This window comes from Mercurialis annua, linkage group LG3 (assembly GCF_937616625.2).
Source record: "Mercurialis annua linkage group LG3, ddMerAnnu1.2, whole genome shotgun sequence".
Lineage (NCBI taxonomy): Eukaryota > Viridiplantae > Streptophyta > Magnoliopsida > Malpighiales > Euphorbiaceae > Mercurialis > Mercurialis annua.
This window is the reverse complement of record NC_065572.1, coordinates 5,040,247-5,112,335: the sequence shown is the minus strand read 5'-3', so window position 1 is coordinate 5,112,335 and position 72,089 is coordinate 5,040,247. Positions and strand designations below refer to the sequence as shown.

Genomic DNA, 72,089 nt, shown 5'->3' with positions numbered 1-72,089 from the left:
GGTTGGCTGTTAAAGTTTCTAAAAGGTGTAAGCCCTGCTCGAAGGAGGGAAATGCAAAGGAATCTTGTCAAGGTTTGTGATTATTTTAGTTTTCATGGTTGGAATTCTTAAAATTATTCAGTGACCAATTGATTGTTTGCTTATGCATCATTTTATTTTGCCAATAGTAATATTAATAACCCAACCTAGCTACCTGACGATTGCCCCTTCTCCCATCCTCTTCTCTTTAATTTAGTAACACAAGCAAATCATGAGAAGAAATAAAACATAGAGGACAGGCCTTTCTGGTCAACTTTTAATTATGAAGCTACTGTTGGACCCAAAGTACTACAATATAGATCATGGGTGTGTTTTTTTTGCCAACTCTTTTTATTCTTAGTTTGATCCTTGAGCTGTTTGTCAATGCCTCGTATATATTGTCTAGATTAGTTCATTCATATACCCAGTCGCTTATCAGCTCTCTGTCTTATATAGCTTGTCTTATATAGCTTGTCTTATATAGCTTGTTATAGAAGAGGGAAGAAAGAGAGAAACCTTTTTATTTTAGCGTAACTTATGTTGTTGTTTTTATGTATTTCAGTACTCGAGGCATTTTTTGTATTCCAATCCAGCTCAGCCCCTGGGTCCAGAAGACTTGATGTGGAGAATGGTTAGCATTTTTCTGTTCTATTACTATAGTTATGCTGCTTTAAAATTTTAATGCATATACTTCGAATTTTTATTTAAATAAGAACATAATCATCATCGGCATAGTTATTAAAGGCGCGCCTGAGGCGCGCCTCAGGCGAGAGGCGACTCAGGCGACGGCCGAGTCGCCTCAACTGCCCAAAGGCGGGCGATGTCACAAAGGCGCGCGCCTCAATCGCCTCAGGCGAGAGGCCAGAGGCCAGAGGCGCGCGCCTTTGTGACCTCTATTACCCAGACACTTCAAGAAAAAAAAAACAGATGAAAAAGAAAATGAAGGAAGAAGAAGAAGAAGTGCGGCGGTGCTATGTCTAGGGTTTGGAAAGTTGGAATAGGTTAGGGAAAGAGAAAAGAGGTTCCTTAAAGTCTTAATGGGCCTCCTTTAGCCAGCCCAAGACCAATATTATACATTTAAAGGCTTTAGTCTATAATAAATGGGTTGTTTTTAACATCAATAATGGTTAAGTTTTCAAATGACTCTTCTTTTTAACAAAAAAGGCCAATTTAGCCTTTTAAATGTAAATTTAAAATATTTTTAAGTCCAGAAAATACAATTTATACTTGAACTTTTTAAAAATATATAGAGTTTATATATATATATATTTATATTAGTTGGTCGCCTTATTTCCAAAAGGCTTTCGCCTCGCCTCGCGCCTTGCGCCTCAGGCTTTAGGACCCCTCGTCGCCTTGGGTCGCCTAACGCCTTTAATAACTATGATCATCGGTATTTGGTTATTGTCTGTTAGCATGATCGAAATCTATATTTTGCCTGTTAACGGCTGATAATATATTTAATTACTTCATGGCCATGGCTAAAGCTTTATGATTGCAACACCTGTGTTTGAATAATGTTACGTCCATAGACTACATTCACAGGAGCACTTTTTGCATGTTGCAGTAATGTAACACTAATTTAATTTTCATCTGTGTGAAACTGGTACTCGCCTGTTAATTTTGTTTCAACTTCGTCCGACGGCAGAACTACTTTTGACTTAAGAAAGTTTCCATCATTTGAAGGTCAAAATAATGTTTCTTGATACATGGTAGTTTTTGTGGGGGTTTTTTTTTTTTTACACATTTGGATTTCTGCACTATTGCACTTTTTTTGAATTGGGTCCCTTCACTATAATTGTCAACATTGAGTTCATGCACTTCTAATTTTGTAGACATTAGTTCTCTCCATGACAAAAAAGAAAATTGTAGTTCATGCATCTGTAGAGTACGACTTAGATAAATTTTTTTTTTTTTTTACATTAATATTTTTTAATATTGGGTCTGGTATTTTTTATTTTTGTTGAAAGTAAGTCCCTCGATCCGTTTTTTCTCGGTCTGACTTAGCACCATTGCCAATTTTTGCGACGGAAGGATTGAATGTCTGCAAAATTAGAAGTGTGACGACTCAATGTATTCAAAGTGTAATTGAAGGATTTAATTCATAAAAATGTATAGTGCAAGGACTCAAATATGTCTTTAGCCTTTGGGTGAGCAAAAATTCGGTTAAACAAATAAATTAAACTAAATGATCTATTTTGGTTAAGTTTGATTTATCATTTCTGTCCGTTCAGCTAGTTTGATCAATTCGGTTCGGTTAATAAATGAATTAAATACTTTTTTATTTGTTTGTAATTATTTTTATTTATATTTTAATAAGTTTAACCGGATGAACAAACTTATTTCATTGGTTCGGGTTTTATTTTTAAAATTTTAGTTAATTTGGTTTTGTTTCGGTTACAAAGATAAAGTTATTAGGTTAATTCGGTTTTAGATTTGTTCTGTTTTAACAGAACTGACTGTTTGCATACCCTATTGCTTCGAACAGATGGCTGGCAAATTGGTGAACATGAAGCTTCACGTGCGGAGATCACAGCGCATGGTTAAAGAGTCAAGGAGCGTATGTACTTGCGATTGTAAAGCTGCCAACTTTACAGGTCCCACTACTTTGTAATTTAAGAAAAATTGTTATCTAAATAGAACATCGTTCAGCGGTTCATACTTATTGGTTTCATCTCGAAAAAAAAACATGTAGTCGAAAAAACCTTCCCATTTGTTATTATTATTTTTAGAAAAAAGGTGTCGTGTGTGGGAAAAACGTTCCACCATGTTAGATCTCTCATTGTCTTGCAGTGAATAGGCTTGTTCTTTCAACTTTTGTGTTCTGCAGTTGTTTTTCTGTACTGTGTTATCAGTAATCATTCGCACATATATAGGTTACGTTTGGATTTAGAATGGAATAGCTATGCTGAAAGAATTATTTTTTGAGAACGATGCTTATTCCTTGAAGCAAAGTAAATATGACCAAATGGAACATTTATTTAATTCCTCACTTATTTATGAGCCATATATAGCTTTGAGAAGGTTGTACTTTGAATTTGAAATTTTAATAGGAATAAAATCTATAGATTTTAAATTGATTCAAAATTCATTAGTTTTGTAAAGAGTAAATGTTCTAATATTTTATAAATATATTAATTTCATATTAAATCTAAATGTTAGAATTATTTAAATTAATTAATTGCTATATATTTCATGAATTTTTTAAAAATCAATTTAGTGCCTGATGGAAATTTTGTTTAATCTAGTAAAATGTTTATTTCATGTGACGGTTGTATTATATTGTTTTTATAATAAATCAATAAGCATTTGCGATATAAATTAACAATTTTAATATGATAAATATCTCGCTAGTTTGTTGTGTGAATAACGGGATTTGCGATATGTAATTATTCAATTGAAAAGAGAAAGGGAAATGGCGTGGAGAGCACGTGGTTAGATGATGAACACGTCCAGTCTCCAGATTTGATATTCATTACATTATTATTCTTATAGTAACATGCATTCAAAGGAGGTCCGAAATCCAACCTATTCGTTGGTGGGGCTCACGCGGTCATCAGGCCAATCAGATCTCCTCATCTGTGTGGAGCCCATCTAAACCCAAGAAAACTACAAAAACCGAACCATACCATCCAAATATGTTCCACATAACAACCTTTTTCTGGCTCGGTCGTGCCTTCCATATGTATTTAGAGCTTATTTGTTTTGTTTCATTTTAAAATAATTAATGCATGTAGATTGTAGCCCATCTACAATGTTCCTTTCCTTACATATTGGAATATGCAATTTACATAGACAACTCTTTCCTCAATTTAAAAGAATTTTCTATGTATTATATTCCATAAAATTAAAATAAATATTGAAAATAATAAACTGCCGCTAACATTAAAAATAAATTATTAACAGCGTCCGAAGAAAAATAAAGAAATTATAGAAAATTAGAATTTGTTATTTGAGAAAAATATAAGGTATATTTGAATTTATTTTTTTCAAATTTGAATGAATAGCTACAGTTGAAACTGAAAATAAAAAATAGATTAAAATTAAAAAAATTAAAAGATGAGAAATAAAAAAATTTGAAAAAATAAAGGGATTTTAGATGAATAAGCCAACAGTTTTTTATTGTTTAGGAGGAAATATGAGCCGCTTACCTTTATGTGGCTTTTATGTCGGAGTGGCGCTATGTGAAACTTTTATATACGATGCGTGCTTAGTAAGAAAAAATATGTTATATAGAAACTTATGTAACTGCAACATAGTTTTTTTATTGGAAACCGAGATTGAGATTTGACAACCAATGATATTTATTATTTTATATTATAGATTATAATTTTTGTATAGTCTACTTGCTAAATAAATTTAAGTACAACGCTTACTAATTTTTTTCTTCTTTTCCTGATTGTGGAAATATAACATATACTACATTTTTACGTAAAAAATAACTTTATAAAATCAATGCAATAACAAATGTACATATGTATAAATTTATCTGTAGCAAGACAATACATCGTTTGTTATCAAAATCATCTCAACTTTGTCATTATAATATCTTATTTTGTGAGCCTTATCTCATTATATCTCGAGCGATAAATTTTTTAGCTTTAATCTGTCAAATGTTTTGAGTAAAGAGTCCATTAGGTTTATAAATTTATAGACCAAATTTAAACAATTTAATTTTAGCTAATTTTAAATTAAACATATAAAATTTCAATTGGCATTTGTAATTTCTAGTTAGAACCAACGTCTAATTTTCTCTAAATAAATCAACCGAGTTTAGAAAATTCAATTTTAGCTGATTTTATCAATTCGATTAATTTTAATTTTTTTTATTACGTGATTGACAAAAATTTCTCTATAATTATTCTTTTAAAATCTTCTCTTTCATTCAATAATCTCCAACATCATCATCAACATTTTCATTATTTTTCAATATAATTATCTTTTCAAATGCCATCATGAAACAAGAGTTGCTAAATTGATTGAGAAAATAATAAAAAATTCTAGCCACTTGCTTCTCATCATGACGAGTGTATTCTAACTAAGTGCCTAATAAAAGTATTAAATCGTTTATTTTGTTTTTGAAGGCAAATATAAATCGATTTTTAATATTGATCATAAATTGAACTTATCAACCGTGGTTTATACGCTCCGGTAGAGAGGTTGGCTCAACGATTGGAAGAAAAATGTGAAGAATATCCAGAGTTATTGCCACGTCAGGGGATGAGCATTCGATAATCATTCCGCTGTTTCCGCATTTTGATTTGGTTGGCATGTTCGTAGTTATACCAAAATCATAAGGCTAGTCTAGAAATTTTAGAAATCCAACATAGAAATTGAAATTCAATTTATGGCTGAATACATAGTTTGACCCCTGAACTTGTATCCTTTTACCCATCTAACCCCTAAACATAACGTCTCCTCTATCGAACCTCTGAACTTGTCAAATAATCCGATTTGACCCCTGAACTTGATAAAAACGTAAACATTGAACCCCTCCGTACACAATTTCTTCTAGAATGTTTCAAGTGACAGGTGGCACGAAGGGGTTCAATATTTACGTATTTATCAAGTTTAGGGGTTAAATCGGATTATTTAACAAGTTCAGAGGTTCGATAGGTGAGACGTTAAGTTTAGAGGTTAGATGGGTAAAAGGGTACAAGTTCAGGGGTCAAACTATGTATTAAGCCTTCAATTTATTATAGCGGCGGGTGGCGTGCATGGTACTTGGCAATGGCATGTTCGAAAATCATGGTTAGCTACTGTTTTCTTTTTCTTTCATGTTTAAATTTACTAGTTTAGTTTAGTTTCTACTTTAATTTTTTTAAGTGTTTATACTATCATATTTGTTAATATTTGTTCTAAGAATATAAGGTTTAAATAAATAATTACGCTTTACCAATCTATATATTATATAATTGAGAGGATCAACGGAGGCCTCTCATTGATTCTCACCAAATAAGACATTCTCATGAGTTCCCACTCATTTAAAACTACTTATTTAAACTTATTTGTTTAATAAATTTTTAATTTATATTAATTTCTCATTTGTTAAATAGATAATTAAGTTTAGTCTTGAGATTTATCTGTAAGTTTCCACCTTTTTAAAAATTTAAAGAGTTTGCAATTGATGTAAATTTATCAATCTATAAAATAGATGAGCATTCACAGTTTTTTTTATTCATAGTTGATTTCTTAAACTCTCATATATGTATTTTTAATTGATTTTGATTGTTGTTTATGTATTATTGTTGCATCAGAGATTGCGGTAGAGGTCAATTCTTAAAAAAACGAGACATGCGGATTTTCTTTTCGTTCCAAGAGATAGTGAGTTTTTTTTATTATCTTTCTTTATCAGAGTTTATTTTTCTTAATATGGGCTGTTTAATTGATTGACTTTGGTCATATGATCGATTAACATTTGATGAGTTTGCTTTTTCATTAATATCTTATAGTTGCAGATTTAATTGTATTGGGTGTTTATATTTAGTCATTAGTAATGATAATTTTGATTGATTCTTACAGTTTAATAACTAAGGTAAATTCTTCATCAGATATTTACTCACTTTCTTCTTTTGTTTTGTATATTTATTTGTAGAACTTAAATTATGACCTTGTGATTTTCTCATGCTGTATCAATTGTATCAAATACAATGAAGTGCAGACCCTATTTCCTTCATAAAATGCAGACCCTATTTCAAGCCTACACAGCCACGATGTCAATCCTGTTCTTGATCTTAACCATGAAAAAAATGTGCTTTATCAGTTCATAACAAATCTACCAGGTAAATTTTTTTAAGTATTATTAATTTTACAAATTTGACGATCTTTGCTTGCTAAGACAATTGGATGGAGTATATTATGGTCCATGATTGATTTTTGCTGTTTATTTTTTGTAATAGGAAATTGGATTACTTTCCACATTAAATTTGAATTTGTCCCACGATAAACTAACATATCTATCTTTTTTGAGAGAGGACCAAAGGAGTCTCCTCATTAATTTCTACTTTTTTTAAAACACTTATTTTATTTTAATTAAATTATTATCATAATTTTTAATTTAAATCATTATCAAATTTTAGAAATTCAGTTTTAGTTTACATCAAATTCTAATTGATAGAGCCTGAAACAAAAAGATAAAGTCAATTAGTTAAACTTCCTAATTGATATCAACCTCTTAAATTCAAAAGAGAGAGAAAACCTGATTTTTTTTTAATTTCAATTATGCAATATATAACTGCTTTCAACTTACACTATTGTTTTTGTTTTCTGATCCCTGTCCAATTAATTGTTGCGAGAAATAAAAAAATGACATAAATAATTTAGTTCATTAGAACATTTTACCCGGATACAAATAGTCTACTATTTGTCTATATGGGTCTTTATGTTTAATTGCCTAAAATAATTAATGAAATTATCCATAGTATGACTGCAATTAAACTAATAATAAATTGTGTTTGGTTTGCATTTACAGAAATAGAACTTTATTATGAGAAGAAGTAAAAAAATTGAAATTGACAGCCATGGAAATTTATAAGAAGTTGGAATATATTTTTATATATATTGAGGTTATTTAGTGTGTTGCATTGCTAGAGTGACTATTTGATAATTTCAAAATTAATACATGTTTTTTTTACAATAATAAAAATTAAATTAATGGAAAAAAGAATTCTACTTGATCAAAGATTAAGTAAGTTAATCTATTCAAGCGATATAATAACAGAACATCAAAATAACAAAAAAAATATATCTACATAAAGTTATCATAAACCACAAAATCGACGTTTCGGTCTTTAAATGAGTCTACTTAAGAGAAAAATAAAAATAAAATTTCCACTAAAATCACTTTAGATTTGTTGTATATAGATATTTTCATTAAAAAATAACAATAACCTATAAACGATATATGAACCAAAACTCCATTAAAGAAAACAAAACATGAAAGAAAAAAAATTCATAAAAAAAGAAGAAAAAACCAACAGATTTTAAATATGTGGTTGTTACTGCAAAAACAAACTAAATATTAAAACTAAAGAAAATTAGAGGGCAACCACTCTTTAATTTCAAGATTTTAGTACATGTATATGTATATAGAATCTTAATTCGTTATCTAATGTATTTTATGTTGGTTGTAAAATTTTGATTCGTTATTTAACATAAAGTTGCAATCTACAAATTACGTTATACTAATAAATCTTATAGAACTATTTCCAGAGATTAAAATTTTTATGTTATTGTCGGACTACTTTCGGTACATGATAAAACAACATGTATTATATATTAGTAAAAGTTAATTCATAATGATATAACTGGAAACTTTACCAATATAGATCATATGAACAAAATATAGATTGTGATTTTCTCAAGTTCATTTTGAATTTGAGTAGATTATATTCACGATCTATACTGTTCATCACAAAATAAACAGTATAGATAAAAAAAATACAAATTTAAACAAATTAATCTACACCGTTCATTATAAAAGGAACGCTGTAGATTATGAACATGACTCCTCAAATGAACTTGAGGGAATCTCAATCCACATAATATGTGTTCTAATTAATTATTAAACTTTTATCAATGCTATAAACATATGCAAAAAATAATTAATTATTAAAATTTTATCATTATTTATATGATTTATTTGAAAATATTTAGTATATTAGTTTAATTAATTATATTCCGCGCAAATGCGCGGGTACACGACTAGTTATATAATAATGGTAATACAAAGTGGCTAGTGCTATTAGCGGAGCAATAACTGATAGAAACACAATAATATTTTTTATTTTAATAAAATCATTTTTTGTAAAATCTGTATCTATATCTTTCTTGTCAATAAAAAAGAATAAATTTGTCAAAATATTTGTTTTGCTTCATTATTATTGATGGAGTTTGCCTTTTAAACCGGTGAATGAGACCTACAAAACAGGATAGAAGCTAACCGGATGGTGGTTGTCCGATTAATTTTCCGATGCTAAAGTCAGTTTAGAGCTTTGAGCAGCGTTTTGAGTATATGAATGTAATTATCTTTCTAGGCATAACTCATGCTCTTTTTATGGTAGATGAACGCATACCTTGTAAAAGTTATAGTAGGTAAGTGAATTATACTTTGGAGGGAATGAGTCTACTTTGTAGGGATTCACCTTGATTTCGCGTGATCTACCTTATTCAGACATGAGTCCTATTTAGGAACGTCTTCCTAAATAGTATAGTCTTCCTAAGATAGAGCTTATCTTTCCATATTGGAGATTGTGTCCAAATGGAAAAATACTTCGAGATATCATAATAGATTTGGCGATCTATCTGAATCCTAGATTAACGCGCTTTGTGCGGATCTTATGGGATTCGGTTTTTATCTTATTGAATGATATATCAGAGAATCCTATGGATTCGCCGTCTTCCTCATATGTTCAGGTCTTCCATTGGAAGTTCGGTATCACCTGAGAGTGGATTTCCTGTGACTCGGCTTTATTGTAACTAGTGTAGAATTCGGTATGCATCAATTATCAATTGTTACTGTGTCAATATCATCACCCCATAAATTTTATAAATTAAATGTTACTGTACTTATTTTAAGAAAATTAGCAATGATCAATGTTTTTAATGAATATGTTTAATGCTTGATGATTTAGTTAATCAATCTATAAACATCTTATCAATAATAAACCATGACCTATAAAATTAAGTCCGATCTTATATATAGATTAGCACATAAATTAATAATATTATTAATTTGATCATAAATATTTAATGTATGCATGGAACGAAATTAATTGTATCATAATTATCAGTATTTTAAAACTCCAACTGATAACCGATATGTCCAAAATGGTTCTCAGTTGAACATATAAAATAAAATTGCAAAAAAGCCGACATAGCTTATACTATTCATGGTTTAATTGTCGATTCAACCGCCAGTTCAATTTAATTTTTTCGGTTGAATCCGATTAAATTGGGTTTCTAGTTCTTTATGTTAATTGGACAAGACCGTTGTTTGAATTTCAAATCAACTAATTGAATTGATTGGTTCAATTTAATTCTCTAATAACTAATAAATACATCGACCTATGATCTAAATATATTTACATCAAACCAAAGTCTCGTATTATAAAGATTTGAACTTTTAACATTTCAATGGGAAGGTAAGATTGTATTAAAATATAAAAAAGATGAAGAAAAAGGAGTAAGACAATTGGCAAGTGATGTCAAAAGCGAGTGAAGAGACAGCAAATGAACAACTTAGCAATTGCCATGTCAACACGCCACCAGTAACTCAGCAGCAACGCCTTCCTTCTTTCAACAATTGTTTGTTGCCATTTTTATTTGACAACTATATTATCAAATCTACACATTGACGCAATATTGAGCTTTTCTCCATCTAATATTATGACTTATGGTATTTATGAATATCCGATAATACACGTGAAATATATGCCTACAAAATTTGTAGTCATATAGTATGAATTAAGTAATGCATATTTTTATCTATCTATAATAGGAGGGGTGTATCGTAAGTATGTCGCAGTCGACGCTTCTAACGTTCGTAATCTTTTCGTTATAAACTTCAGCCTTCTCTATAATTCTTTAAATATTTTTTTGTAATTTTTTAATAAATTGTCTACCATGGAACTCAAATCCAATACTCCTGGAGTTTTGAACCTTACTCCTAACCAATTAGTTTAAACTTCATTGGTAATAATAGTTTAAATAATTAATTTTGAAGAATGAAAGATTCTCAAACTTTTCATATTCTTCCTTATCAAACTTATGGATACTGAATCCTACAAGAGTTACAATGGAGCCGAGTCACATGAGATTCACTCTCAGACGATATTGGACTCCCGATGAAGACCGGAATATATGAGGAAGGCGGCCGAATCCTTTGAGATCCGCCGGTATACCAATGAAGACCGAATCCCTTAGGATCCGCCCAAAGCGCGCTAGTCCGGGATTCAGATAGATCGCCATGATCTACTGTAATATCTCGAAGTATCTTCACATTTGGACACAATCTCCAATATGGAAAGATAAGCTCTATCTTAGGAAGACGAGACTATTTAGGAAGACGTTCCTAAATAGGACTCATGTCTGAATAAGGTAGATCACGATAAATCAGGGTGAATTCCTACAAAGTAGCTCGATCCCTACAAAGTAGGATTCACTTACCTGCTATGACTCTACAAGGTATGCATTCATCTATTGTAAAAGGAGCATGAGGTATGCCTAGAATCACAATTACATTCAGATACTCAAAACGCTGCTCAAAGCTCTAAACTGACTTTAGTATCGGAGAGTTAATCGGACCACCACCGTCCGGCTAGCTTCTACCCTGTTTTGCAGGTCTCATTCATCGGTTCAGAAGGCATACTCCATCAAACTTTTCATATTCTTCCTTATCAAACTATAAATTTCAATTAATACATTTTAACATCATTCATTTCAAACAATAACGTAATGTGTATATAATATCAACCATCTAATAAAATAGTAAAACAATATTACTTATTGATTAAGAATAAGGATACACTTTTAAAAATCAAATCTATTATAAATATTTTTTTTAAATAAAACAATTATTATGATAATTAAAAAATATAAAACATTAAAATTAATAACCAATAAAATTGATATTTCAACTATTTTGTTCGTACAAAAATTGCAAACTTATCTATATTATGCCACGTCCAAAATAACAAATTTTTCTATTTTATAAGATGAAAATAAATAATTATTGAATTGATCATGTCTAAAGTTTTTCTTATGTTATTATTTTAATTATTAGGATTGTTAATTGTATTTTTAGATACTATTGTTTTTAGAACAAATTACTCTCAGATCTTCTATATATGTGATAATTCATACTCCCGCCCCGCTTATTTAAAAATCAAACAATATGACGTTATACTTTTATTTTTGTTTATATTTTAGTTTTTTCATTTATTTTTAGTATTAGTCAACTAAATCAAACTATTTCACTAAAAATAATAAGTGAATTTAGTCATTGACTTATTTTTGATACAAATATAAATATAAATTGTATTTTCATGCAATTTGACTGTTTTAAAAAATCAATTTGATATTTTTTCTTACATTTTTTTTCAATTTTCTTATTTCATTTACTTTTTAAAACTAAAAACTAAAAATATTAAAAATTTATATCAAAAACATTAAAAAAAAATATTTTCATAATAGTATAATTGTTATTAATACATATTAAAAATATAAAATTAAAAACTAAAAGCAAATTATATTTTATTTTCAACTAAGTGTTGGCAAATAATCGCAAGTGTACGATATCGCTCAAGTAATATAACTTGGAAGACCAAGTATCGATCCCACAGAGACAATGGACTTAATCACTAATTTCAAATATTCTTTAATCGGCTAGCTAGAAAAATCAATAGGGTTTTGTAATTTAATTAAACTAATATAAACTGAAAACAAATAATAAAATATGATTTAAAACAATAAGATTAAAAAGCTCAAGGATTGATAATCCCAAATAAATAAGTAAAATTATGGAATAGGATTTCTTAGTGATTTTATCGTGAATCGAGCTATTCTAAAGCACCGAATCCCGCCCTCTCAAGCCTCAAAGATCCGAATAAAATCACAACCTAATTAACTAACCAATTATTAACTCGCTCTCACGATATTAAAACTGAATTAAATAATCAAATTATAATTATGAAGCAAACTCAATGACTACCTAAATTCCAACCCGCTCTCACGGCGTTTTTCTCTAAGTTCTTAATTATCTATGTCTATTTAATTAACAATCTCTCAATTAGTTAACTAAACACAAACTCATGAACTAAGTAGCTAATTTAATTCAAGCAATAAGATTAATAATTAAGACACGAATTAACACTAATCCATCCAATCCAAGTAATTACCAATTTATAAGTTCATATCAACCCTCGAACAAGGGTTTTAGTTACTCATAATAAAACTGAAACAAAACAAGAAGGATGATGAAGAAGAAAGCATAATTAAACAATAAATACCGGAGTTGTCAATTTCGGAAAGAATCGTCTTGATTAAGCTTGAAATCTTCAATAATCGTCTTGCAGAAACTAATTATAAACTACTTATAAACTGCTGGAAAAAACTAAACTAAAAACTATTTAATGAAACCTAAATTATAACTACTCTAATCTAATGTCTAATCTATTCTACGTCTTTTAAATTGAGTCTAGTACAAGGTCTTTATATAGTAGGAGAAGTTCCGGAGTCTTCTAATTCATATTACAAATCAATTTGTAATAGGAATTGTAATTGTAATTGGAGGAGGAATTTCAGTCTAACTCAAAATCTGCTGCACGTGTATTTTCCTTCTTTCCCGTTCGGGAAGCCAGAGTTCCGTTCGTGACATGCCCAATTTTCTTCTTTCCCGAACGGAACTATCTTTCACGTTCGAAAAAACTGTAGACCGAAGGCTTTGAGATCTGATTCCTTCTTGAGTCCCGAACGGAACAAGGCTTTTTTCGTTCGGGACTCATGCTCACTCTGCATGTTTTCCGTTCGTGAAACTTCTTTTTCGAACGGGAACAACCCCTTTTTTCCTCAATCTCGTTCGTGAACTTCAATTCCTTCGTCCGCAAGCTACGCTTTTTACTCGTACACGCAATCCACCATAATTTTGCCCCAAATAGTCGGTTTTCACCTAATTTCCACTGAAACACTAACAAACACTATTAAACGTAAAAACGCCAAATAATGTATAAAAACAATACTACACATGATGAAAACCGAGTAATATAGGAGTAAAATACTCCTATCAAACCTCCTCACACTTAACCTTTGCTTGTCCTCAAGCAAGAAATAAATCTTACTCTACAAAATATGTTAGAAATCCTTAGCATATAACTTAACAATAAATCAATAAAAGAAATCCCCGACCCTATGAATAATATGAAAAACAACCTTCTAAAACCGACAACTAAATAATGATGCAATCGAATAACAATAATAATTTTATGACATAATTCAATATAACAACGGTTACTAACTCATTAGTACAAGGTCAAATTGAATCACACGTCAAGCTTCACTATCACTTGCGGGACATGGAAAATAATCAATTTTTCACTTTAAGCAAATCATAGCACAATTTAATAAAAACTAAGCTAATGGCATCAATATTTCAACAAGTAGGGTGTATAACAAAGAAAGCTCACAATTGAAAACATGAATACTCACCATAAGCTTGCTCATAGTCCCGGACTCCGCTACTTGATTCGGTAATCAACAAAAATCATATGGTCTTTTATTGGGTTGTAATGTGGCTAAGGTAAAAGGGTAGGTAAAAAGGATAAAACAAAGGCTAATTATCAACTTAATAAACTATTTATTACTACTATTAACTTCTAGGTCGATCTAACTCCGCTTTTGCGTTTATATGAACTTATAACTTTATTTTCTTTTTGAATTACGCTTTACTCATTGCTTTTTGCAATCTCAGAATTTTTTCTTCTTTTTGAAGCTTTTGCTTGCAAATTTCTATCTCTTTTTATTTTCTTTCAATCTTTTATAAGGCGCAAACTTAATCTTTTAAGCACAATTTAGTTCACTTTCTCTTTTCACTAATCTTGAGTTTTGAATCACCTATATTCATCATAGTTATAACAAATAATATATTAAGTCGACAAGGTAAATAAAAGAGGTAAAACATAGAACGGTAAAGGGTAAAATATGGTAAAAACAATAAAAAGGCTTAAGGCTCAAATTGGTGTAATCTAGGGGATAAAGGGTAGTCTATTTAGTGGTCTAAAAGAAAGGTTATACCTAATTGCCATAATCATCTAATTGTTGAAAACTCAATCGTGTAACTTTAAACGGACACCGAGCAAGTTCTAGGAATAAAACACGAAATCAACACTCACAACAAGGAAATTAAGCTCAAAACTCTCAAAAGTGTGTAGTGTTATGCCATAAACTCAATTCCTACATAAATTAAGCTACTTATGCCAAAAGTTTAAAAACGACTATACAAATAAACAATCGACATGTCATGAATCCGCATCAAGTTATTCAATTGTGTTGCAACGATTTGAACAAGTCTAAATTTTGAATTCACCCTTATTTCATTGGATTATGTCAACGAATTATTAAGTTATTAAGCAAGCATCGCTTATCAATTGTCGAATTAAGAAGTCGCGTTCATACATTCATCGATTCGGGGAAATCTAAAATTGACAAATCAAAGATAACACCAAATCAACTAACACTTTTTTTCATACTTTCAAGACAAAGATTAAAGCGATACAAGGCATTGAATTAAACTACGAATATCCTAAAACACCCTAATACAATCTACTGAAGCACAAAAACACAAGAAAAACAATAATAATAAAAAAAACACAAACTAAACTTAAGAAAACAAACAATAATAAAATAAATAAAAATCCTAACTAAACGATATGTTTTTCCCCCATCCTCACACTATTTCATGCAATGTCCTCAGTGTAATGAAATAACAAAAATTGAAAAACATGAGTGTAAGATGAAAGAAAAATAATACCTCTTGGGATTGCCTCCCAAGTGCGCTATAGTTAGAGTCTAAAGCTAGACTCTTCGCGTAAGGTTGCTAAAAATAAAACCTAACATGAGGAAGCCGTCTTGGTAGCATCTTCTCCCTTTTTTTTTCTTGTTGGCTCCTTCAAGAAAAACTCAGATGATATAGAGTACGGTTGTACTCTATAGTAGGGAACATGAGGAGTATGAAGCATATTCATATATTTAGTATTATTTCCATCATACTCGGAATCAAACCCTTCTAAGAATGGATCTTTGAAATCAAAGGCTTTGTTAAATTCCTCGTAGAGTACCGTAATACCAAATTGCTCTCCACTTTCATTATTTAAGCTCATGGATGTTGTAATTGGGTGGAAAATCGGAGTTTCAAGTTCGCCATCCTCACACTGTTCTTTTTCGACCTCTACATGTATCTTTGTTGGATGATGTCCCACTAAAGCATTGGCATATGGAATTTCAGCCATCTCATCCTCACTATTGATCGGCACATCGTCAACTTGAACCACCTTCATAACATATGGATTGTCAAGTGATTTTCCGCTTCGAAACTCAATTACTTTTACTTGCTCTTTTAGATTTGATTCTGTTGTAGATGGTAGACCATCTTGAGCTATATTTTGAATCAAAATAGCCAATTGAGAAATTTGCGTCTCAAGACGGTGGTTGACCGCGGCTTGATTTTGGAAACCGGTTCTCATCTCCTCAATGAATTCGTCAATCTTGCTTCCTTCATCCACATTCCAATTTTGCTGAAAATCCGGTGATTGTTGTGGTTCATTATCAAAGTTGGAATTGAAATCCCATTCGTTTTGATGTGGGTGATAACTTGAATTAAAGTTCAAATTTTCATTGAAGTTCTCCCAAGTATCGTTCCAACCATAAGTTTCACTAGCTTGCCATTGATCACCCATATAGTTGGCATGTCCATTCCAATCTGGATAAAGTACATGACAGTCAGCTCGAGTATGACCAAAATCCCCACAAATTTCACAGTTATACTGAAAATTTTGGTACTGCAGATAATTTTGATTCCATGCCATTACTCTTTCAAAAATATGTACACCAAAAATAAATTGAGGATAAACCAACAAATATCAAATTTCCTGCACACCCAAAAACAAGAACACCCCACGTAAAATCCAATAAACACAAAAAAATAAAAATAAAAAACAGAAAATAAAATCTAACACAATCAAGAATATAATACTCTTAATTTATTAAGTACACAATTGTCCCCGGCAACGGCGCCAAAAACTTGTTGGCAAATAATCGCAAGTGTACGATATCGCTCAAGTAATATAACTTGGAAGACCAAGTATCGATCCCACAGAGACAATGGACTTAATCACTAATTTCAAATATTCTTTAATCGGCTAGCTAGAAAAATCAATAGGGTTTTGTAATTTAATTAAACTAATATAAACTGAAAACAAATAATAAAATATGATTTAAAACAATAAGATTAAAAAGCTCAAGGATTGATAATCCCAAATAAATAAGTAAAATTATGGAATAGGATTTCTTAGTGATTTTATCGTGAATCGAGCTATTCTAAAGCACCGAATCCCGCCCTCTCAAGCCTCAAAGATCCGAATAAAATCACAACCTAATTAACTAACCAATTATTAACTCGCTCTCACGATATTAAAACTGAATTAAATAATCAAATTATAATTATGAAGCAAACTCAATGACTACCTAAATTCCAACCCGCTCTCACGGCGTTTTTCTCTAAGTTCTTAATTATCTATGTCTATTTAATTAACAATCTCTCAATTAGTTAACTAAACACAAACTCATGAACTAAGTAGCTAATTTAATTCAAGCAATAAGATTAATAATTAAGACACGAATTAACACTAATCCATCCAATCCAAGTAATTACCAATTTATAAGTTCATATCAACCCTCGAACAAGGGTTTTAGTTACTCATAATAAAACTGAAACAAAACAAGAAGGATGATGAAGAAGAAAGCATAATTAAACAATAAATACCGGAGTTGTCAATTTCGGAAAGAATCGTCTTGATTAAGCTTGAAATCTTCAATAATCGTCTTGCAGAAACTAATTATAAACTACTTATAAACTGCTGGAAAAAACTAAACTAAAAACTATTTAATGAAACCTAAATTATAACTACTCTAATCTAATGTCTAATCTATTCTACGTCTTTTAAATTGAGTCTAGTACAAGGTCTTTATATAGTAGGAGAAGTTCCGGAGTCTTCTAATTCATATTACAAATCAATTTGTAATAGGAATTGTAATTGTAATTGGAGGAGGAATTTCAGTCTAACTCAAAATCTGCTGCACGTGTATTTTCCTTCTTTCCCGTTCGGGAAGCCAGAGTTCCGTTCGTGACATGCCCAATTTTCTTCTTTCCCGAACGGAACTATCTTTCACGTTCGAAAAAACTGTAGACCGAAGGCTTTGAGATCTGATTCCTTCTTGAGTCCCGAACGGAACAAGGCTTTTTTCGTTCGGGACTCATGCTCACTCTGCATGTTTTCCGTTCGTGAAACTTCTTTTTCGAACGGGAACAACCCCTTTTTTCCTCAATCTCGTTCGTGAACTTCAATTCCTTCGTCCGCAAGCTACGCTTTTTACTCGTACACGCAATCCACCATAATTTTGCCCCAAATAGTCGGTTTTCACCTAATTTCCACTGAAACACTAACAAACACTATTAAACGTAAAAACGCCAAATAATGTATAAAAACAATACTACACATGATGAAAACCGAGTAAAATCGACCCTAAATATAGGAGTAAAATACTCCTATCACTAAGTTCATTGACTTAGTGACTAACTAAAAACCAAATGAAATAACTAAAATGTTAACGGAAATGAAATTAGAGGATTTTATCGTTTGATTTTCAAATAAGTAGACAAAAGTGTGAAATATAACATATATGAGGAATTTGAGAGTAATTTTCTTTATTTATATAATTACAATAATAAATTTTTAAAAGATACATTAAATTTTAGTTTTTAATGAACAAACTTACATTTTATGTGGTTACAAACGGTCCATATTATGGGATTTGACAGTGGAGAAATTCTTAGGTAGACTCAGCCCACCACGTCATCCGTAGATTAAGCCTATCATATAATGACACGTCATTAAAATGATGGCAATTTTGTAATATTACTATTCAAAAGTGTAAATAAGTAATAAACGAATTTACAAGATTGCCGTCATTTTAATGACGTGTCATTATATAATAGGCTTAGTCCACGGATAACGTGGTGGACTGAGTCTACCTAAGAATCTCTCTTGACAGTGATCATATGTATTGGCTTAGAAAAGTTAGCCTTCGTAAAAAAATAATTACTCCCTCCGTTTCAATAGAGTTATCTAATTTGAGAAATTTTTTTGTCCCAAAATTCTTCTCAACTTTCAAAAAGTAACAACTTTTACACTTAATTTTCCTATATTATCCCTATTTAAAATCCACTAATGAGTAAATTGCAAGTGAACTCTATATTAAATAAGGGTATGGTAAGAAAAATAAGAAAAAATTTATAAAATCCATAAACAATAATTGTCTTTGTTAAACTGTGTGATAAATATAAAATAGACAACTCTATTGGGACGAATGAAGTACATTTTATGGAAAATAGTAAAATTAGGCCTCACTTCGATTCATTTTAAAATACATCCCGAAAAAGTTAATCGAAAAATATTAATATAAAACTAATGGATTCATTTTAAAAATAAATTTTAATATAAAACTATGATTTTGTCCATTTGTTGACTTCATTAGCGACAACCTCCTTTCCATTTTAAAATAAATTTTAATATAAAACTATTTAAAAAAAATGCTTATAAAACAAATATTTCAATTTTTTATTTTTTTATGAAAGATATTTGAATTTATATTTTGGACATTGAAACGCGGACAGATGTAATACAAAACGTCAATGTAATGTAAGAAGTAGTAGTAGTGGAACAACTTGTGTACAGCTAGCCATTGTCTTCTTCCTCCTCCCTCTTCCGTTTACACTTTCACTTTCCATTAATGGTAAAATAATAAACCTTATTTTCCTAAGTTCTCATTTACATATAAAAAAATACCAAAACTACCCTTTTCTATATTCTTGAATCCATTTCCCTCTTAATTCTTTCCTTTTCATCAACTTTTTTTCTCCTAAAAAAACCTTTATAACCCAATTTTTTTTGTATATTTATATATATTCTCTCAAACATCCAATATTTTATACACAGCCGGTCCGGCCTGGTCATAGAAACATAGCCGGCGACCCATTACCCACTTTCTTTTTAAGCCTGATAACCAAGAACCAAGAGCTAAGAATTAAAAAAAACTTTTATTAGTATAACACCTAGCACAGCTTTTATTATAAAATAAAATACTCAGTTTCGATCATGCCCAGTTAGTGGTTCGTAGTTTTGCAGTCACGACTTGGTCCTTTAAATTTTTGTTTATCTAATGTGAGATATTATGAAGTGGTGCTGATGTTGAAGTTTTCTTTTTAAAGATTGGTTCTATTTTTATTTTTTTGTCTTGCCGTGTTTGCAATTTTTTTTTGAAAGAATCAAACAAAAGAAGGGATCTTTAAAAGGACTTGGTTTCTCTACACAAAGGTAAACTCTTTTTATTTTCTGTCCTTGTATTTCACTATGTTCACCATCTTTGTCTGAAAAATATATGGATCTATCTTTTTTGTCTTAAAGGTAAACTGGGTTGTCTTTGAAACTGGTTTAGTGTTTAGTTTTGAGTGTTGCTAATATTATTATGATTTTTTGGATCTTGGGTTGTTCTTATTTTGGATTTTAGAACTGCGAAGATTTGAATTTGAGTTTACTTGGTGATTTGTTATTTCTGCACTATATATTTTCTCATACTTTTTGAAATGTACTGATTTTGACCTGATTTCAGCTAATTACGGGGTGTTGTAATAATTGTTTTGTTTAATGTCCGAAAAAAGTGTGATGATAAAAAGAGTAAAGTTTGGATCTTTGATGTTTCTTTTGTGTGTAAATTTTAGTAAAACTTTAGTCAAAGAATTTGTTTTCTATGCTCTATATAATCTTCTTTTATTGGTAGCCAAACAGAGATTAAGTATGATCTGTAGCCACACGGCTACTTAGTTTGTTTACTATGTGGAGATTTTGACTGGTTTTGAAATCTTTAGACATGAAGTGCTGAAAAAGCGCAGAGATTTATGGATTCTAGAATTTCGTGGGCCCTTGTGTTAATCAAAATATTAGGATATTTGTTTGAAGCTTTTAGACTTTGAAGATTTAGTGTAATGGATGCTGAATGTTATTGCATCTTTGATTTCAGGATCTGACAAAGAGACTCTCTGGTAAGAAGTAAATATGGCCTCAAAGTCATTTAAAGCTAGCAGATCAAATCTATCAGTTAGTTCAGATGTCAACGACTCTCAGAAGCCTCCGCTGCCTCCAACTGTAACATTTGGCCGGAGAACTTCGTCGGGTCGCTATATCAGCTATTCGAGGGATGATCTCGACAGTGAATTGGGAAGTAGTGATTTCATGAACTATACGGTGCATATACCGCCTACTCCTGATAATCAACCCATGGATCCGTCAATTTCGCAGAAGGTTGAAGAGCAGTATGTGTCAAATTCACTCTTTACGGGCGGGTTTAATAGTGTTACACGTGCTCATCTTATGGACAAGGTGATTGAGTCTGAAACAAGCCATCCCCAGATGGCAGGTGCCAAGGGATCTTCCTGTTCAATCCCAGGTTGTGATGCGAAGGTTATGAGCGATGAACGTGGATTAGATATTCTCCCTTGTGAGTGCGATTTCAAAATATGCCGAGATTGTTATATTGATGCAGTGAAAACAGGGGGTGGAATTTGCCCAGGATGTAAGGAGCCGTACAAGAACACTGAACTGGATGAAATAGCTGTGGATAATGGGAGGCCACTTCCGCTTCCTCCGCCAGGAACAGTGTCTAAAATGGAAAGGAGGTTGTCGCTAATGAAGTCAACAAAGTCGGTGCTAATGAGGAGCCAAACTGGGGATTTTGACCATAATAGGTGGCTGTTTGAAACAAGGGGGACTTATGGATATGGGAATGCTATATGGCCAAACGATGGGGGTTTTGGCAGTGGAAAAGAAGACGACGTTTCAGAGCCCAAAGAGTTGATGAATAAACCATGGAGGCCACTTACTCGGAAATTAAAGATACCGGCTGCTGTTATCAGCCCGTACAGGTACAATTTTCTCTCTGCGATGTCTTCTCATATATTCATGATATTATGAAATGCTCACTTCATTGTTTAAAGTGTTATTTTGCTCTATGTTAATTTTGTCAGTAATTGGTCTTGTAATGCGGTGATGAGGAGTTTCACAACAATTCCATGCACACATTGATTAAGATTGGTTTGCACCGGCAATTAGTATATCTTGCCATGATTTTTTAATTTGCCTTCTGGTTTGGAGATAATCATGATTATTCCTTACAATGGGAACAACTCCATGACAAAAGTGCAAGATATTATTAGGTTTTATGCCAATTCTGCCACTTAGCTGTCCAAATACGAGCTGAGTTGTTACCTTTATCTGGGACTCAATTGCTAGTTTATAGTTGTGAAATAACATTTACCTAGCAACAATTATATATTGATTGCATTATGAACAATGCAGTGAGCATTTTTTTTTCAATGATCGTAGTCCTCATTCATTCCGAATCATCATATTGTTACGTTGTGATATCATCCCGTAGCCGTTATTTGAGAATATGTATGCTTGTTACCCTTGAAGTTAAAATAGAACCCATGATTGGTTTCAGTTCCATTAAAGGTCAAACTCTTCCTTCTGTATCTCTTTTATGTCTATGCCTTTACCGGTAGTCGCATATGTGGTTCAATATCCTAAAAATGATTACCTTAAAATACTCTTCTTTGTGCCATTACTTTGTGGTATAATGCAACCACTTGATTTCTCTGCTGATGAACACCTTGTGTTTTGTGCTACAGGCTGCTCATTTTTATTCGGATTGTTGTCCTTGCCTTGTTCCTGCAGTGGAGAATTGTTCATCCAAATGAAGATGCTGTCTGGCTATGGGGAATGTCAGTTGTTTGTGAGATATGGTTTGCTTTTTCTTGGCTTCTTGACCAACTTCCGAAGCTATGCCCAATCAATCGAGCAACAGATCTAAGTGTCTTAAAAGAGAAATTTGAAACACCGTGCCCCAGTAACCCTACTGGTAAATCTGATCTTCCGGGCATTGATATATTCGTCTCTACTGCAGATCCAGAGAAAGAACCCCCTCTAGTTACTGCAAATACTATTTTGTCAATTCTAGCTGCCGATTACCCTGTTGAAAAACTTGCTTGTTATGTTTCTGACGATGGAGGTGCACTTCTAACATTTGAGGCCATGGCGGAAGCTGCAAGCTTTTCTAATATTTGGGTTCCTTTCTGTCGTAAACATGATATTGAGCCCAGGAATCCAGAATCTTATTTCAATTTGAAGAGGGATCCTTACAAGAACAAAGTGAAATCAGATTTTGTTAAGGATCGTAGGAGGGTAAAGCGTGAATATGACGAGTTTAAGGTCCGAATCAATGGCTTGCCTGATTCTATTCGCCGCCGATCTGATGCCTTTCATGCTCGCGAAGAAATTAAGGCAATGAAACTTCAAAGACAGAACAGGGACGATGAACCTGGAGAGAGTGTTAAGATTCCAAAAGCTACATGGATGGCAGATGGTACTCATTGGCCAGGGACGTGGATGCATTCTTCACCTGAGCATTCTAAGGGTGACCATGCTGGTATAATACAGGTATGAATTATGCGTTATGTGTTTTATGTTGGTGCTTGAGACCATTTGAAAGTTAAACTAAGTGCTGGTTAGGTTTTCTTTGCTGTTATTATTGAAAGACATAAGATATCAGAATGATATTTTTGGATTTTGTCATGCAGGTGATGTTGAAACTTCCAAGTGATGAACCACTTCATGGAACTGCTGAGGATACTAAAATCATAGATTTCAGTGATGTCGATATTCGTCTCCCATTGCTTGTTTATGTTTCTCGTGAGAAACGTCCTGGCTATGATCACAACAAAAAGGCAGGAGCTATGAATGCACTTGTCCGAGCCTCAGCTATTATGTCTAATGGCCCATTTATCCTCAACCTTGACTGTGACCACTATATTTACAACTCTGAAGCAATGAGGGAAGGTATATGCTTCATGATGGATCGAGGAGGGGACCGTATCTGTTATGTTCAGTTCCCTCAGAGATTTGAGGGTATCGACCCTTCTGATCGATATGCCAATCACAACACTGTTTTCTTCGATGTTAATATGCGTGCTCTTGATGGTCTTATGGGACCAGTGTATGTTGGAACCGGTTGTCTTTTCAGAAGAACTGCCCTATATGGCTTTGACCCTCCTCGAGCAAAAGAACACCATCCAGGCTGTTGCGACTGCTGCTTTTCTCGTCGCAAAAAGCATTCTTCTATTGGAAACACGCCAGAAGAGAACAGGGCATTAAGAATGGGTGATTCAGATGATGAAGAGATGAACCTTTCATCGTTTCCCAAGAAATTTGGCAACTCATCTTTCCTCGTTGATTCAATTCCAGTGGCTGAATTTCAAGGTCGGCCCCTGGCAGATCACCCAGCTGTTAAGAATGGACGTCCACCTGGCGCTCTTACTATTCCTCGTGACCTTCTTGATGCATCTACTGTTGCGGAGGCAATTAGCGTCATCTCTTGCTGGTACGAAGACAAGACGGAGTGGGGGAGTAGAGTTGGTTGGATTTACGGGTCAGTCACAGAAGATGTCGTTACTGGTTATAGAATGCACAACAGGGGATGGAAATCAGTTTACTGTGTGACCAAGCGTGATGCATTCCGAGGCACTGCTCCGATCAATCTCACGGATAGGCTTCATCAAGTCCTGAGGTGGGCTACTGGTTCGGTTGAGATTTTCTTCTCTCGCAACAACGCCCTTCTGGCCAGCCCGAGAATGAAAATACTGCAGAGGATAGCATACCTCAATGTCGGCATTTACCCGTTCACCTCCTTCTTCTTGATTGTCTACTGCTTCCTGCCGGCGCTATCTCTCTTCTCCGGTCAGTTTATCGTCCAAAGCCTGAATGTCACTTTCCTAGTATACCTCCTTGTCATCTCTATAACTCTATGCTTACTCGCGGTGCTTGAGATCAAATGGTCCGGCATTGAATTAGAGGAGTGGTGGAGGAATGAGCAGTTTTGGTTGATCGGAGGAACTAGTGCCCATTTTGCTGCTGTACTCCAGGGGCTGTTGAAAGTTGTTGCAGGGATCGAAATTTCTTTTACGCTAACATCAAAATCAGGTGGTGATGATGTGGACGACGAGTATGCTGACCTGTACGTCGTGAAATGGACTTCTTTGATGATACCGCCAATCGTGATCATGATGGTAAATTTAATAGCAATAGCAGTTGGATTTAGCCGAACCATATACAGTGTGATACCGCAATGGAGCCGTTTGATAGGTGGAGTTTTCTTTAGTTTCTGGGTGTTGGCTCATTTGTACCCTTTCGCGAAAGGGCTGATGGGAAGACGAGGAAGGACACCGACCATTGTTTTTGTGTGGTCGGGACTTCTTGCGATCACGATATCGCTGCTTTGGGTGGCTATCAATCCTCCCTCAAATACTGACCAAATTGGAGGTTCATTCCAGTTCCCTTGATGATGAGATGAATATTTTGTTCAATGACATTACTTCATTAGTTTGTTTTGGCCCGTCGTTTTTGTTTTCTCTGTTATATTGGAGAAGAAGAGACCGGTTCTTGTGTCTGATTCAATTGGTGAAATCTGGAGGAAGACCAAGAAACTGAAATGCTAGTCCTTGGATGACTATCTTATTGTATTCTTTTGTAATTTAGAAAGTTGAACATTAAATTTAATTACAACAACATACTTTAATTTATTTATTTACAGTTTCATGTTTGCTTATGGCTGCTGCTATTTAGCAAGATTTTAGATAATTTGATTCCATAATCCATTGATACAAAATTTCAGCAGAATGCAATGATTTCTTCTAATTATGTACCCTTTTATGAATTTGTTAGGTGAAGCTGCCTTCCTGAAGAAAAAAAAAATGCAATAGTCATTTCTTCATCGCCACTTGAATTTAGGGAAGTGAATTCTGTTTGAACCGAATTAAGTTGTAAAAAAAAAAAAAAAAAACTGAACCAGAACTGAATTTTTAAGGAATTAAAACTTTCCTACCAAATTAAATTAGTTTGCTTTGCTTTGCACTAAAATTGAATTAATTTTTTTAAGTTATAAATCAAATCAAATTAAAAAGTAAAGTTATATTTTATCCCATAGGCACTGGCAGAATCACATGGACAAAAGTTCCCCCTTAATTTCAAAAAAGAAAAGAAAATCCAACTAAAGTTAACTTTAATTGGTGCATGTTACCTAGGAAAAATTACACATTGACCCCTGTGATTTTATTGAGTTCTAATTGTTACATATTATATAAAAGTATCACAATTACCCCACTTAAATTAAATTCCTGACTATGCCATTGCACTTAGAATTATGAATCATGCGGCGAACGGGGTAAATTCAATTCCAATCCATAAACCCGGAAACTTTTCGATGATTATTTCCCATAATTTCCATTAACCCTTTAGATGACAAGATTAGTTTCCAAGAATTAGCAGCATCATGATTCATGAAGCCATAATAATAATGTTCATTATCAAAGATAAAAAAGTATTCCAACCAAACAGATAATTCATAAAATTAAGGAACACAAAACCATGCAGGAAGTGTGAAACTAGTTGTTGAAGCAGCAGAGTTGCATGTCCAAGCTAACCTTTTAAAACCCTAAAAAAACACTCACCTTCTCTTTAAATCACACAAACACTTCACATTCAGTTGCTTTCACCACAAACCCTAAAATAAAAATGGCAAATGATCATTACATCACAGTACTATTACCGTTCCTTCTTCTTCTTACAGCACCTCTTATAACTACAGCAACAGACAAAAGCCATGCACTTGACGTCGCCATTGATGAAATGACAACAGCTAACTACTTTACCTTCGTAACTCTCATCAACATGTCTCCTCTCGACGACAGAATTCAAGGAAATGTTACGTTCTTGATGCCGAACGATCGAATCTTGTCGAAATCGACAATCCCTGAGAATTCTCTCTTTGATTTTCTTCTTCGTCACTCGATTCCTTCGCCTTTGCTTTTCGAACATCTTCAACGTATACCCTCTGGTTCTTCCATCCCGAGCTCGGATTCCGGTTTCATGCTGGATATCAACAACAATGGCAGGAAGAGTTATTATATTAATAATGTTAGAATTATTAGCCCTAATATTTGTACTGCAGGGTCTTCCATTAGATGTCATGGGATTGATGGAGTTTTGTTAGCCGCTGCTGATAAAAATGTGTTGCCGAGTTGCCCTAATGCTACGAGTCCGGCGGTTGTGGTACTTTCGCCGGCGGCTTCACCGGCGAATGATGGAGATCAGATTATTATGGGCGGTGCTCCACAGACTGTGCAGGACGGTGACGGTCCGAGAAAATCATCTGCTTCTCATGAAATGTCGATGAAATTATTTGTGAATTTTTCTGTTTCTATGTTAGTAATATTGGGTTTCAATTACATACGGTTGTAACTTTCATGAAATTAACTGAAGTTTAGAGTTAAAATTTTCTACATGTGAGATTCAAATGTGTTAAATTAAGTTATTAGTCCCTTTAACATTTGAAAACAATATCAGTAATTAAAAAAAAACTCCAATTGAAAAAACTAAAACAAACTAACTGGTCACGTGTCAAACAGTTGACGGAGTTAGAGGCCTCTGTTAGCAAGGTGGTAATTCGTCCAAAAACATCGAGTGCAGCTGTTTATACGTACTTTTTTTAGAGTACGATGAGTTTTTTGAACCAGTTGAAAAAACACGATAGATATTTTTTTTTATACTTTTTGCCCTTTAGTTTAATTAGAATTGGCCGGAATCGTGAACCCGATCTGGCCGGTCCAGATCAGTATCACTTCTGGTGGAATGGTTAACTGACGATTTTCAATTAAAATTGTAAATTCATGAACCGTGGTCGGAGCTAGTTATGAAAAATATCTAAACTAACTAGAAACTAAGCTAATATCATTTTGTTTGTCCAGAGTTCATCTCATATTCACAAACACTGATTCTAAATTTAAAACACATAAAATTCTCGAATTATTATATATGTAATTAACCTCTCATAACGGAGAATAACCACAAAAGCTTATTACACTCAATAACTTATACGTGTGGTTTGGTGCCTCTCTCTCGTTTCACAGCAATAGGGTGCTTGATAGTGGCTTCTCCCTTGCATGGCTTAGCCTCTTTGAAGATCTCCTTAAGATGGATGAATCTGGATACGCGGCAACTTCCTTTTGCTTCCTTCGTTGGGCAATTTGGAAGGCGAGGAATTCTAAAGTCTTCAAGGACGCTGCTTGGACAGTGGAGGAAACAATTCAGCAAGCAAAATGGTACCAAGAGGAATTCTTTATAGCAGAACAATCGGCCTCAGACAAGGAAATATTGGGGAATTGCGCAGCTGGGGTATCGGACAGAGGCACTAATGGCCAGCGAGACGTAGACACTAGACTGATTACAGTCAGGTATGATGCGGGCACAAATAAATCTTTAAAGTTTGGATCGGTGGCAGGAATCGCGTTTGATGCAAATGGGAAAATTATAAGGCGCTTTTCAGAAATATTTCGATCTATCTGGGATCCGTGAATTCTCGAGTTTCTTGCTTTAAGAAAGGTTATGATATGAATTGGTCATTTGTTAGGTTTGAAGGCGACGCCAACCTGGTATCTCAGTCAATTAACTCGAATCACTGCCGAAAATTCGGCAGTAAACTGGGGTACCTGTCAAGATATTTGGCATCTCATGTCGTGCTTTCAAAAGTGTTTAGTTAATTATATCAAGAGAGAGGAGAACCGTGTGGCCCATAATTTAGCTCAGGAGGCAAAAGCTAGATTTGTGCTCCTTTGCAATGGTGGAATTAGTATGTAATTAATCGTTTCCCTCCTTTTATCAATATATCTATCTTTGAAAAAAAAATAACTTATACATAATTAAAACACTCAATTTGCAGCAGCCGATGCCAAAGCAAATTGGCGTATTTTAGCAAAGTATTGAATTAACTTGTCATGTGGAGGCATCGTCTCTTTAACAATAGGCAAATGAAGAACATTCTGAATCCAGGCCTCTAAATTTGGAAATTTTTCAAGATCAAGTATTGCCACGTCAGCAGTTTTCTCTATCACTCCTACCCATCTACTGATCCAGCACAGCACAATGTCAACAAATCCAAAAATTTCACCTCCAAAATATTTATTTCCATTGAGCTCTGCTTCAAGAATTTCTAATGCTTCAATTGCTAGCTTCACTTGTTTTTCTTGTTCTTCACCTTCTGTAACTATGATCTTCCTTACAACCTCTGTGAACTGTTCATAAATTAATTAATTAATATAACAGTTAGACTTGGACACCGCATAATAAAATTAAAAAAAAATATAGATCTGGAAATTATTTAATTCTATATATATATTTATGTTTATTATCAATTGTAACCAAATTTTTTATTTTTTATGAATTATACTCCCATCTTTAAGATTTATCGTAAATGAGTCCTTATTTTAGTTGGATATAAATGAATATTAGACACGGGATAGAAACTAACAAATTTTAATAGATACAAATCGAACTTTTTTAATTACTTTCTTGACACTACCAATGATTCCTACATCAAAATATTTGGGTGTGCATTCATTTTAAATCGAGGCTAGTCAATTTTAAATGGAAAGTAAGGTGTATAGTTTATAATTTTGTCTTTTTGTGTTTGAAAATCAAATAGAGTGGTTTTCCTTTTTTTTATTTGTTTTACCCATTTTTTATTTTAGTCAACTAAATCAAAAAAACTTAATTTATAAAATTAAGTTTCATTAATTTTAGTCTTTAAATATTTTTTAAACAGATATAAATATAATTTTTTTATGGACTTTATTGTTTAATGAACACAGTTTAGTTTTTTAAATTCTTTTAGTGAAGTAAGAAAATTAGAAAAAAATTAAAATTTAAACTAATCAAAAATTGGATTATTAAACTATTAGATCTTATCAAAAATATTATTATATTAAAAATAAATTTAAGGATCAAATTGAATATTAATTTTTAAAATTGAGTCCATTCACTTAATTCACTAATACTAAACATAAATGGGATGGCTAAAATGTTAATGAAAACAAAAGTATAAGTATATCGTTTAACTTTAAATAAAAGAAAAATAGAATTGTGACGAGTGTTATATGTGAGAAATGTAAGGGTAATTTGCTCAACAAATTAATAAATCAACATAGAAAATAGAAGCAAAATAAAAAAAATAAAAGCAAGACAATCATCAAAGGAAAAAGAAGCATATTAATTTATGGAATAATATCATAAAAATTCACAAACTTTATATATTTTTTTATTTTAATTACGCCGTTTAAAAACTGTCATTTTCATACACTATCAATTTCAAAAATCGCACAAAAATTACTAACGTGTCACTATCTGATCTGTTATGGCATGTCATTATTCGGCTGCCAACTCGGCAATTGTCATCGGATATTTGAACGGTGTATGAATTTGAAAAAAATTGATAGTTCGTGTATAAAAATGATAATTTTTAAACTGCGTGATTAAAATGAGAAAACGTGTAAAGTTGATGAATTTTTATGAAATTAGCTCTTACTACTCTATTCTAAGGGAGAAAAATAAAAATGATTAAACTATTTATGTATATACCTTTTCTTCCGCAAACTTAGCCCAGAAACGTGCCATGGCCTTCTGATAAGGATCTGGAGAGAACAAAGGATTTTGTTTGCAGATATCATCAAGATACTCGATGATGACCACTGATTCAGATATGGGTTTTCCATTATGAATAAGAACAGGGATTCTCTTGTAAACCGAGTTAAATTGAAGGAGTGAATGGCTTTTATTCTGTAAATCTTGCTCAATAACTTCATATGAAATGCCCTTCAATTTCAATGTCACTTCAACTCTGTGCGCAAATGGACTGAAACATGCTCCTAATAGCTTCATTTCGTCTCGGCCGGCCATCAGAATAAATTTAGGGACCTTTTTTTTCAATTCAATTAGGTGTGTGTGCTTGTATTATATAGATGGGAATGGATGATATAAATGCAATATTTAAGTGGACGGCAAAATTGACTGGATGTGGACATATACTCAGATTAAAATAACCAATATAAAAACAGTCAACAATAATCGAATAATAAATATGTAGTTAGCAGCCATGAACATAGAGGCCTCACTTGATTTAAAAATTTATTATTTTTCAAAAAATATAACATCTTTTTGAAAATTAATTATTAAAAAAATTATTGTGCAGAAAATTTATTTTTTTATTGTTTAGTTCACTTAATAATTTCTCAGAAAATTATATTTTATTTTTAATTAATTTAAATATAAAAATAATATTACTCTCAATAATTAAATTGGCTAATTAAATATATGAATATAATTATATTTTAATTAATTTAATTAAATAAGTAGAACTATGCTTTGCTAGGGAAACTATTTCTCCAGTTAAAGGAAAGTCAATCACTCAACTTTCCAAAAAATAGATTGACATAAATTAAGTAAAAAAAAATCTACAAATTAGATTTTTTAATAAATTTATCCCAACCAAGAGAAGCTGTAGTTCATTCATATGGATATTAATTTCTTTTGTTTTTATTTTGTGGGGAGGAAGAGTGAAAATATTAATCAAACTGACATCTATATACTATTAGTATAAAATAGAATCTAAACCACTGTACATGGAATTGAACAGTGTTTTCAGGTTCTACCCTTACTTGCTCCAATAATATCAGAAATGCCTTTGAATTAATGATATTTTTACTGCCCCGTTTTGTGAAGGCTAATCGACTGAAAAAACTCTAACCTTTAATTTGGTTTTTAATTCTATCCCGGCATTGTAAATTTTTTAATTTTATCCTATTTTAAATTTTTGAATTTCAATTGCATCATGAATTAGAAAAACTAAATAATTTTATTTGAGTTAATTTCATATAAAATCACTACCTTTACACGTTTTTTCATTTTAACCACGTTCTTAAAAAAGTGTCAAATAAAATCATCACCTTTCATTATTTGGTAAATCTATCATCGATGAGTAAAATTTGATGTCTTTTTCCTTCCAAATAAATATTTTAATCTGACTAATGCCCTATTAACACACAAAATACACTCTTCTTACTCTTTTCTTGTTGATTTCAGTTATCGAGTAAATAAAAATGCACTGAATTTTCACATTCGTGATAGATTTGCAAAAAAAATGAAAGATGGTAATTTTATTTGATACTCTTTGATTAACATGAAAAAACATGTAAAGGTGGTGATTTTATATAAATTAATCCATTTTATTTTTATAAGGATTCAAATATGTAAAAACCGGAGAGAACTGCCCAACTAGCAACCGGATTGGATCAGATTGGACCGGAAAAACCAGAGAGAACCGCCCAACTAGCAAGCTTTGAAACCGCCCGGTTCAAAAATTCAATTCAGAAAACATGAACTAGACAAGGGTTTTTAGATTTTATAAATTAAAACTAGAGTTTTTCATATTTTTAGCCAATATACTTTTTTGTTTTTAAACCATAAATAAATAAATCTAAACAAAAACAACAATAAAAAATCACTCATGATATTCATCAAGGAAAATGCTATTTAACCCACCATTTTGTACCTCCTTAATTGTCCCTCCTTACGTGGCAGCATTTAATTCGTTCAATTACCCTCCAAAAGTGTATATCTTAACTATCAACTTTTAATTGAACCACTCTTTTAATGCCACATCAGGTGGGTTAGAAAAGATGGATTAAAGAGGAGGGTTATATAGCATTACTCATTCATCAATTAGCAAAAAAAAATTGTAGGGGCTGTGGTAAAATAAATTGATATATTAAATTTATTTATTTGAACCAAGAAATTGTAAATTAAGAAGGAAATGGAGAAAGTGGGAAAAATAATGATATTTATGAATGAGAATCGAAGGAAGAGCATCTCAGTTAAAACAAATAGTAGAAAAAAAGATGAAGAACACTAAGATAAGAGAAGAAAGAATGAAATGGAGTTTTATGTTTGTGGGCTACTAATGTAAAAATGAGTTAAAAGTAGGTTAATAAAAATGTTAGGTTTTAATGGTTCAGATGTATTAAGGAAATTTAAATGTATTGGGATTCCCTCAAATTCAATGTTCATGTTGTACACCGTTCATTATAAAATGAACGGTGTAGATCAATTTGTTAAAACTGTGCGTTTTTTATCTACAACGTTCATTTTGTAATGAACGGTGTAGATCGTGAACATGACCCCCTCAAGTTCGAAATAAATTTGAGAGAATCCCAATCCAATTTAATTCAACGGCCTAAAATTGATTGTAAAGCGTGCGCTAATGTTGTCTTCTATTCTTTACAAATTGTGTATGGATTGGGATTCCCTCAAATTCAAAACTTGAAGGGGTCATGTTTATAGTCTACACCGTTCATTATAAAATGAATGGTGTAGATTAATTTGATCAAAATTGTACTTTTTTGATTTACACCGTTCATAATGAACGGTGTACATTGTGAACATGACCGGAATCCCAATCCATTGTGGATACATATTAGGGGTGGGCATGGACCGGTTAACCGGTCCATGAGGGCAAATTGTAAACCGGTCCATTGTAATACGGTTTTTAAAATTAAAAGCCTAAACCTAAAATTTTAAACGGTTAACCGGTAAATCGGTTAACCATAAAAAACGGTTCGGTTTTTTGGTTTTACGGTTTTTAACCATATAACCATTAGAAAAATTAAAGACAAAAAAGATAAAATTTTAATTCTATTTGATTTTTTAGCAAGCAAAAAAAAAACTATAAAAATTCAAATTATATTAAAAATATAAATCTAAACTATCTTATGAATAGTTAAGTCAATGCAAATATTTAAAACTATTATTATTTATAAATAATTTATGAGTAATATTAAAGCTAGGTTTGTATTTTTTGAATTGTTTGTGGTGTTGTTCACGTCCACTTTCTACTATTTATATACTTAAATATTCATATTTCTGTTAAGTAAATATTTTAATAAGAAAAACAAATTTCTTTTAAAATATTTTCATATATAAATTCTCCTAAAATATATAAATATTCCTAAATAAAATATATGTCAATATATTTTTATAATTAGATTTTATTGTGTATATTATAAAATCCATATTATTTCACAGATCATAAAATATATCTTATTAATTATTAAAAATATATGAATATATATATAAACCGGTTAACCGATTAACCACGGTTTTTAGAAATCCAAAACCTAAACCTAAACCATTAACCATGAAAACTAAAAATCAAAACCTAAACCTAAACCGTTGGACCGGTTAACCACATTTTCCGGTTCGGATTTCCGGTTTCGGTTCGGTTAATCGGTTTGACCGGTTTTTTTGCCCACCCCTAATACATATGATGCGTACCAGATGCTATTAATTATTCAGTGCTACCACGACAAATTTCAGGTTGATTCCGACTCTTTTTTTAATCAATTTATGGAAGCAGAAAGTCCCACCCAGTGGCGGACCTATACATATAATTTTGGAGGGGCCAATTTAAAATTTAATGTAGTATGATATAGTTCAAAAAATTCTCTCAATTAAGTGAATTCAGTACGATTTAGTTAAAAAAATTAAAAAATATAGATAGATAGTTTTGTTCGGTTTGATTGTAAAAAAATAGTATATTCACAATTAAATTAAATTTGGTTTGAATCGTATATACACTTCTAAATATATATTCAAAAAAGAACTATTTTATACTGTTATAACTCTATAAAATAACATGATCCTAACAGATTAAAAATATAACCAGAAGGCATTGTTTTATCCAATCACAATAAATTTTATATTAATTGAAATTATGAATTAGATTCATATTTTTTCCAAAATCCCCTAGCATGTATGTACCTAAATTATCACTAACAATCAAATAATTATATATGGTATAATAAAATTGATTTATATTTTGAGGGGGCAGTGGCCACCTCTGGTCATTGAGTAGGTCCGTCATTGGTCCCGCCTCGAATTCTTTTCTTCCTCTGGTTACTTATTAAGGAAAGAATCATCTCGAATTCTTTTCTGTACCGGAAAGAGCTGCTCTCTTTTCCTAATTCTTCTTGTTCGATTTGTGGCAAAATTGAGACTGAGATTCATATTATTCTTCACTGTGATTTAGCTTGGAAGTTTTGGAACTCTTTGTTGAAGAAAATTGACATTGTGGCTTTTTCTTTTCCGGATAATTGCAAGAATTTCCATCAACAATGGTTAGCATTGTCGGGCTATAAATTCAGAAAATTATGGGCAACTATATGGTTCTTTTGTGTTTGGGAGTTATGGAAACCTCGAAATAGAAGGGTGTTCAAGCAAGAAACAACAGATTACGATGATTTAATTTTTCTATGTATCAATAAGGGTGTGATTCATTTTAAGTTTCATAACCCTTGTTTTTTGTATAATGGTCATGACGTTTTTAGAAGCCTAGCTTATTTTGCTAGAGGCTAGTGTCGGTTTTTGCCTTTCACTTCTTGTGGTTGTGCTAATATAATAATTATTTATCAAAAAAAAATTTATTCAGGCGGTTGAACCGGTCTAACCGGATTCCGGTAGTTTTAACGGTTTTTTTATCGGTTCGATTTTTAAAATACTGGATTAAATAATCAATTTAGAACTGGTTAATTAGCTAGTATTAAAGTGATTATTTAACCAATGTAGTTATATTTCACTAGTAAAGTTTCCAGTTCCAAACAAAATTTTCTAGTTTCTTTATTGACAAATCAATAATTTATGCGGTGGATTTTTTTTTATCAAAAAATGTGAAAAGGGATATTAATATTATTATATCACTAACTTCAACATTAAATGAATTATGCCAAAAGAATTTGAAAAGGGATAATATTAGTTTCAAGAATTGATGTTTGTTCTAACTTTATCAAACACCGATTATTGCATATTCATGAAAGTTTTCTAAACTAGCCATTGTAAGAATTCTTCTTCGCTAAATTATTCTCTCATAAATATTACACATATACATAACTTCATTTTATGTTTTTTAAATTTACAATCGTATTATGTACTTACCTACTACTATATAATAGGAAAAAGAGTCATATATGCACCTAATATTTATAGAAAGACTTATTTAAGCCTCCAATATTTTTTTAAAAAGGGTTATATGTAACTCTACACGTATTAAGTGTGAGGGTATAAATGGTTTAAAAACGTTAGGGGTATACATACACATTTCAAAATCATGAGGGTATAAATGATCCGGAGTTCAAATATTAGGAGTATATATGACCCTTATCTCTATATAAAATTTGTAATCTTCCTTGTAGACATGGATTATAAATATATCTTTTTCTTTGTATTGTATGCTTAAATGATACTATATATAAAATTGATTAATAGAGATATTAATAGATTAATAGAGAATGAGTTGTTGATGAAGTTCTTACGGCCGGTTGAAGACAAGGAGTTGAGAAGGGAAGAGTCGGCGAATGAGGAGAAAAATAAAAATAAAAAATATAAATTTACGAACAACTCGTATATAAACTCGATTAATAATTTTTTAACTGGTTTGTATATAAACTTGATTAAAAACTCGTGAACAAAATAGTATATAAATTCGATTAAGAATATTTTCTTTTGAACTTTATATAGTTTCAAATAAATTTATGAATTAAAACTATGTAATAAAACTATGTTATGATAAAGAAAAGAATAAACTAGAACTCCTAATATATAATCCGCATCTTTTTTAGTCCTAAAATTTATGTCTTGCCTACAAATACAATATATATACTCAACTTTTCGTCCCATGGGCAAACCATAGTGGAAGGGAGATTGTAATTTCACCTGTCAAATAAATAATTCCCCAACGTCCGAAAAGGTTCATATATGCCTCTAACAAAAACGTGAACAATCAGGCCCTCCAATTTTGACAAATAAGCCCCAACGTCTTATTTATAGGGTCAAATTGGAATCTGATTTGTCATTTTTTAAAATGTTAAGAATGTATTTGAATTTTTTTTTCGGACGTTGAGTAATTATTTGATCTTATAGTCAACCTTAAAGGTATAAAAAGATATCTAAAACCTCAAATCTTAAACCCTAAATGACTTGGGGGCTAAAAAGTTGAAATTTGGGTAAAATAGGTGATTTCACAAGTTGAGGGTGCAAACGAATTGGGGCTAAAAGGTGAGGGATTTTTAGAAGATAAGGCAAATATAAATGACTATTTTTCCTAATAATAATAATAATAATAATAATAATAATAAATAAACAAATTCCTCTTCCTCCGCTCATTCGCGTCGCCTCAAACGCGAAATAAAATTTTCATCCTCTTCCTCTGCTCATTCTACCGCCTCTTGCACATCTCATTCTGCCGCCAGGCCCCCACTGCTCAGCTCATTTCGCCGCTGCGCTTCCAGTTCTTCCGCCGCTGCTACTGCTGTGCGTGTCCTTTCCGCCTCTTCCCCCCTCTTACATAATATTCTGCCTTCTCTAGGTAACGTCTCAAATTTAGTCTTTTGTTTATTCATTACTTAAGAGATGAACGTTGCAATTTTAATTGATGTAAATCTGGGTCTCAAAGTTAATTGAACCATTTCATTACTGTTAGAGACAGTCTATTTGCCAGTTAATTATTGCATAGTTGCTATGTGTTGGAATTTTGGCTAGATTAATAGTGAATTTTAGACATTTTAACTGTGATTACAGGAAATTTGTTAAGGAAACTTTAAAGATTAGGGACAGTAGTTACTATGGCAGCTTCTGGAACTAATTTGTCTATGAAAGAATATTTGAAAAGATACGAAAATAACGAGGAAGATAACAATAAAAAGTCAAAAAAGAAGAAGAAGAAAGCTCGTCAATCTAATGTACCTGGAGGAGTTTTAGTTGTTGATGAAGACCCTGCATGGCAAAAGCCTGTTAAACTTGAAGAGGAAGAAGATAATGATTCTGCTGGTAAATGAATTTTTATACCCTGTTATTTGATTTCTTAATTCGTTTTAGATGTGTAATTTATTTGTACGTATTTCGGTTCTTGTATTTGTTAATGATGTGTTCGTTTTTTTTAATGTTTCGATAATATAGATGAAGAGAAACCTCAAGTTAACGAGGATATTGAAGTTAAGCGAATGAAGAGGCTTGAGCAACTTAGAGTGAGGCGGGGCTATAATGTTATAGCTGAGGATGGTAGTGGATGGACTTCACTCTCTTCTAAAGGCGAGAATGCTGATAATCGAGATTCTGATATTTCTCCTCCTCGTAAACAAAGGGAAAGATATGATACACCCTCCCCTGAGCATGGAGAGAGGGACTTAGACACTGGTAGGAAAGATGAGGATTTGTCACCTCCACGGCAGCGGCAGAGACATCACCATACACCATCACCTGATATAAGGTCAGAACACACTGGTGACCTGAATTCTGATTTATCACCTCTTCGTAAGAAGGTTCGAAATGATACACCTTCACCCGGTCGATCAATGAAAAGTGCTGATATTTCACCTCCTCGTAAAAGGCAGGCTCGAAATTATAGAATTTCACCAGAACATGCAGTGAAAAATGCTGATTTGTCACCTCCTCGTAAGCATAAAGCTCGAAATAATTTACCTTCACCAGAAACGTCAACAAAAGATGATTTGTCACCTCCACGACAGAAGCAAAAACGACATTATGTTCCATCACCAGAGCATGCCCAGATTTCCCCTCCTCGCCAATCTTATACTCGAAAATCAGAATTCTCTGGAAGGAGGAAATTTGAAGCTACTCATTCTCTTACTTCTCCCGGATCAGATCTTTCACCTCCTCGGAAAAACAGGGTGGACAATGAGAAATCAGGACCAACGGATCTTTCTCCTGCACGGCTGCCTAGGCGTTCAAGTTCAACAGTTGATGGTAATTTACGTGCATATACTGATAAAGACAGTTCAGCAGCAGGGAAAAGTCAGAAGGATTCATCTGATCCAGCTCCCTTAATGCAGCAGCCAAAAACTGGTTTGGTTTCTGGCCGTGATATCCGAGATGAGATATCAAAAACTAAGCAGAACGATTTGTTGAGGTAAGTTCTCATAAGCAATGTTTTTGTCACTTAATTAGGTCTTTGGTTCTGCTTGTGTAGCATAGGGGGAGCACTGGGAATTTTTTAATAGCCAATGCTCAGTTCTTTCTTTGCCTTCTGAACAGGTTATTACCTTAACAGCATGAAGCTGTTTTGAACTAAATGTATATGTGCGGGAACCGGTGTTTAGCTAATCCTAGTATTCATTTCTAATTCAATGTATCCTTTTATGCAGGTTTAAACAGATGGACCCTTCTATGAGTGGACGGGGTGCTGCACCTGTATATCGTGATAAGAAAGGTCAGTGGAAACTAGTTTCTAAGTATTGATATATGCTATAGCAAAACTGAATAATGAACAATAGCTGAAAAGAAAGTGAGCAAATAAATTAAGAAAAAAAACTTTGGGCCGTCTTTAGGGCTCGCTATGAAATAGGAAAGTTGATTAGAAAATCTAATGATGTGGAAAGTAATATAACCCTACCGGAAATAAATTATAATTACAATGTCAAATTTTTCTGTTCACGAATCCAACCTTATAGTTCATGTGAAAAACAACTGTCTATAGTCAAATATTGATCATCCGTAATTTATTGTTAACGAGGAAATTTCAATTTGGAGATCCATGTTAAATTAGCTATTTGAGTTCATAACATGTAATATGTTTACATAATTGTTCAATCATTAATACTGCAGGACAGCGAATATCAAAAGAGGACTACTTGAAATCAAAGCAAAAAGTAGAAGAAAAGCCTAAGGTACTTATAAGAATTTCACGTATAGTTTGCTGCTCTTGGATGATGTTCCTGTGTAATGAAAGAAATTGTTCATATAGATATTTTAGTTGGCATGCTGATTTAGATTTTCAATGGTATTCTCATGCGACTCATATGATGCTCTGTGATGAGTGAGTCTTTTTGAAGGAGATTATCAAGGATTCTCTCTCGGTCAATTATTTGATTTTTTGCTGTTTCTGCAAGTGTATGCATTTATAGTGATCTGATTTAATTATTTAAAATTGGAAAAGGTCAGAAGGATGCTCAAGATGTATTTTTTATTTGAATTAACTATTTCCATAATATTTAGTGATTGTATTTCCCCTAAATAAAGGTCCATAGCCATGTTAAGCAATTAGTGAACTAGATTAGGCTAGTTAAAAGTGCTAGAAACCTGCAATAATTTTTTATAATTATCCTTTTTAAACAGCAGTGGGAATCTTATAGCTATTTAGCCACACAGTACATTAGCTGTTGCTGGAAGTTGACGTGAAAAATAATAGTCGGATATAGGGTAAGAATTTTTTAATTATCCTTTTCTCTTGTGGTATTTTAATCTTCAAAATAGTGTCAACAAAATTACTGAAGAGGCTTGTTTTGAATGAAGTTCTATCTCAAAGCTTGTGAGTAGTGTAAACAAGGGCTTGCCTCTTTTCAGCTACTTCACTATATTATAAAATTTAATACCTCTTTTCAATGTTGTACGGATAAGCTTCTTCTAAATGTTTATAAAATCCATTGTGTATGTTATTCTTTTAACAGTATAGTATTTGTGTTTTTTTCCTTTATCCCTTAAGCATGGGAGCATCCTCATTCAGTATTTTATTTAATTAGGAAAAGAAGTTAGAATGGGGCAAGGGCTTGGCTCAAAAGCGGGAAGCTGAAGCTAGGTTGCAGGAATTAGAGCTTGAGAAGGATAAGCCATTTGCAAGGACCAGGTAAGACTAGAGATACCATATATGCTTGAATATTAAGCATTGCTTTGAAAGTTTTATTTTTTTTCAAGATACCTTTAAATATAGGGTTAAATGCATTAAATCATGAACTTTAGTGTATTTTGCAATTACAACATGAACTATAAAACTTAGCACTATCAAATATGAACTATTGATTTTTTGCAATTCTAAATGCCAAATATTTTTCCGATTAAAAAATGCCGACATGGACGCTAAAACATTAGGTGTTTCTAATAGAAAAGATTGATCGGTATTTCAAATTATAACAAAATGATAGTTGATGTTTGACATTGCTGAAATTTAAATTTTAAAGTTGTATTATAATTGCAAAACATGCTAAAGTTTGTGATTTGTTTTGCAATTAACTCTTAAATATATTATTGAATCTTTTGGAATTTGTTTCTCTGATTCCTATTCGGATCTATTTTATAGCTGTATAAATCAAACAGCTCAACTTATGATCTTGTCCCATTGGGAGTTCGATTGGAGACGGCCTTTATTTGAAAGTACATTAATCCTGAATTTAACAGCTGATATATGTCTATGATAGAATTTCTGGGTTGTGGTTAAAACTCCATATATAGGGAAGGGGTGGGTAGGTGGAAGGAAGGATTGATTGTGTATCACGTTTTATTATCTATTGCAGCAAAAGACTCTTACTCGGGAAGTAGAGAGTGAACAAGGAGAAAAATCAAACTGCATTTCCCCCTCTTAAATGGTTTCATTTACATGTAAATCATGTACTTAAAGTTGGTACATAGCTGCAAAAATGTCAAAAGTAGTACTTTTCATCTAACAAAAATGACTTCAAATTGATATTTCAGTAGATGTGATTAGCTCAAGGCTAGCTAGCCTATTTAATAAACAAAGTTCTCGATGCAGCAATTAAGTGATTCTATATAACTTTTTCAACACAATATTGTGCTCTTTTTATTCTATAAGTTATTGTTTTTGTTAGTTTGTGAAGAAAAAAAAAGTTATTGAAGGAAAATAATAATAGAATGAGAAAACGTGATAGTGGATATATATGCTGTATGGCCATGAATATCTTTCTTTATAACCATCAAAAGAAATGCATTCAGCTGAGAATGAAGTACTTATCTGTCCTCATATCCTTGTATGTAGCACTTATTCTTTGTATCCTGTTTTGTAGGGATGATCCTGATCTTGACAAAATGATGAAGGAACAGCTAAGATGGGGTGATCCTATGGCAGATCTAGTCAAGGTAATTCAATTGAAATGCTATGCGTAGTCAAAATCATAGATAATTTGGTATCAGGTTAAATATGTGGTTGAGATATTTTTTTTTGATTGTGTTAGACATGAAACTGAAAATTCAATTACTTTTATATTATGTTCTGACATTCTTTTACACTCTTTTTTACATGTAGAAAAAGCATCCTGAAACAATTCTTGCTGATCTAGGGGACAATGAGAAGATGAAGGAATCAGGGTTTATAGTTCCCCAGGGTATTCCTAATCACAGCTGGATTAAAAGAGGACTAGATGCTGCTCCAAATCGATATGGTATAAAGCCAGGAAGACACTGGGATGGAGTTGATCGAAGTAATGGATTTGAGAAAAAAATGTTCAAAAGGGTAAATGAAAAGCAGGCTACAGAGAAGGAAGCATATCTATGGTCTGTCGCTGATATGTGACTCGAGATGTGGACTAAGAATATTTTCTTTGTGGAAAGAATGAGTATTTTGCCCTTTCGCGACGGAATTCTCTGCTTGTAGCGATTGATTAAGCACTCTTGCATAAAGGGTTTTTCATGCCGGTTAGAAATGTGTCCGTGAAAATCTTAAGTTTGGAACCATAGAGAATTTTCGATTCCTATCCAGGTAATTTCATGTTCTTTCACCGCATTTCTCTGCAATTGCGTCTAACCATGAACTGGAAGGCTATATGTGCTCTTATACTGGGCCCTCTTTCCTTCTTGTTTCCTTGTAAATCTCTCAGCACTTCCTCCTCTGTAAGAGCATGTTACTCATCTATAACAAATGTATAACATAATATAATATGGTAACTGTTTTTTGATAAATTTTCTATATTCCAAAGGGAACCTGATGCAAGTTAAGCGACGAGTCTGGTAATCATTCTGGGTCCTTATTGCTTTCTTTTTTTTATCGTCTCTCCCGGAACTCTACATAAACTTTAATTCGTACCCCTGCTATCAACAAATTTTTATTTAATAACTTGATTATCTCTGCAGTTATTTCTGTGCTGTTCTTATCGATTTTAATGACGCGGTGTGCCAACTAGAGTTCTATTAAATGTTTAAAATTTTAATTTTTGCCACGCGAAGTCATGTGGCAATTTTAGGCATCCATATGAGGACTCTAGTTGGCACGCCGCGTCATTAAAAAAATGACAGAAGTGCAAGAGTAACGAGAAGGACAACTAAGTTATATAATAAAAGTTTAAGGATTAACGTTTAGGATAGTTCGGAGTGAGACTATAGTCCAAGGACAGTTAATGTAAATTACTGCAAAATGAACATTGTCTTACTTGCAATTTACCGGAATGAGCTTGCGGATTTGGACTTCCTGCAAATTCAGAAATTTTATGATGAAAAAATGATTACTAAGTGTGTTTCCTTATCATTGTATAAGGTTTGTGTTGATAGTGAGTCTTCAAAAGGACAAGAAGTTCATCCTGGTGTAGCGAAATTTGGGTTTGAGTTTAATGTTTTTATTAGGAACTCTCTTGTGCATATGTACACTCTGTGGGAGAGTTTTGGATGAACCTCTGTTGTTTGAGACTATGGTGGATCTGGTTTGTTTGGATGCAATGATTGTTATGGGTATAAAGAATTGATTGCAGTCCAGCTTTGCAATTATAAATGCTGTTCGATGTACTTGTCCATACTACTCCTTAATTCCGATCCTAAAGCTCGCATATAAAATGCTATCGACGTTTGTTTTACCCATTACGTTTCAGTCTAACAAGGTAGACATATAGTGTCCACATTAGATCCCCTGAAGATTCAGGGCATTCCCAGTTTACCAATTCCAAAAACTTAAGTTAATACTATTAGAGTTTTTATCTGTCTGCTCGTATCTTACAGGAGATTTGTCAAGAACTTCAGTGTGATAATGGCCCTGCTTGTTAAAGTGCATGGAGAGCAATAACTATAGCTGGAATTCTCAGGCTGAAAAAAGTTTTCAAAAGCTTCAGAACAAAATTCCGCGCGCTTCTATCCGAGCTTCGCCCGACTTTAATAAGACCTTCCATGTCGATTTTGATGTAAAAGAGTAGGCTTTTGGACTCTTCTGAGCTAAGAAGGGCATCTGATTGCTTACTTCAGCAAGTAGCTGAAAGGATCAAAGAGAAAAAAACTAAATGAATTACTGACTTGAAGTTCCATGCCATAGTTCAAGCTTTGGGATTTTGGAGGTGTTATGTAACCGAAAAGAAGTTTATCTTGCGCATTGGCCGATAAATATTTTTCTTTCATAGTTATCGAAAGAATTCCGGGCAGTTTTCTGCAGGATCATAATATTGTGATGAGTTTCAAGGCTGGTCAACACTCTGGACATAATTTTTACTCATCTACCGAATTCATATAATCGCAGTCTCAATGCAAACCCTTCCATAATATAATGTTAATTCCTTTGTTGTACATAAACTTGTCAAATTTTATGTTGCACGCTTCCATTTTTAAAAAGTGCATCTAAATAGTTTCTATATGTTTGTAATTTGTTTTCATAAATAAATATTGTTTCAGCATTTTTTGTTCTAGCATTCAAGTTACTCGCGGAGCAGAGGGATTGAGCTCGGGCGGGCGGCCCTTGCTCCGACCACCGGACCTTGGGGGTATTCTAGGTGGCTATATTTATGATAGTATACTTATAATTAAATTTTAAATATTAACTATTCACATGACATTTTATTATACAATATTATTAAATAAAATAAAATGTTTGTCAGATATAATTTAATAAAAATTAAAATTTTAAATATAGATCATTTTTAAAGTTATAAATTAAAATATAATAAAATTAATATTAAACTGATTAATTAAAATTAATATTAAATCAGTTAATAAATCAATACTAAATTCGTTAAGTAATCAGTTTAACAAATAGAAAATAAGTACATGTGAAGAAACTGCCATGATTTAAGTTGTAAGAATTTAGCACAACTTACTTTTTTTTTTTTTTTATGAATAACTTACTTTAGTTTGTAGGGTTATCGCAAATTTATCGCAACTTAAAATAAGATGGAGTCGTCATTTAAGGACTATTGTAATTTAATTTTATTGTATGTCTATTTTTATGAATATTTTTTTATCATCTATTTTGTATGTTCTTATTTTATGAAGGATTAAAATTTCCTCAAATTCATTTGAATTTGAGAGTTATGTTCACGATATACACCGTTTATTTTAAAATGAACGGTGTAGATTAATTTGATTAAAATTGTATTTTTTGATTTACACCGTTTATTTTACAATAAAAGATATAGATTCTTTAAATTTAAATAAAATTGAAGGAATTCCAATCCTTTTATGAAATTTTTGTTCGTCGTTTTTCTAAGAAGGGAAGTAGCTATGTAATTTTTTTTTTTATTTCATATGGCAATCGCGAACAATGATATGCATATAATTATAAGCAAATTACCCTAAGATCTTTAAGATATACCATAATTAACAGTTTAATACCCTTGTTTTAAAAGTTTACTTAATGATCCCTCAGTTTAATCCGTTATCTATTAGGTCCCTCCGTTAATTTCGACACTTATTTTTAAACGATTTGGTAACCCACCTTTAATTTTGTGAACGATTTGGTCCCTCACTTTTAATTTTACTAAACGATTTGGTCCCTCACTTTTAAACGATTTAGTACTCGAGTTTCAATCCGTTAAACGATTTGATCTCTCAAATTAACAGAAACATCTCTTAGTTAACGGAATTAAAACTGAGGGACCATTATAAGTAGACTTTTAAAATAAGTGATATCAAACTGTTAATTATAATATACATCAGGAGCCTCGAAGTGATTTGCTCTATAATTATTTATACATTTTGTTCTACGTCATGTTAAATAGATGTATATCTTTTATTTTATTTTATTCATTTGTAATTGCTTAATATATACCAGTGGAAGTTTTTTTATTTTTGAAAAGAAAATAGGCTGTAGGAAATTTTGTATTCTTCTTCGATACCGTAAGATAGATCCATATTTATGGTATTGTATATAGTAGGTAGACTTTGATTTTCTCTTTTGTGATTAACGCCTTGATCATAAGAAATTAAGAATATTTAAATCATGCTACCTTCCTTCATCTTTCTTTTTCTGCATAATTAAATAACCATTTAAAAAAAAAAAAAACATTTACCAAATAAAATGATACTTTTTTCTCCTCCTTTTCATATCAGATTAAAAGTATTAAAAAAAACATTTACTAAAACACATGTTACTTATATATAATTATTTAATAGTTTATTAAATTATCAATAAGTATTAAAATTAAATAAGTTTTTTTGGCAACAGTTCACTTGTACATATTTATTGGCTTTTCAATAGTTACTTTATTTTTGTTTATTATATCTATGCTGCTGTTAGATGAAAATGATTTCATCTTACGGTGAAATATGAATAAAATAAATTTTAAATTTGTTAAAATTAATAAAGTAACTATAGAAGATGTACTGGCAAATTGGCAGATTTTTTTTTATCTTGGCAGGAATTTGGCTTTTTCAATTGTGGCCGAAGCATTGAGATTTCAAACGTTGATGGAGGAGTTATTATTCGTAGTCTATCATCATTTCATGATATTGGAAGTTCTTCTTTTAATGATGATAGAATTATTTGAGTGATAGTTTTCTTAATACGTTGTTACTATAATTGGGTGGTCCATTCGGTGGCCAAAAAAGCCCTTGTCGATGACTGCATTTGCAGCTCTCATCATTTGATTTTGAAATGGCTGACTCGATAGTGTTGAGGAGTCGTTTCATTGATGTATCTTTTCATATTTCATTTAATAAAATTTAATCTATGACAAAAAAGAAAAAAAAAACTGCTTCAAAGTTGAAAGGCTCGATGCAGAATTACTATAATACAGTTTTGAATCTTTTGAACCCGACGACCCGTAACTCAGGCCAGCCCGAATTCAAGAAAGGTCCATGGGCTCTTGAAGAAGATGACAAGTTAATAGCGCATGTTACTAGCTACGGCATATGGAATTGGAACATGATGGCAAAATCTGCAGGTAAAATTTAACGTTTTTTTTTCTTCTGTAAGTTTCACCACCTGAGTTTACGCACCACCCGACTTAAAGTCCTGACTCCGCCCTGTCATGAGTGAGATTCATTTTTCTCTTTGTAATTAGGTTTATCAAGGTCAGGGCAGAGTTGCAGACACCGTTGGTTGAATTATTTGAGACCGAACGTAAAACGTGGGAACTTCACCGAGGATGAAGATCGAATTATTACCCTTCTGCATTCAGTTATAGGAGAAAAGTAAGTTTTTTATTGCCAATTATGATTTTATAAATATCAATAATTTTAACTTTCATTCATCTATCTATAACTACAGTCGACCTTCTAATAGTTAATATTCAATAAATTAATAATTCTAATAATTAATAAAAAATTGAGGAAATCAAATTCGTTCCACATCGGATAATTAATAATTATATTATTTAATAATTAATAAAATTATAATATATTCTATATGAACATTAATTATTAGAGAGATTTTTTTAACGAAATATATAACAATTGATGATTTATTTGAAGTAATACTAACCTTAATTCATAAAGTGGAAGCTAAAATACCATCAAATTATAACTTTCTTATTCTTTTGAAAAAATTTAAAAGATGTTATTAGATAAATAGGTCAAAATAAGTAAAGTATCTCTAATATTAAAAATTATTTCATTTTATGAATACAGCTTTTTAATAATTATTTTTTGATTTGATATTTTTCAAATTGAATATAAAATTATTATTTTTAAATTGAGTGATTGTAAAGTGTATTTAGTTAGTTTTTTTATAATATAATATTAATATTAGGTCTATTAATGTAGATGCTTCAAAATATCTTTTATATATTTTATCATTTTTTTATACAAATTTAATAAATTAATAATTCTAATAATTAATAAATTTTTGATCCGCCATATGTATTAATTATCAGAGAGTCGACTGTATATTATATGTGGGAAGGGGAATAGGTAAAATTTCGATAATAGACTTCATTAAAGTATAATTTATTATTGAAAAAATAAAACTAATTATAGATGAACACAAACAATATAATATAAAAAAAACATTTAATTAAACTTGGAATACTGTTGACGGTAATATTAGGATAAATATAGAATCAGTTAGTAGATTAATTATTATAATTAGTTAGTTTATAATTTATCTATATAAGAGTTTCAGTGTTTTTGGTGTTTCAGTCACACAAGGAGAATAAGTTTGAGTTGGTCAATAGAGCAGCTCATGATTTGGCTCAATCTTGTAAGAGGTTAATGTTACAGCTACTTTAGTAGTATAAGTTAATTAATGTTGTATTGAGGATCTATTGTACTTTGTTTAATTCCTTAATAAAATTATCCCGCTGACCAAAAAAACAATTATGGGTTAATCTTTATATGAAAATGTTAAGGGAAATTATGTTGAGAAAATTACACCAAATCACCCAAAAATTGAAAAGTTTACGTTAGTGACTCATGAATTTTATTTTTGCAAGAATCCCTCAATTTTTAAAATCCATTTGCAGTGCCTACCTCATTTTAATTTTGTTCCTTTTATAACCCTCAGTTAGGAGTTGGAGTGTAAGAGTAGGGTTTGGGAGTGGTTGGTTGGTTGGTGGTCAGATCGGAAAAAGTCAACCAATGGTTGGATTGGCGGCGGCGGTGGTCGTATCAATGGCGTAACAGAGGTGGTGGATGATTGTAAATATAAAGTAGCTTGGTACGGCTCTGAGCTTATAGGGATCGTCGCATCATTTTTCCAGTCACCATCTTAGTTACTGCTCAATTTTCCAAATAGAATCAGATTTTCCGTTGATAAATTGGCAACCATTGATCGTGCCGCTGTCGTGAAAATAATCAAAAAGGATTTCAAGAGATTATATTTTGTCATATATTTTGATTTCTTTCTCCTCTCTCAATTAGCTTCATTTTGGATTGTTAGATTTAGAAATTGGGTTTACTATTGTGCTTCATTTTGCTTTCTTTTTTGGTAGAAAATCTCGCACTCACTGAATATAAAGAGGATTCTTAATTGAATGCGTCAGAGAGATGAAGGCTAATTAGGTGTTCAGAAATAGATTCTAGAGACTCTTTGGGTAATATGTGTGTTTTGGGCATATAGTTACACAGTTTGGATTGTGGATTTCACTAATCGTTGAACATCTAGATTTTTTTGTTTCACTTTTGTATAAGAAATGGGATTTTAGATGGAATTTCATTCATTGGAAGCAGTTAACTAAGATGTTCATATATGAATTTTCATTGTTTAGATGAAATTGGGTAATTGAAGAGTGTTGTACACATGAATTTTCATAGTTTATTTGAATTGAAAATTATTTTGTGTTTAGTGTTTGGAAAGTAAAAAAGAAAAGACTTTAAATTAAATTGGATTTTTGTTTAATCAATTGTTGTATGTTCAAGTTCAATTTTTTCAGCTACAGAAACAGTAGTATTTATGTATATGATATGATTTTGCAAAATTGCAATTTAATGGAATGCTTAGTTTGTGATGAGGTGCTTACACTTTAAGTGGTATTTTAGTTTTTGAAATTTTTGGCAGTGGTATATGTAAACTTATTATAAACTCAATATCAACTCAATATAAATTAATCAAAAATAAATTTTTAGTAAACAGATAATAAATTTAAAATTAATAATATAAAAATGATCATTAATAAACTAATTATAGTTTTAAAATTAACTTTCTATAATTCAATTAATTTATTAATTATTAATAAAGTGACAAATAAATTGATAGTTAATTTAAAATATTTTTTAAAAAACTGTACACAGTGGTCGGTGTTAATTTAATATAAAGTCAATATGAACCTAATGTAAACTCAATATGAACTTAATATTAACTAAATGCAAACTTAATATCAACTCAATATAAATTAATATATAATAAATTCTTAGTTAATTGATAATAAATTTAAAATTAACTTATTATAATCAAATTAATTGATTAAAGGCTTAAATGCACAAAAATCATAAACTTTCGCGTGTTTTTGGTATTTGACACGAACTTTTAATTTTGGCATATAAATACACGTACTATCAATTTTTTGTATATATGATCAAGTTTCCGTTTTAGGTGAAAACCGGTGCCGTTTTAGGTTTAAATATTGCCGTTTTAGGTTAAAAACGATGTCGTTTTATGTCAAAAACGGTGTTCGTATTATATATGCAAAAAATTGATAGTTCGTGTATTTATATGCTAAAATTAAAAGTTCGTGTCAAATACCAAAAACACGCAAAAGTTGGTGGTTTTTGAAGCAATTAAGCCTTTATGAAACATATGCAATATTAATAAAAAATAAAAATTAGTATCAACTCAACATTGACTCAATGTCAACTCAATAACGACTCAATGTAAACCAAATATCAACTCAATGTAAACCATATATCAACTCAATGTAAATTTAATATAAATTCAATATGAACCTAATATAAACTCATATGAACTTAATATCAACTCAATATAAATTTAATATCAACTCAATATGAACCTAATATAAACTCAATGTGAACTTAATATCAATTCAATATAAACTTAAAGTCAATTCAATATAAACTAATTAAAAATAATTCTTAGTAGAGTGATTATACATCTAACATTAACTTACTCTAATCAAATTAATTTATTAATAATTCAAAAATAAATTTCTAAAGTGACAAATAAACTAATAATAAATTGAAAGTAAATTATATAAATTTTCCGCGATAGTTGGTGTAAACTTAATGAAACTTAATAAACTAAATGTGAACCTAATGTGAACTTAATATCAACTTAATGTGAACCTAATGTAAATTTAATATTAACTCAATATAAACTATCCAAAATAAAGTTTTAGTAAAATGATTATAAATTTAAAATTAACTTACTCTATTCAAATTAAACATATAAAGCGAGAAATAATCTAATAGTAAACTGAAAATAAATTTTATAAGATTTTCCGCTGTGTTTAGTATAAATTTAATGTAAACTCAGTGTCTTTAGACATCCTTAAATAAAATCAAGCATCTTTCTAGCCAATCACCATTAACAAACCCAGCTAACAAATCCAAATCAATTTACAGTACAACATCAACAAATCCAAATCAATTTACAGTACAACATCAACAAACATACCATTATCAGATGCATACATAACGGTAGTGCATTTGCATAACTAATAGGAAAGATGAAAACAAGCTTCATATCAAATTGAAGTCAGCTTAAAAAATTCATCATTCCTTTGATGTAGAACAAAAACTATTTACCATAAAGTTGATATATATTTAGTACTGAGAAAATTGATGCATGATACACAGTTGATTAACTAATGAAAACCATCTACCAAATAAAAAAAACGAGATCTAGCAATCAAAATACTAACCCAATAAATTAAAAAATTAGAATAACAAACTAAACGATCAAAACTTCAAGAAAGAAGAACAATTTGCAAATAGAGGAGCATTTCCATTTAATTTGATCCACTACATTCTTACATCTATGATTAGTATTTTACTAGAAATATCATCATAACATCAAACCATCGGGATATTGAACCAATAAACAACTCTATTACCCAACAAATTAATGTAACCCTAATTTGAAACCATCAGATACCTAAAATGTCCACCATTGATCCAAGAGCTGGTAAACATAGTGACGACTTCCTTGGTGCCCTCAGAAACCTCATCTTTAGCCAATTCACTGAGAATAATAAATCTAGCAGTAGTCTGGATCTTCCTAGAAGTACTTGTGGCCTTCTTGTTGTACCTTGCAAGCTTGGAGGATCTCTTCATCTCTTCGGCTGTGACCACTGCGCCGCCGGTCCGACCACCGCAGTCCGATCATGATAACAAAACTGGAATTGTCATTAATTTTTTTTCTCTGTTTCAATGGAGGAGAGGAGGGCATAAATGTCCTATTTTATGTCAAAATCAATTTATTTCGGGGTATGAGAGATTTATAAAAACTTTTGTGATATTTTGAGTGATTACTGCCAAAACTAAATTCCTGAGATAAAAATAATGGATAGCACATGTTTTAGGGGATTTGTGTAAATTACCCAATTATGTTTGGCCCGAATGTTGTGTTCAGAAAATGGCCCGAAAGTCCTTTCAATTGAATTGGAAATATGAATAAGGTTATCTTTGCAAATATCAATTCTTCTTTGACCATTAATTGCTAGTATTTGTAAAAATAGTAAGAAACAATATCCATTATTCCAAATCTTTGACCATTTAATGCTATCACTAGGAATGATTTATTTTTGCTCTTCAACTTTTTTACGGACTTTTCAACATATCAATTAAAGAATTTTCCATTATTAAGTATTTTATATTATCCAACATTGCACTCTTTTTTAATATATCATGTATCTATATAAAATCATTAAATTTTAGTTTTTTTTTTATTTCAGAAATTTATATTTTTTAAAAAATAATAAATAAATCACTATTATATATGTTGGATAAAATATTAATATTAAAATAATTAAATAAATGGTAATATTTTTATATAATTTAATTCTATTTCATACCAAATAGTTCATAAAATGAATTTTGTAGCTGAAATTTATCAAAAAATAAAAATTTATAATATAGAGTAAACTTTATCAAATAAATTTTATTATCAAAAGTTAAAATAACTAGTATAAATAATTTTATGATTTTAATTAAAATTTTGTTTATTTAATCCACATCAAAAAAAAATCCACTATTGATATGAATATCAAAATTAAAATCAACTAATAAAACACATCATAATAATAAATAAATAAATTACACTTATTTATTGGATTTTTAAAATATCAACTAATAAAATCATTTATAATAACTTATTAAAAACTAATATAAAATTCATAGTTTAATTGATATATACTATATATGACACATGACAAGCATAATACCATCTTAATAAAAAGGAAACACAACAACTAGCACATGTGATTTTTGTGTCAGAGCGCGTCAGCGCGCGTCATAACGCGTCAGCACGTCAGAGCGCGTCAGCGCGTCAGCACCTATAGCAAGCAAGCATCAACAAATTATAGACACAGTTTTGTAATATCATACGATACATCTCTGATACATCTCTGATACATCTCTGAGACATCATTTCAAAAAACAAATTGATAGTAATCTATTTATTTTTTAAAAATATATACTGATTATTTATAGTATTTTATTATTTCTGTACATTTACAAATATAAAAATAATCCACAAAACTATTCAAAATAATATTTACAAAAAGTAAAAAATTAGTTTAATTAACTAACAATAAATAATTGTGTATCAATGATGTATCAAACAAATATGATATTGATATATATCGGACACGGGTCCGATGCATGAATAATATATTTTTCATGTATAAATTATGTATCAAAGATTTATCAAATATGTACTAAAAATAATTTTATTAATTATTATCGAATATATTGTTCATACATACCGAACACGGGTCTAATGCATGAATAATATATTTCTCATGTATAAATTATGTATCGAATATGTATCAAACATATATTAAAATAAATATATAATACATGTAATAAAAAATTTGATACATCGCAAAATGTATCAAATAAGTGTAAAAAATAAGTGTAATAAAACTGTATATATCATGTATCTATTTAAATATATATCGTGTATAAATTTAGTAAAAATGTATCTATCATGTATATATTTAAATATATTTAAAAATATATCTATCGTGTATAAATTATGTATCAGTGATGTATCTATTAAGTACATTTAAAAAATATATCTATCATGTTTAATATATTTTTATAAATACCACGTATAAATTATGTATCGAAAATGTATCACGTATGTATCCAAGATGCATTAAATATATATCGGAGATGTATCAAATATTTATCGAATATTTTGCACTTATACTCGTCTTTCTCATTTCTTCCACCTTGGGACTTTCAGTCAAATAATGAAAACAAACTGATCAAATATATATAAAACAATAAATATAATAATATTAATTATAAGCTTTTTTAAATTTAAAAACGAACCAATTGAATTAGTCAGTTAATTTAATTAATGTATCAAATATGTATCTATAATGTATAAATTGTGTATCAGAGATGTATTAAAAATATATTCGAGTTATAATTAAATATAGTCGATTAGAATTAAATAAAATATGTATCGGAGATGTATCCATTTTTTAAAAATATAATAACAAACGGATCTGATTAGTCGGTTGATTTAATAAAATCGATAAAAAAATAAAAAAAATGTCTAAACGATCTAAATTATATATCAGAGATGTATCAAATATGTATCGAATATGTATCCAAATATGTATCAAAAATATTCACTAGCAAATTAAGGGTTACTTTTCCAATAGTTGTAAAATAATAAGAATAAAAAAAAGTAATATCATCAGTCTCATATTCACTAGCAAAGTAATGATTATTTTCAACAAAAATATTAATTATTAACTAAAATTTACCAACTCTAAATATTATAAATATGCACCAAACAACAAATATGTATCGGAATATATATATTTAAAATATGTAACAGAAGTAAAAAAATTATAAAATTAATTTGATAATAGTCTATTCAAATATCTCGAACTTAAAATTAATATTTTTAAAATTTTATATAAAATAAACTATTTTAATATGTTATATTTATAAAATATAAAAATAAATTAATGATTTTTTTAAATATTTAATATAAATATATAACATTTAAATAAATATTTATATAAATATATATTATATATTTAATAAACAATGTATGGGGACCTTTGGGAAAAAAGGTCCCCTTTTATATACTATATGGGTAACAGGTGCACCATGCACCTGTTCCCAAACAATTGTGATGACAGGTGCAGGTGCACCTGTTTCACGCTCAGCAGGCCTGACGTGCGTCAGGCCTGCTGAAAAGGGGAGAATTTTTTTTAAAAAAAATATTAAATTAGGGTTTATTTATAGGACACGTGATGTTAATAGGAAAAGGTGGTGGTGGATGAAATAAAATACCCATATTTGGTAACAAAGTAAACAAACTTAATAAAGTTGTATTGTGTGAAAAGTGAAGCCTTTTTTCTTGCTTTCTTGTTATTTTCTCTTTAATATATTGACAAGTTAAAACTATAACTCACGTGCTATAATTTTAAATTAAATAAAAATAATATGTAATAATTTAATAAACACTAAATTATTATATCATTAATAATTTTGTTAATTTTTTTTATATAATTGGGGAGGGGGAGCGCTTGTGGGAGAAATCGAATCCACGACCTAGCAGTTTGCTGCCTAGCGCTTATACCATTTGAGCTATAGCTCATTGGTAATAATTTTGTTAATATTGAATATATGCAACAAGTCATATAAATATCGCTCATGTGCGTAGCACGTGGCTGAACGCTAGTACTATATATAAAAACATGGATGGAAGGGACATCCACATTTACATTAATGTCCTTTTCACTTATAAAATTTAATTATTAATTAAAAATTATTAAGATAATCATTAAAATTAGAATACTAATTAAAATAAACTACTATGTTAAGATAAGTTAGAGTATTTAATAAAATAAACTACTATATTGAGATAATTGTATAGAGTACTAATTAAAATAAATTATTTTAACTATTTGATAATTACTATTTTAATTATTTTTTAATTGTATAGAATTCTAAATAAGGTAAACTATTTCAATGAACTACTATTTTAATTTTTACTTTATATTTTTTATTAAAATTATCTATAATTATAAAATTTGACTACCAATTAATTTTTTTTAAACAATTAACATAGTCATTTAAAGTTTTTATATATTAAGATAAACTATTTAAAATTAACTATTATTTTAAATTTTATTTGATAATTTGACGAGTCACACTACGAGCCACGTGTGAAATACGTAAAACGACACTTGTATGCTATAAAAGGACTCTGACTATCCTCTCAAAAAAGTAAAAAAAACTCTGACTGAATTAGAATTTGAATATAATTATTCTAACTCGACAAATTAACTGAACATACTATTCAAATATTTTACATGTAATACCGTTTCTAGAGAAAAGCAAATAAATTAATAAACATTTTTTAGGTGGATTAGAATATTTAAGCGACATACGAATTTTAATTTATAATGTCATTAAAAAATTATAGTATAAAAAGCTTAAAATTATAAGTATAGATGTCAAATTAGTAATTTTCTATTTTTTTTAAATTAGCGCATCAAAAGTTTAAGAGAAAAAAACATATATAATATGAGCTTGAAAGTTTAATTAAGGGTATCTTAGTCTCATGATGTTAATATGAAGTGTGGTTATCAGTATTTGGAGTGGGAAAATTTTCATTCTATTTAAAATTATTTCGACATTTTTGAGTTGTTTGCATATTAAATTCTGAAATTTATTTGTCTTTGTAGTAATTTGAGCATACTATTTGAAACATTGCATCACCACAAAATATTAGACTACAAAATGTTTACTAAAACAACGTCGAAAAACATGAATATGATATTAATTGTCAATTTTTTACAAACATAAGCCGTGTGATGCAACATTTTAAACGATATGCTTAAATTGCTATAAATTTGAAAAGTAATTTAATTTTGGTCTGTTTTTTTAATTTTATCAATTGAATAAAAGTGATTATAATTTATCCACCTTATAAATAATAAAATAACTGTATAAGTCATCTGCTTTTTACATTGAATTAAAGAGATTATATTTCATCTAATTATTGCAAAACCCTTTCAAACATAAAACCTAGGGATGGCAATGGGAGGGGATTTCTCGATCCCCACGAGGACCCGCCCCTAATGGGACGAAAAATTTCCACCAATTGTCTTCATGGGTACAAGGATGGGGGAAGATTATGCCCCATCCACGAGGATGGGGAGGGGACAAGGAGTGTAGTCCCCACCCCATGGGGATCCCCATCCCCGTCCCCATGGGGATTCGATCTAGTTTTACATAATTTATTACAATTTTCAATATATTGTTTATAATTTTTAATAATTTTATTTAATTATGAGGATATTAAGTAATTGCTTTTAACGATTTTTTATTTTATTTTAATTATATTATTTTAATATTTAGAATTACTGAATATTTTGGATAACTAATTAATTTTTCAGATAATTTAATTTATAATCTTTTATTATTAATAATATTGAATAAATCATACAGTCATCCCTCTAATAATTAATATATATGGTGGACTAAAAATCTATTAAATATAAGAATTATTAATTTATTGAATATTATATATGATGTAATGTTGAATTTGGTTCCCTAAAATTTTATTAATTATTATGATTATTAATATATTGAATATTAATTATTAGAGGGTCTACTGTATTTTTTTTCAAATATTTCATGAAAATAATAAAAATATTTAAATATTTATATTAGAATTATACGGGGATGTGGGGATCCTGTTGAGAAAAAAACCCAACTTGTAATAGAGTGGACCTAAGTCCGAGTTATCGATCCCACAAGGAGTGAATTCAAGAGTGATTATCGATGAGAATGAACTTAGTTGCGATTCAATTCGTTTAGCAAGAGAATAAGTGTTTTTCTTAATGAACCAATCAACCAACTACTAAAAACTTATGCTATCTAGGAATTAACAAATTACTAATTTAAAGAAACGAGTAAACACTATAATAATTAACGAAATTCAAGTGATAAAGAGGTTTGGGAGCTAATAATCCTCCTAGGTCATGCAATCAAGGGTATCGGGTTTAGGGTTCTAAACGAGGACCGAGTGTTCTAGACCGCAACTCCCGCTCTCTCGAGCCTCAAGGAGCTACAAAACCGCAACTAATCGAGCTTAACCTACTCTCGTAGCACCAAACGCAAATAGAGGCAATTAACAAATAAATCACAACTCATAGGCCACCTAATTACTAACCCACTCTCATGGTGTTACTAATTAAGTCTCTAATTAATCAAATCCAACTAATAAACCCTCTCTCAAGGTGAGAATTAATTTAAGAACAATACTTAGGTAGCTAATCTAAGCAAGCTTTAGGTTCCTTAATTAGAACAATCAACACAACCCCAAAACCCTAACCCAATCATACACAACTAAGATTCAAATTAACCCCCAAACATGGGGTTTAGCCAACCATGGCTAAAACAACAAACATCAAGCAAATAGAATAATAAATCATTGAGAGATAGATCTAATTACCTTTGTAGAAACCCAAGCCAATAACATTCAATAAGATAATACTTCAATAATAAAATGAGAATAAATCTTCAATAGAAAAAGCTTAAGTATTCAACAATGGAGGAAAATATGAAAATCTGGAAATTCTATTGAAGAAGGTAAGGACTACACTTGGGGATTTCTAAAATTAGGAGAAGATTCAAAAGTACAAAATAGAATAATGTCTAGCAAAATCTTCTATACCTAAAATAAAGATAAGGCCCCATATATATAGTACTTACAAAAGAAGGAAAAAGACAAACATTCAATTACACATGTGTTGGGCCCAAAATAGCAAATTAATAAAGCCTTAATGCATCTTGAATTAAGATTTCCTCATTCCAGCAAGCCCAAGTTCGAATAGAGCTCCTTGGGCTAAATGAGAAGCCCGATTCGAGCTGCCATTTTCTGCTCCAAATCTCGATCTTCAAACCTTCGTAACTCGGTGTAGAAATGTCCGATTCAGTCGATTCTTGAACCGTTGGAAAGCTCAGGACGTCTACTTTAACTTTCATGAAGATCACGAGTTCATTTGAGGCTTCGAGCTAGTCCAAATTGGTCAATTAGTGCCCCGGGGTCAGCTTTTCAGATTTGCAAATGAGCTTCCGCATCGCTTTTGTCGTCTTTTCCAACTTTTGCACCAAAATGCTTCCGCAATGCTCCTAAGTACCTGAAATACTAAAACACGTAATAAGGCATACGAAATACCATAAAACCGTGATAAAACGTTAATAAAGCATGCGGAAACGACGCTAAAGATAGGAGTAAAAATACTCCTATCAAACCTCCTCACACTAAAGCTTTGCTTGTCCCCAAGCAAGAAATGAACTTAGGCAAATTAAACGGAAACTAACCATGGCGATCTTGAACAAGCATCAACAAATGAACTCCTATTCAACAATGGCTCAAATGATCTCGCCTAAAGTCAACAACCGCTAATGATGCACACAAAAGATGAATGCACTTTTAATGACAAAATGAGATGACAATTAGACTACACTTGCATTGGCTTAAGGTTTTTGTTGAACAATTCAAGTCATTAAGGTCATCTAAGGGACATGCATTACTTGGTCAAGTGATAAGAAGGCAATCAAGGCATAGCAAACATAGGCATCAATTAAAAGCATATTAATTCTCACAAGATTCACTCTAACACACAAGTGTTTGGGGGTGCACACAATTAAGCTCAAGAAAAATGCTAATTCACCATAGGCTTGCTTTTAGTCCGATTCTCCCCTACTTAGTTCGGTAATCAATTGCTATCATATGGTCTTTTGAATGGGTTGTAACTTGGCTAGGGGTTAGGGGGTAGGTAGAAAAGGATAATTTTGGCTACAAAAAATTTGACTTGACAACTAGGTATTTATTCACAATTATTTGTCTAACTTGGAATTTTCTTGCACATTTGAACTTCAATTTGATTTTCATGCCTTTTATTCAACTTTTCTTTTTACTCTCTTTTTTTTTTTTTTTTAAATTTATTTATTTTTCTTGATCTTTCTTTATTCTTTCTTTCTTTTGTTTTTCTTTCTTTTCTTTAGGCACATAATTACTTCTTTGCTCATGCCTTTCCTATTCTTCAAGTTAGACAAACTTCTTAATAGTTAAAAGTCATTCAAGTCAATTTTTAGGGTATTTTCAAAGGGTAATTTGTTGAAGGGATGGTGTGTTAACATGTGTTGCAATTTGAAAGAAATGGCTTAAGGCTCAAAGGGGTGACCTAGTGGTAAGGGTAGGCTTTTTAAGTGGTTTTAAACAAAATGGTGATCCTAATGCCATAATCATTTAGCAATTGACACTCAACTATATAGTCTTAAATGGACACTAAGCAAGTTCTAGGAATATAGCTACACAACATACAAGAATTATAATCAAGGCTCAACATTTTAGAAAAGAATGTGGTGTTATGCACTAATTTAATTCCTATGTTCTCATGCCAATCATGCCCAATTTTATTCACAAATGACCCAAAATTTTCAAAAATTTGCACATCATGCATCCATATCCCAAAACAACTATCATGCTCACAATTGTTTTCACCAAAGAACATTTTCACCCAATTTCCATCAAAATTTTGTCACATAAAAGTATTTTCATCAATCAATCATCCTTGGAAGTTGCTCAAATTAGACAAAAAACACATTCATGCCATTAAAGATCGGGAGATGTCATAAGTTGATAAATTTCCAAGTTCCGCCACAATCACAACATAAAAAGCATTCAATATCATGCTTAGAGCAAAGATTTAGTGGAGGTGACTCAATAACTAGACTACTAACACAAACTAAAACAACAAAGTAAAATAAAACACAATAAAGCATGAAACAAGATAAATTTCAACTAACGACATACAATTGACTAACCCTCCTCACACTATTTCGAACTTAGTCCCTAAGTAAGAAATATAAAGCAAAATTGTATGAGTTGAGTTAGAGAAATGCAAATCTCGTTTTAGTCGAATTTCGGTGGTTCGGGCGATGGAGTTGGAGATGGATAGGCCGGCCCTCCTTGGGCATTGAAATAGTCACGTAATTTCTCTTCGTGACGCCTTTGTCGATCATGAAGCCTCTTTTGGCGATATTCCATACGTGCCCACATCTTGCGTTGATCTTCCATGAATTGAATTTGGGTGGCTTCAAAAGCATTCCTTGCCGCTTCTCCTTCGGCGCTTGTTCCGGCCGTATGTTTGTCTTTCCTTAGCATCGGGTCTACTTCTTGTCTTGGCGAGGCGCACAATCTAGGCGGAATTGGCTCTCCGGGATGTGTATCCACCCAATTATCATACCTATATTTGCCCGCAACCCTTCCTTTGCGCACATATGCTCCAATATTCAAGTGATCCTCATTGATCATGCGTGGAGGTAGGATCTCGTACATGTCTTCATTGAAGTCCGGGTCTTGTCTTGCTAAGAACAATACCAACCATCCATACCCCACCTTCTTGTGAGCCTTAGGATGGTCTTGTAATAACTTCATCAAAAGATACCCCAAATGTATTTGCATTGCCTCCTCCGTTGGGCGTGACAAAGCTCTTAAAAGAAACAAATCCGTCCTCGCCACCTTATTATATTCATGACGTCCATAGAAGGTGTGGCCGTACCACTTAAGCACGATGATCGTGGAGATATCCCTTACTTCTTTCAACTTGGCATAGTGTGAGTTATAAGACGGCTTGCCCGACGCTTCATTCCATACTAAATGCTCATCCAATTCGTCATCCGGCAACTCTCGCACTCCTAGATCCCTCAATTGCAAGTCTTCAATCAAATTCGTCACCGAGTACTCCCGCTCTTTGCCATCCAACCGAAATGTAATCGCATATTCGTTGTTTGGCGATTTAGCGATAGTGGTGAAAAATTCATAAGTGAGCGCCTCGCAATGCTCGTGTGACACCCTTGTCAAAGTGTCAAGTGCCAATTGGTGAAGATTTTCTTCCAACATCTCAATGACACCCAACTCTTGCATAGCCTCCCAACAAATTGCATAAGGAACGGAAAGACCACGTTTTTTAAGCTTCTCATAGCACTCACCCTCACTAACCGAGCGGATTTCAAAGGGTGCCTTGTATTTCCGTGAGAGAGGCCCGAAGGTGGTTGTCTTCGTTGAAGAACGGATAGGTTGTGGTGGTAGCTCCTCTTGAAATTCTTGCTCACTAGGAGGTATGGATTTGTTCTTGGAGGCTCGGCTTGCTCTTGTATTTCGAGACATTGAAGAATAGGGAAAAGGGTATGTGAAAGTGTGTTTAGTTTTGAATTTGGCTTTAGTATGGTGGAGATAGAGCTTGGAGAATATTTGCTAAAGGAAAGAGTATGGAGGTCTTGGCTATGGAGTTTTTGATAAATGTGGAAAAGAATGTGGAGAAGAAGAAGTGTTGGAGTTCTATTAATGGCTAAATTTCAAATAGAGAAGAGGAAGGGTGGAGATCTTGCCATGGCATTAATCCTTGTAGAGTGTGTTTTTAGTTGAAGGGCCAAGATTGAAGCCACCTCATCAATCCAAGAGCTTGAAACCACAACCAAAAGAGAATTTTTTTTAAAAAAAAATTTCCCCCCCTTTCTTTTTTTTGGGTTCGATTCGAGACACCCTAGCCAAATGGGTGTCTCGAATCGAACCAGCAAATCTGGTTTCCCAGATTTGCTGTCTCGAACCGAGACAGCTGTGTCTCGGTTCGAGACACCTCATAAGGTGGGGGAGACAAATTTTTTTTACTTTTTTGGATCCGGGGATCGCAAATTCGAACATCCTTCCGTAAGACCTATACAATCAAAAATCAAACACACCGGCGTTATCTCGAACAAAAACAACAAAACAAATGAAAAATAAACAACCATTAACACACTAAATAATCTACCAACTAAAAACAAAAAATAACAATAAAAACATGAATTCGAACCTCTTGGGAATGCCTCCCAAGTGCGCTTGTTTAGAGTCGAAAGCTCGACCGTCTCACGATGGACTCATGTAGGAGTTGTGAAAGATATCTCATCTTCCACCCGATTCGTCAAGGGTCCAAGATATGGTTTGCACCGGTGGCCATTAACCTTGAAAGTTTCACCCTTGGAATTCTCCAATTCCACCGCACCGTGATTCGCCACATTCCGGATTTTGAATGGGCCACTCCAACGAGATTTCAATTTTCCCGGAAACAACCGCAAGCGTGAATTGTAAAGAAGTACAAACGAACCAACCTCTAAGACCTTTGGGGAGATATGAGCATCATGCCATTGCTTCGTTTTCTCTTTATAGAGCTTGGCATTCTCATATGCCATGAATCGGAATTCATCTAACTCATTCAATTGAAGCAATCTCTTTTCCCCCGCCTTCTTGAAGTCAAAGTTCAACTTCTTAATAGCCCAATACGCTCTATGCTCAAGCTCTAGAGGAAGATGACACGCCTTCCCATAAACAATACGGAATGGTGACATACCGAGTGGAGTTTTGTAGGCCGTCCTATACGCCCACAATGCATCATCCAATTTTAAAGACCAATCTTTCCGGGATCCATTCACCGTCTTCTCGAGAATTCTTTTCAATTCACGGTTCGAAACCTCAACTTGGCCACTCGTTTGGGGGTGATAAGGTGTGGCGACCCGGTGATGCACATTATACTTCCTCATAAGAGCTTGAAATTGCCGATTGCAAAAATGCGAACCACCATCACTAATAACCACTCTAGGAGTCCCAAACCGATTCACTAGCCGCTTAAGAAAACTCAACACCACTTTAGCATCATTAGTGGGCAAAGCCTCCGCTTCTACCCATTTCGAAACATAATCCACACATACCAAAATGTATTGGTTTTTGAATGAAACCGGGAAAGGCCCCATGAAATCTATACCCCATACATCAAATATTTCCACTTCTTGAACCGAAGTCAAAGGCATCTCATCTCTTTTCGAGATGTTGCCTACACGTTGGCACCGATCACAATGGCCAACAAACTCTTTGGCATCACGAAACAAAGTTGGCCAAAAGAACCCGCTCTCAAGCACTCTAGCGGCGGTTCTAGCCGAACCATAATGTCCGGTCTCATGACATGAACTCAAAATGGGCATCATTTCTCCTAAGGACACACATCGTCTCAACATTCCATCACCACATATTTTAAACAAGAAAGGTTCGTCCCACAAGTACCTTTTAACATCGGATAAGAACTTCTTCCTTTTGTGGGATGTCAAGTCCGGAGGCATGACTCCCGATGAGAGGTAATTTGCAAAATCGGCATACCATGGTGTCTCCACTTCCCGAATCATCATAAGCGTTTCGTCCGGAAACCGCTCATTAATCTCCTCACCAATAGGAATTGGTTCCGGATTCTCAAATCTCGAAAGGTGATCCGCCACCACATTCTCCGTACCCTTCTTATCTCGGATTTCTACATCGAACTCTTGCATGAGAAGAATCCACCGAATAAGCCTAGGCTTTGCATCTTGCTTAGTGAATAGATACCGTAAAGCGGCATGATCGGTGTATATGATGCATTTCGACCCAAGCAAGTATTGTCTAAACTTATCGAGAGCAAAGACAACCGCCAACATCTCCTTTTCGGTAGTGGTATAGTTGAGTTGTGCTCCCGCCATAGTTCTACTAGCGTAATAGATCACATGCACCCGCTTGTCCTTTCTTTGCCCCAACACGCAACCCAATGCTTGGTCACTAGCATCACACATTAGCTCAAAAGGCAAACTCCAATCCGGAGATGAAATAATGGGAGCGGTCACAAGTGCCGACTTTAGCTTCTCAAAAGCATCTTGACAATCCCTTGTGAAGTCAAACGACGCATCTTTTACTAGCAAACTTGTCAAAGGTCGAGCAATCGACGAAAAATCTTTAATGAAGCGCCGGTAAAAACCCGCGTGGCCCAAAAATGCCCGAACTCCTTTGACCGTAGTTGGAGCGACTAATTTTTCAATAACCGCCGTTTTTGCCCTATCCACTTCAATTCCCGCCTCCGATATCCTATGCCCGAGTACAATGCCTTCATCCACCATGAAGTGGCACTTTTCCCAATTTAGCACTAAATTTGTCTCCACACATCGTGCTAAAACCCGCCTTAGATTCGCTAAACAACCATCGAACGAATCGCCAAACACGGAGAAGTCATCCATGAACACCTCCATAATATCTTCAATCATATCGTTGAAGATTGAGGTCATACACCTTTGAAATGTGGCGGGTGCGTTGCATAGTCCGAAAGGCATTCGCCGGTATGCAAAGGTACCGTAGGGGCATGTGAAGGTCGTCTTCTCTTGATCTTCCGGGAGGATTAAGATTTGATTGTAACCCGAGTACCCATCAAGGAAACAATAAAACTTGTGTCCCGCTACCCTTTCTAACATTTGATCGATAAATGGTAGCGGAAAGTGATCTTTTCGGGTTACCTCATTGAGCTTCCGATAATCGATGCATACACGCCAACCGGTTACCGTCCTCGTGGAGATTTGCTCTCCTTTTTCACTCTCCACCATCGTCATACCGCCCTTTTTAGGAACACATTGAATGGGACTAACCCACTCACTATCCGAAATCGGGTAGATTATTCCGGCGTCGAGGAGCTTGACGATCTCTTTGTGCACTACCTCCTTCATATTCGGATTCAATCTTCGTTGCCTTTGAGCCGACTTCTTTGACTCGTCTTCGAGATTAATCTTATGCATCACAATTTGAGGACTTATTCCTCGAATGTCTGAGATTTGCCAACCCATTGCTAACATGTGCTCTTTCACCACTTGCACAACCTTCCTTTCTTGATCCTTAGAGAGCTTGTTCGAGATGATTATCGGCAAGGTTTCATTCTCCCCAACAAAAGTATACCGAAGGTGTGGCGGAAGCGGCTTCATTTCAACTTTCGGGGGCAACTCCGAAGATGGTGGAGTCACACTATTGCTCTTATCTAAACTTTCCGGCTTCGGTTCATCCTCTCTAGTATACTCATCATCCCCCGACTCGGAATGAAACGAAACTTGAGAGATTTGTTGAGGACAAATTTCTACCCTCTTTGCTTCATTCAACAATTGCACATTCTCCCGGAGTTGCTCTTCCACAATCTCATCAATCACATCAATTCTCATGCAATCCTCCTCCTCGATGGCATTCCGCATCACTCTCTTCATATCAAATTCCACACTTTCCTCATCAATTCTCAAGGTGAGCTTGCCGGCATGAACATCAATGAGAGCACGCCCGGTGTTCATAAAAGGGCGACCAAGAATCATAGGACATTCTTTATCTACCGCATAGTCTAGGATCACAAAATCCACCGGAAAGATGAATTTATCCACTTTAACGAGCACGTCTTCCACTATCCCATATGGCTTTTTGAGAGAGTGATCGGCAAGTTGCAATACCATCGAGGTGCGCTTTACCGGTTGATCGCCAAACAAAGACCTAAAAAGAAACAATGGCATCAAGTTAATACTTGCCCCAAGATCGCACAAGCAATTTATAGCATTCATATTTCCTATAGTGCAAGGTATAGAAAAACTCCCTGGATCCTTAAGCTTTATCGGTAGGTTGCTTTGGATTATGGAACTACAATGCTCCGTGAGCGGTATTGTCCCATCTTGCTCCCAACTACGCTTGTTCATAATTATGTCTTTCAAGAACTTTGCATATTGGGGCATCTCCCGAAGTGCATCCGCCAAGCTTAGATTGATTTGCAATTTCTTGAAAATCTCAAGGAACTTGTGAAATTTTTCGTTCCCTTGAGCTTTCCTTAACCGGCTTGGGAATGGAACCGGTGGCACAAACGGTGGCGGCGGTGGTGGCCTCACATAGGGCTCTTCAACCTCGATAACCACTTCCTCACATTCCTTTGGTAGTTCTTGGCTTGAGCTTGCTACATCAACAACCACTTGAGGCTCATCCTCCTCAACAACATGCTTCTTCCCATTGGCTTTCTCAAGGTTTCTCCCGCTTCGGAGCTCTACCGCCTTAACTTGCTCTCTAGGGTTGTTTTCCGTAGTGGATGGCAACCCTCCTTGAGGTCTTCCTTGAAGCGAAATTGCCATTTGAGAAATTTGAGTTTCCAAATGATGGATAGTAGAAGCTTGATTCTTCTCCCTTTGCTCCATTTTTTCTAACTTCTCTAGCACTTTGGAAAGCACATTTCCCTCATCCGTATTCTTTTGTGGTTGGAATCCCGGAGGGTGTTGAGGTCTACCACCATAGTTGTTTCCTTGCCCTTGATGGTTATGATAAGGGCCTTGATAAGGACCTTGTTGTTGGGGCCTATTTCCTCCTTGGAAACTAGGACCCGCTTGTTGATTTGCTTGCACATTGCCTTGACCCTCTTGATTCCTCCATCCGAAGTTAGGGTGGTTTCTCCACCCCGGATTATAGGTATTCGAGTAAGGATCATTCCCTTGGCGTTGACCTCCCACATAATTCACTTGTTCGTTCCAAGTTTGACCCATGGCATAGCACTCATTACTTCCATGATTGAAATCTCCGCAATGCTCACAACCTACTTGGACATATGCAACCGGAGCATTCCGTGGACCCACTTGTTTCTTCAAGGCATCAACTTGACTTTGTAAAGAGGCATTCATGGCTTTCATCGCTTCAAACTCCTTGGATTGGTCAAGTGTCATCAATGCCTTTTGAGCCGGTGGTCTTCTCCTCTCCGAGGACCAAGTGCTACTTACCATAGCCAATTTTTCAATCAACTCATTAGCCTCATCAAGCGTCTTTTGCATCAAAGAACCTCCCGCGGCCGAATCAATGGTAGATCTTGTGATTTCACCCAAACCATTATAAAATATTTGAAGCACATGTTCCCTTACAAGCCGATGATGAGGTACGTGCCTTTGGAGATCCTTGAACCTCTCCCAAGTTTCATAGAGAGATTCTCCCTCATATTGGTAATAATCAATGATGTCCTTTGTCAACTTCGCGGTTCTCCCCATTGGAAAGTACTTGTGAAGGAAAGCTTGAGCAAGATCCCGCCAATTGTGGATAGATGCATTAGGAAGTGATCGAAGCCACAAGCTAGCCTTGTCTCTTAGTGAGAACGGAAACATTCGAAGCTTGATTTGATCGGAGGTGACATTATGGAGCTTGAATGTGTCCAACACTCCCAAGAACTTGGCTATGTGTTCATTCGGATCCTCACTTGGTAACCCAAAGAATTGGCACCGATTCTCTAGGAGTTGAATCGTGCTAGGCTTGATCTCAAAAGTAGCCGCGGTGACCGGTCTTGCAAAGCACCCATAGGTAGCATTATCCACATCCGGGAGGAAGAAATCCCCCAAAGTTTGTCTTTGTGCTTGATGGCCTTGAACTTGAGGGTGATTGTCCCCTTGTTGCTCTTGCCGATTCCTCTCAACGAGTGGAGGAGGCGGATGTTGCCTCACTCCATCGTTTTGAGGGTGATAATGCTCCTCCTCATAGTTATCATCCCCATGTTCCATGATAACGGGTCTACGATTCTCCCTTCTCACACTTCTTTCAAATCTCCCGAGGTTGTCTTGAAACGGTTCTAGCGGAAGATTGACCCTTCGTGTATTGTGCATACACTATAGTTGATCTCCTACACAAACAACAACAAGCAAACCACGCGTAAATCCGGAAAGAAGCAAAAACAACAAAAGTGATAAAAAAAACAGAAAATAAAGCTAACTCGACCGAACAATAACTAATTTCAATCAATCAATAAACACTCGTCACTCCCCGGCAACGGCGCCAAAAACTTGTTGAGAAAAAAACCCAACTTGTAATAGAGTGGACCTAAGTCCGAGTTATCGATCCCACAAGGAGTGAATTCAAGAGTGATTATCGATGAGAATGAACTTAGTTGCGATTCAATTCGTTTAGCAAGAGAATAAGTGTTTTTCTTAATGAACCAATCAACCAACCACTAAAAACTTATGCTATCTAGGAATTAACAAATTACTAATTTAAAGAAACGAGTAAACACTATAATAATTAACGAAATTCAAGTGATAAAGAGGTTTGGGAGCTAATAATCCTCCTAGGTCATGCAATCAAGGGTATCGGGTTTAGGGTTCTAAACGAGGACCGAGTGTTCTAGACCGCAACTCCCGCTCTCTCGAGCCTCAAGGAGCTACAAAACCGCAACTAATCGAGCTTAACCTACTCTCGTAGCACCAAACGCAAATAGAGGCAATTAACAAATAAATCACAACTCATAGGCCACCTAATTACTAACCCACTCTCATGGTGTTACTAATTAAGTCTCTAATTAATCAAATCCAACTAATAAACCCTCTCTCAAGGTGAGAATTAATTTAAGAACAATACTTAGGTAGCTAATCTAAGCAAGCTTTAGGTTCCTTAATTAGAACAATCAACACAACCCCAAAACCCTAACCCAATCATACACAACTAAGATTCAAATTAACCCCCAAACATGGGGTTTAGCCAACCATGGCTAAAACAACAAACATCAAGCAAATAGAATAATAAATCATTGAGAGATAGATCTAATTACCTTTGTAGAAACCCAAGCCAATAACATTCAATAAGATAATACTTCAATAATAAAATGAGAATAAATCTTCAATAGAAAAAGCTTAAGTATTCAACAATGGAGGAAAATATGAAAATCTGGAAATTCTATTGAAGAAGGTAAGGACTACACTTGGGGATTTCTAAAATTAGGAGAAGATTCAAAAGTACAAAATAGAATAATGTCTAGCAAAATCTTCTATACCTAAAATAAAGATAAGGCCCCATATATATAGTACTTACAAAAGAAGGAAAAAGACAAACATTCAATTACACATGTGTTGGGCCCAAAATAGCAAATTAATAAAGCCTTAATGCATCTTGAATTAAGATTTCCCCATTCCAGCAAGCCCAAGTTCGAATAGAGCTCCTTGGGCTAAATGAGAAGCCCGATTCGAGCTGCCATTTTCTGCTCCAAATCTCGATCTTCAAACCTTCGTAACTCGGTGTAGAAATGTCCGATTCAGTCGATTCTTGAACCGTTGGAAAGCTCAGGACGTCTACTTTAACTTTCATGAAGATCACGAGTTCATTTGAGGCTTCGAGCTAGTCCAAATTGGTCAATTAGTGCCCCGGGGTCAGCTTTTCAGATTTGCAAATGAGCTTCCGCATCGCTTTTGTCGTCTTTTCCAACTTTTGCACCAAAATGCTTCCGCAATGCTCCTAAGTACCTGAAATACTAAAACACGTAATAAGGCATACGAAATACCATAAAACCGTGATAAAACGTTAATAAAGCATGCGGAAACGACGCTAAAGATAGGAGTAAAAATACTCCTATCAGATCCCCATGGGGATGGGGAACCCACGGAGATGGGGATGGGGATGAATTAATCCCTATCAAATAAATGGGGACGGGGATGGGGATTTCCCATAGAAGTGGGGAAGGGGATGGGGATAGCTTCCCCACCCCCACCCCGCCCAATTGCCATCCCTAATAAAACCCTATAAAATTCTATAGTTATTTTATGCTCCGTCCACTTTGTCAATTTTATCGTTGGATAATTAAAGTGATTATAACTTACTTCTCTATCCCACGAAGATAAATCACATTTCTATTTTTGGAGTGCTAAATTATAGACCACCTTCTAATTTTGGTAAGTAACTTAAAAATTCAAAATCTTATATACCCCTAATAAATATGTCTAGTTATCTTCAAATGAATTAATAACTTCATGTTCCAATACAAAACTCACCAATAAACAAATTAGTCATTAATTATTATTTATATATCTAAATGTTATAAAAGGATAAAGTTAGAAAGTTCAATAAAAAAAACCTAATTTTAACAAACTTAACTATATTTTTTTAAAATCTTATGTTTGTCTAAATGGCTTATCTTTATGGGATGGAGGGAGTATTTAATTGTGATAGGTGGACAAAATGATATTTACTTTCTAAAAAATAAAGGCCTAATATCTTAAAAAATCATGACCTTTCACCTCCTTTTTAATCCTACTCTGACGTTGTAAATCAGTTAATTTTACCCTATTTTACATTTTTTCATTTCAATTGTACCTTGAAGCATAAAATTGATCTTTTTTTATTTCACAAAAATTTAAAAAAATTCTCTAAATTAACCCTTTTTGCATTAAATAAATTTTTTATATTAAATTGATAGTTTTTTTAAAAAAAAATAAATTTTATTAAATAAAGAAAGGGCATTTGTATGTTTTAAGATACAATTAAAATGAAAAAAATGCAAATTAGGATAAAATTGACAAATTTTCAACATCAGGATAAGATTGAAAAAGTGACGAAAGGTCAAGATTTTTTAAGGCATTAAGCCAAAAATAAAATAACCATAGAAATCATTTTAAATTTATTTTGTTTTAATTGCCAATATGGACATTGAAAAAATGATTTTTCTTTTATTTGTAATATATCTTATCATTGGATGGAAGTAATCAATTAATTCAAAATTTATTTCAAAAGTGCGGATGTAATTATAAGCAAATCCTAATCAAGTTTGTGAATTATTTTTGTGTATGGTTTACTAGATGGTCAACTATTGCAACACATGTGCCAGGAAGAACAGAATATCAAATAGAAAGATACTGGCACACAAGAAATTCAATGCCTACAAGAAATTTAATGCCTTCAAGAAATTTAATGCAAGGAAATAGGACATTCCTTTTTGAAGATGAACATATGAATGTAGTATATGAAATCGGCGGTGATAATATTAATACTATTTCATATACGACACATCAAACAGAATCAGAATCATCATATTCAGTAAGCTTTAACTCTCACGGGATCTCATCAGTGTCATCGAAGTGGTCTACAACTAACCATGCTTCATCAAACTACTTGACTCATGCAACTCTATCACGTGATAAAAATAAAAGCATGGACATGGAAGAGGGTAGCGGTTCATTTGAAGCATCAAAAATCTCTCAAGTTTAATGGCATGCACTGTTTCTAATTTGTCTACCACAGAGTGATTGAATCATTCCACGACGGTCAAAACTACGAACGGTACCAAATTTTTAACATATATTTCGATTTGAATAACTCTAAGGCTGCATTTGGGTGAATTTGGATTTGAGTTTCGATTAAATTATTTATTTACAAATTAAACAAATGGTATTTGTAGCTTAACACCTAACTTTGAATATTTCTCAAAGCTAAACTCCTAACTTACAATAAATGATCTTACAAGACTAATCAATAAACTACAAAATGAAAACAATAAGTGTTTCACCTAACAAATACAACAATGAACAAACAATCAATGAGTCGATGCACACGAGTAAGATTGAGAGATTATTAAGTTGTTATGTTGTAAATTCTTGCAGTTTCAACGACCTTTGACAATATTTTCAATAATATATTGTGATGAGTTTCAAGGCTAGTCCACACACTACACATAATTATCACTCATCTATCATTTATTTTCTCTTTTAAAATCAAGTATTCTTTTAATAAGTATTTATATTTTATTTATGTAATTGTATAACAATTAGATTAGATTGTGTTTTTAGATTATTTACAAACTATAAATCATGGAAAGTGATGAAATTAACAAAATTACAACCAAAAAAGTACTACTTTTTAAATTATTATCATTTATTTCATTTATTATTAATGAATTTTGATTTTGTGAATTTGTGTTATTTATTATAGCTAATATATTGAATTTCGTTCAATCAATTTTTGTCAAATACTTTTATATATCTATTTATTATTCTAAATCTCGCTTGTAAATTCGAGTCCCGGCTGATTCTAGGAAG

General features: G+C 32.5%; 6 protein-coding genes and 1 non-coding gene across 8 annotated transcripts in view; 6 read left to right on the top strand and 1 right to left on the bottom strand.

Moving 5' to 3' along the window:
- Positions 1-2,829, top strand: part of LOC126672109 (probable arabinosyltransferase ARAD1) — a 5,864-nt gene extending 3,035 nt beyond the window's left edge. The window contains exons 7-9 of the mRNA XM_050366040.2: positions 1-72; positions 581-649; positions 2,504-2,829. The exon at positions 1-72 is cut by the window's left edge and continues 39 nt beyond it. Of these exons, the coding sequence (XP_050221997.1) occupies positions 1-72; positions 581-649; positions 2,504-2,629 (267 nt within the window). The 3' untranslated portion in view covers positions 2,630-2,829. The remainder of the gene's footprint in view (positions 73-580; positions 650-2,503) is intronic.
- Positions 2,830-19,573: 16,744 nt separating this feature from the next.
- Positions 19,574-25,500, top strand: LOC126672107 (cellulose synthase-like protein D3). Of its 2 annotated transcripts, none has more exons than XM_050366037.2 (4): positions 19,574-20,159; positions 20,863-21,763; positions 22,529-23,336; positions 23,477-25,500. In XM_050366037.2, the coding sequence occupies exons 2-4, from the start codon at positions 20,898-20,900 to the stop codon at positions 25,232-25,234; spliced, it is 3,432 nt and encodes a 1,143-aa protein (XP_050221994.1). In that variant the 5' UTR covers positions 19,574-20,159; positions 20,863-20,897; the 3' UTR covers positions 25,235-25,500. The 2 variants fall into 2 exon arrangements, with proteins under 2 accessions (XP_050221994.1, XP_050221995.1); XM_050366038.2 differs by lacking the exon at positions 19,574-20,159 and adding an exon at positions 20,162-20,249.
- An 899-nt stretch (positions 25,501-26,399) lies between these two features.
- LOC126672111 (FAS1 domain-containing protein SELMODRAFT_448915) lies at positions 26,400-27,232 on the top strand. Its single transcript, XM_050366042.2, has one exon. It carries the CDS (start codon positions 26,466-26,468, stop codon positions 27,189-27,191), a length of 726 nt encoding a protein of 241 aa, XP_050221999.1. The 5' UTR covers positions 26,400-26,465; the 3' UTR covers positions 27,192-27,232.
- Positions 27,233-28,615: 1,383 nt separating this feature from the next.
- Positions 28,616-30,730, bottom strand: LOC126672113 (probable glutathione S-transferase). Its single transcript, XM_050366043.2, has 2 exons — positions 30,363-30,730; positions 28,616-29,020 (listed from the first exon to the last, which is right to left on the bottom strand). The coding sequence occupies exons 1-2, from the start codon at positions 30,678-30,680 to the stop codon at positions 28,658-28,660; spliced, it is 681 nt and encodes a 226-aa protein (XP_050222000.1). The 5' UTR covers positions 30,681-30,730; the 3' UTR covers positions 28,616-28,657.
- A 6,242-nt stretch (positions 30,731-36,972) lies between these two features.
- Positions 36,973-42,530, top strand: LOC126672108 (uncharacterized). The gene is made up of 8 exons (XM_050366039.2): positions 36,973-37,194; positions 37,407-37,655; positions 37,785-38,754; positions 38,990-39,054; positions 39,450-39,511; positions 40,364-40,467; positions 41,639-41,711; positions 41,878-42,530. Exons 2-8 carry the CDS (start codon positions 37,451-37,453, stop codon positions 42,142-42,144), a joined length of 1,746 nt encoding a protein of 581 aa, XP_050221996.1. The 5' UTR covers positions 36,973-37,194; positions 37,407-37,450; the 3' UTR covers positions 42,145-42,530.
- A 24,640-nt stretch (positions 42,531-67,170) lies between these two features.
- Positions 67,171-67,277, top strand: LOC126676000 (small nucleolar RNA R71). Its single transcript, XR_007640178.1, has one exon. It is a non-coding gene; the product is annotated as a small nucleolar RNA R71 (small nucleolar RNA).
- Positions 67,278-70,697: 3,420 nt separating this feature from the next.
- Positions 70,698-71,262, top strand: LOC126672171 (transcription factor MYB15-like). The gene is made up of 2 exons (XM_050366116.1): positions 70,698-70,756; positions 70,854-71,262. Exons 1-2 carry the CDS (start codon positions 70,698-70,700, stop codon positions 71,260-71,262), a joined length of 468 nt encoding a protein of 155 aa, XP_050222073.1.
- Positions 71,263-72,089: the final 827 nt, after the last annotated feature.

Excerpts from the sequence above, each read along its gene's own strand:
- LOC126672107 (XM_050366037.2), top strand. The coding sequence starts at position 20,898 with ATGGCCTCAAAGTCATTTAAAGCTAGCAGATCAAATCTATCAGTTAGT. Across the intron at positions 21,764-22,528 it reads GCTGTTATCAGCCCGTACAG|GCTGCTCATTTTTATTCGGA; the intron begins GTACAATTTTCT and ends TTTGTGCTACAG. Across the intron at positions 23,337-23,476 it reads ACCATGCTGGTATAATACAG|GTGATGTTGAAACTTCCAAG; the intron begins GTATGAATTATG and ends TTTGTCATGCAG.
- LOC126672111 (XM_050366042.2), top strand. The coding sequence starts at position 26,466 with ATGGCAAATGATCATTACATCACAGTACTATTACCGTTCCTTCTTCTT.
- LOC126672113 (XM_050366043.2), bottom strand. The coding sequence starts at position 30,680 with ATGGCCGGCCGAGACGAAATGAAGCTATTAGGAGCATGTTTCAGTCCA. Across the intron at positions 29,021-30,362 it reads CTAAGTTTGCGGAAGAAAAG|TTCACAGAGGTTGTAAGGAA; the intron begins GTATATACATAA and ends ATTTATGAACAG.
- LOC126672108 (XM_050366039.2), top strand. The coding sequence starts at position 37,451 with ATGGCAGCTTCTGGAACTAATTTGTCTATGAAAGAATATTTGAAAAGA. Across the intron at positions 38,755-38,989 it reads AAGCAGAACGATTTGTTGAG|GTTTAAACAGATGGACCCTT; the intron begins GTAAGTTCTCAT and ends CCTTTTATGCAG. Across the intron at positions 41,712-41,877 it reads CTATGGCAGATCTAGTCAAG|AAAAAGCATCCTGAAACAAT; the intron begins GTAATTCAATTG and ends TTTTACATGTAG.
- LOC126672171 (XM_050366116.1), top strand. The coding sequence starts at position 70,698 with ATGGACATTGAAAAAATGATTTTTCTTTTATTTGTAATATATCTTATC. Across the intron at positions 70,757-70,853 it reads TATCTTATCATTGGATGGAA|ATGGTCAACTATTGCAACAC; the intron begins GTAATCAATTAA and ends ATGGTTTACTAG.